General features: G+C 43.5%; 1 protein-coding gene across 1 annotated transcript; it reads right to left on the bottom strand.

Annotated features, from left to right (window-relative positions):
- Positions 1-753: 753 nt before the first annotated feature.
- CTSE (cathepsin E) lies at positions 754-56,281 on the bottom strand. Its single transcript, XM_044288448.1, has 9 exons — positions 56,226-56,281; positions 53,186-53,333; positions 46,595-46,712; positions 41,597-41,715; positions 39,029-39,228; positions 26,220-26,342; positions 24,825-24,966; positions 24,250-24,348; positions 754-933 (listed from the first exon to the last, which is right to left on the bottom strand). The coding sequence occupies exons 1-9, from the start codon at positions 56,279-56,281 to the stop codon at positions 754-756; spliced, it is 1,185 nt and encodes a 394-aa protein (XP_044144383.1).
- Positions 56,282-72,089: the final 15,808 nt, after the last annotated feature.

The following is a 72,089-nucleotide window of genomic DNA, read 5'->3' on the forward strand; positions in this document are numbered from 1 at the left end:
TGCATTATGTTTATGTATGCCGTATACCGTATTTCCCGCACTATAAGACACATCCCCCCCCCAAAAGTGGGGTAATATGGCAGTGCATCTTATAATGCGAATACTAATGAGCGCTGCCATTATGGATGTAGAACTGCAAGTAGAGAGAGTAGCGGCGCCATCTGGAGGAGGAGAGGTAATTTTATTTTATTTTTTAAATGATCTTATGATCTTTTTCTGGTCTGATAAAGATTGGGGCCTGATTTGGCGAGTCAGATCTGATGTCTGATGAAAGTTGGTGTCTGATCTGATGTCTGATGAAGATTGGGGGTCTGATCTGAGGTCTGATGAAGATTGGGGGTCTGATCTGAGGTCTGATGAAGAGTGGGGTATCTGATCTGTGGTCTCCTAAAGATTGTTGGTCTGATCTGAGGTCTGATGAAGATGGGTGGTGTGATCTGAGGTCTGATAGAGATTGGCAGTCTGATCAGAGGTATGATGAAGACTGGGGGTCTGATTTAGGGTCTGATGAACATTGGGCATCTGATCTGAAGTCTGTTGAAGATTGGGGGTCTAATCTGAGGTCTGCTGAAAAATATTTATTTTCTTATTTCCCTCCTCTAAAACCCTAGGTGCATCTTATGGTGCAGGAAATACTATATTTCCATCTGAACATGAATTTTATTATCACCTTCACATGTGAATATGGTAATAAAATCCACCATAATGCCTTTAACTGAGCTAAAGTTATGGTAAAAACAACTCCATACAACTTTAAGCCCCATTTGTAGCAGATGAATATGGAACGACTGGAGCAAGTCCCACCCTGTTGTACCCTCGATCAAACACAGAATAAAACTGGCCAATAAAGACATCTCCCAGAATCCACAGAGGTCCTGCAGGTGGAGGAATATCCTGTCCTTGGAAGCCACTGCTGCAGTAGTCTTCTCCTTCCTAGAGAACAAGGAAAGATTGTATATCAATTACTGCAGGCAAGTTTCCATTCATGCACCCTATAGATATACAGTACATACAAATGAAAACCTTAACAAGCAAACAGGTGCTGCTATGCGAGTTCCTGTTACAACATCCAACAACATTTTAGTACGTATATCTTATGCCCTTACATTTTATGTTTTGCTGATATGGACATTTACAGCATCTTCATACATCAGAGTTGTGAGGATCTGATCTGTGGACCCTTAATAATCCCAAGAATAAGTGTGCCCACTCCCAGTCCCCACTTTATGAATGAAGCAGGCGGCGCGGGTGCGTGACGTAGTGAGTTACGCTGCCAGTGAAGATTAATGGATTGTATTGAGGATTATTATAGTTAAACAATGCCTACAGTTATAGGTAGGATTACTACAGTGTGCGAGGCCCGATGCAATAGAATACAGTGACTGCACCGGGCCCCGCTGCCATTACAAAACTAGATGCTGGCCCCCACCCCCTGTATTGGGGGTCATTCACACTACACAGGGACACTGTTATGGGGGAGATCTATGGATGACACATAGCATAAGATGCTATATGTGTCATCCACAGATCCCCCATAACAGTGCCATCTACAAATGCCCCCATAACAGTGCCATCCACAGATGCCCCCATAACAGTGTCAGCCACAGATGCCCCCATAACAGTGTCAGCCACAGATGCCCCCATAACTGTGTCAGCCACAGATGCCCCCATAACTGTGTCAGCCACAGATGCCCCCATAACAGTGTCAGCCACAGATCCCCCATAACAGTGTCAGCCACAGATCCCCCATAACAGTGTCAGCCACAGATCCACCATAACAGTGTCATCCACAGACCGCTATTAGTTCAAAACCCACCAAAAGCACACCTTTTGGTTCAAAATATTTTTTTTCCTATTTTCCTCCTCAAAAACTTAGGTGTGTCTTATGGGCCGGTGCATCTTATAGGGCGAAAAATACAGTATTTTTAATGTCAGGCTGGGCCATGCTTTTGGAGTGGGCCCCATGTGCCTCACATTAATAGTAAGTGACCGTACCTTCTCAAATGGGCAACATGGGGTTTATGTGAGTTATAGAATACAGGCCACTTAGGCTCAGTTCACATCAGCGTTTAGCCTTTCCATTCTCCTGTTCCGTTATAGGAGCAGGGGAACGGAAAGGACGGATTTGTCACATAACTGAGCTGAACGGAGCCTACGGACCCCATAGACTATAATGGGGTCTGTTAGGTTTCCGCTCAGAAGATGAGACAAAAGTCCTGCATGTACTACTTTCGTCTCTGCTCCAAAATCATCTTCTGAGCGTAAACCAAACGGACCCCATTATAGTCTATCTGGTCTGCAGGCTCCGTTATGTGCCGAATCTGTCCTTTCTGTTCTCCTGCTCCTCTAACGGAGCAGGAGAACGGAAAGGCTGAACACTGATGTGACCTCAGCCCTAGGCTACTTTCACACTCGCGTTTGGTGCGGATCCATCATGGATCTGCACAGACGGATCCATTCAGATAATACAACGCCTACATCCGTTCAGAACGGATCCGTTTGTATTATCTTTAACATTGCCAAGACTGATCCGTCTTAAACACCATTAAAAGTCAATGGAGGACGGATCTATTTTCTATTGCGCCAGATTGTGTCATAGAAAATTGATTCGTTTGGCTCAGTTTAGTCAGACGGACACCAGAACGCTGCAAGCAGCATTTTGGTGTCCGCGTCCAAAGCGGAATGGAGGCGGAACGGAGGCCAAACTGATGCATTGTGAGCAGATCCTTTTCCATTCAGAATGCATTAGGGCAAAACTGATCCGTTTTGGACCGAGTGTGAGAGCCAAAACGCCAGTGTGAAAGTAGCCTTATTATTAATGTGAGGCACATGGAATGATGGAAGTCAAAATTCAGAAGACTGTGCTAATAACATTAATAGCAAGTGACTGTTCATGTACCTCATGCTTTAACCCCATATTGCCCGTTATTAACAATACGGGTAAGTACATGATTAAGTGGTTAAAAAAAATCTTACATACGGTATATTAGGGTCCCCAAATTCCTATCATACTACTGAATAATTTCAGCCAATCAATTACTATATTGAGTGAAAATATTAAGTAATATGATAGGAATTTGGGGACCGTAATATATGCAAGATTTTTTAGCCACTTAATCATGCACGGTATATTTTTTTTAGGTGAATCATGCTAATTTTCTTGTACTTTTTCCATTTTTTTTTTTCATTTGTGATTTTCATTTTTATTTATATGTTTTTGTATTAATAAATTCATTTATCTTACATACAAACCAGAAGGAGGAGTGCCTATCTTACCTTTTACCATTTTACACATTTTACGTACTGGGAATGGGTGACCCAGTAGATAGTGAACCCCCTACTATCCATTTTGTCTCTGTGTGAGCCCCTAACTAAGTGCAATTAATATTCTCTTAATTGTTTACAGCACAAAATACTACCTACATTAATTATTACTGAGAGCATCAGATCTTTGTGTACCTGGCTGGTGGCCAAGAGGAAAGAGGAGGGCTTGGGTGGCCCTCTGGGCATCAGCCTCCCGGGAAATCTTCCTGTAGGGACCATATTCATTCTACATTCTGTGACATGCAGTTTGTCAGACAATTATATCACAAATAAGCTTTATATGCTTGACATAACAATTTGCATGCCACCAATCATGGCACTTTCATTTATAAGAAGCACAATATGAAAAGGACTGGCTGCTATGGGCTGCTGGGCAACAGAGTTTTTTCAGTTTAGGTCTATATATCGGTTACATAGGGTGGGAATATTTCCTGGCATATACAGTCAGGTCCATAAATATTGGGACATCAACACAATTCTAACATTTTTGGCTCTCTACACCAGCACAATAAATTTGAAATGAAACAAACAAGATGTGCTTTAACTGCAGAGTAGACTGTCAGCTTTAATTTGAGGGTATTTACATCCAAATCAAGTGAACGGTGTAGGAATTATAACAGTTTGCATATGTGCCTCCCACTTGTTAAGGGACCAAAAGTAATAAGACAGAATAATAGTCAGAAATCAAACTTTCACTTTTTAATACTTGGTTGCAAATCCTTTGCAGTCAATTGCAGCCTGAAGTCTGGAACTCATAGACATCACCAGACACTGGGTTTCATCCCTGGTGATGCTCTGCCAGGCCTCTACTGCAACTGTCTTCAGTTCCTGCTTGCTCTTGGGGCATTTTCCCTTCAGTTTTGTCTTCAGCAAGTGAAATGCATGCTCAATCGGATTCAGGTCAGGTGATTGACTTGGCCATTGCATAATAGTCCACTTCTTTCCCTTAAACTATTTTGTTGCTTTTGCAGTATGCTTTGGGTCATTGTCCATCTGCACTGTGAAGCGCCGTCCAATGAGTTCTGAAGCATTTGGCTGAATATGAGCAGATAATATTGCCCGAAACACTTCAGAATTCATCCTGCTGCTTTTGTCAGCAGTCACATCATCAATAAATACAAGAGAACCAGTTCCATTGGCAGCCATACATGCCCACGCCATGACACTACCACCACCATGCTTCACTGATGAGGTGGTATGCTTAGGATCATGAGCAGTTCCTTTCCTTCTCCATACTCTTCTCTTCCCATCACTCTGGTACAAGTTGATCTTGGTCTCATCTGTCCATAGGATGTTGTTCCAGAACTGTGAAGGCTTTTTTTAGATGTCGTTTGGCAAACTCTAATCTGGCCTTCCTGTTTTTAAGGCTCACCAATGGTTTACATCTTGTGGTGAACCCTCTGTATTCACTCTGGAGAAGTCTTCTCTTGATTGTTGACTTTGACACACATACACCTACCTCCTGGAGAGTGTTCTTGATCTGGCCAACTGTTGTGAAGGGTGTTTTCTTCACTAGCAAAATAATTCTCCTGTCATCCACCACAGTTGTTTTCTGTGGTCTTCCGGGTCTTTTGGTGTTGCTGAGCTCATCGGTGCGTTCCTTCTTTTTAAGAATGTTCCAAACAGTTGTTTTGGCCATGCCTAATGTTTTTGCTATCTCTCTGATGGGTTTCTTTTGTTTTTTCAGCCTAATGATGGCTTGCTTCACTGATAGTGACAGCTCTTTGGATCTCATCTTGAGAGTTGACAGCAACAGATTCCAAATGCAAATAGCACACTGGAAATTAACTCTGGACCTTTTATCTGCTCATTGTAATTGGGATAATGAGGGAATAACACACACCTGGCCATGGAACAGCTGAGAAGCCAATTGTCCCAGTACTTTTAGTCCCTTAACAAGTGGGAGGCACATATGCAAACTGTTGTAATTCCTAACCCGTTCACCTGATTTGGATGTAAATATCCTCAAATTAAAGCTGACAGTCTGCAGTTAAAGCACATCTTGTTCAAATCATTTCAAGTACATTGTGGTCGTGTATAGAGCCAAAAATGTTCGAATTGTGTCGATGTCCCAATATTTATGGACCTGACTGTACCTTCATCGTATACCTCAAAATAGCATATAGTGGGCTGCTGGGCACAATTTAAAAAACGTAGCCAGAGTTTTTTTTTTTTTTGCGAGGCTCAATGTACACGAAAAGCACCATCTACTGCACTTTCCTATGCAGTACAAGAACATATATGCAGACGTGTACCAGCATGCAAGGTGCTGAAAGGACACTCTGTGTCCTCTCTCAGGTAAATGGGGGTTGATAGGTACATCCAGGGTATACTATGACAGCTTTCCTGATGCATAGGCCGAATGTGTTTACTCAAACGCAGTGTGAAAATAGCGTAAGTCATAATCATACCAAACTATTACTATTTTAGCCATCCACACACACTGACATATTGTATTCCAACAATGTCTACCAAGCTGTACATACCACCTAGTGTTTTGTTGTGGTCAGCATATCTACCATTAGATTTAAGCTGGGGCTACATGGTGATCCCGGCTACGACTCCTGTTGTGCAACCAAAGATAACGGCACAAATGGCAAGTTGGCGTAATCGCAAACCCAGAATCGCGAAATAAAACATCAGCGCTATACTGATACTGGGGTCATGGCAACTTGCGAGTCACACTCCGACATCATTTTAATCTCAATACACAGCAATCTTTGCTTGCCTGAAAAGGTACTTTTACATGGACCAATGATCTGACAGTTTATTAGAAATTAAGCAGACGCTCCCGATCAGATCATCAGCGGAGATGAGGGCTGCACCTACATGCAGCAGTCAGCTCTGCTGTATGGGGGACAAGCCGTACTCTTGGGATGACCACTGGCTTCACCCCATAAAGCTGGACATCACAGACCACGCCCACGGGCCACTAAACCACACTCCTGTTGCCGGCAAAAGGAAAAAAAAAATGGAACACGGGAAGGTGATCTGGGGGTAGGCCGGGGTGCCTCTCTCACTCAGTCAGCCACAGAGAGCCATGTCCGCCGGTTCTAGTGACTGGGGGTTAGAGAAGCCTCAGTCAGTCAGTTTATAGCTGCAGCTCACACTCAGCTAGTGCAATGCTGCTGTCTGAGCGTGAGCTACCGAGAAAGGAGGACATCCTTTTGTCCGTCCAGGCCCTGCATCGGACGGAGGGCAGAGAGCCAGTAAAACCGGACTGTCCGGCCTAAAACCAGACGTCTGGCCACTCTAGGTTGGATACAGACAACGATTGCTTGTCCCCATAGAAAATCATTGTTCCAGCGCAGCAGATCGCTGTTTATACACCACAATATGCTGCACAGGGATTATGATTTTTAGTGCCACCCGAACAATACTATCACCTGATGAACGACATCTTCTACACTGGCAGATTATCGGGAATAAGCGTTTATAAAAATACTCTTTAGCGATAATCTGCCAGGTCATTGGTACATGTTAAAGGACCCTAAAAGTCAGAGCTAAGAAACATAGTAAATGTTCCCTTATCTGTTATGTTATGAAGCTAAAAAAAAAGCCATTTCCTCAAATATCTATACTGAGATTTGTCTCCATCTAGCAACAGTCTTAGGTAATGCAGTGGTAAAGGTAAAAATCACCATATTTAGTGAAATTCTTGCTGAACTGAATATTCCAAAATCTACAGTTATCCCCAATTTTAATAGGGTCCTATGAGGACAAAGAGAGTCAGATTACGGGGGCACAGCGACTCCTTTGTGCCATCATATAGGCTCTGCCATGTCATCATTCTGCCACTAGAGCTATCACTGTAGAACTAGATACAGTGGTTCCTCATGTTCAGGGTTGCAACCTGAATTTTTCATTAAAATCACTGACAGCCAACATTTTTTATGAACAAATTGTGAAACTACATTGAATAAAAAGGCAATGCAGATCTAAAGCTAAATATACTGAATTAAATATTAGCAGTCTTTAGTGTGAGCCACAAAATGAAGATAATAACAATCACAATGCTCTGCTCGAGTCTCCAAAAAATCAGACACAACAGTTTTTTTTCACAGATGCTGGAAAAAAGTGCCATATTTTTACAGACTGTCCAGGAATGTCTGGATTGTTGGCAAATCAGCTTAAAAAGGTTTTCCAAGATTTTACAACTGATGACCTGTCCTCAGGATAGGTCATCAGTATCTGATCAGTAGGGTCTGACACCCAAGACTCCAACCGATCAGCTGTTTGAAAAGGCACCAGTGCTTATGTGAGCATTGCGGCCTCCTCCTTACTTACCAGGCACAGCTCCGTACATTGTATAGCAGCTATGCATGATATCGCAGCTCAGCCCAATTCACTTCAATGGGGCTGAGCTGCGACTAAGCCATGTGACCAATGAATGTGTCGTCACTCAGCCTAGGGAAAGCAGCGAGAAGGCCATGGTGCTACTGCAAGAGCCTCGAACAGCTGACACCTGTATTAACATCTCAGAAAACCCCTTTATGTTCGTTATACATTGAAAATATTGTAACTTGAGATTGTAACGCTTATAAAACTAGTGATTTGTTCTGAAACCCCTAAAATGTCATCCTAAAATAAGAAAGAGGAGAAGTTTAGATAAATAAGCAGAAGACTAATATAAATAAGGGGAGACATTACATAGAAAAATCTGAAATATCTGTTATAGCTGCAAATTATACTCTGTGTTGAGTATAAGAACTTCTTCAGGGTCTAGTACAGAACATACAGTGTACCAGAAAATAACATGGAGTCATCCTCATCTGTTGTCCAAAACAGAAGTTCATCCTGGCAGGTAGAGAGCATATACAATGCCATATGCTACAGCAGTGGGTGTGGAACCACTGTGTCAATTAACAGATTTGACTCTAGGCTATTCCTAAGGGCGTTATCTTGGCTGTTGCCTGGTTTTCACCATTTAACCATTACACAGCAATCGCTGCAGGGGAACAACCAGGCTTCTACCTCCTGGAGTAGTCTCTGTGTGGTTGACAGCTGACCCACGGGGATCAGAGATATTGGTGTGGAACACAGAGTGGCCAGGTAAAACTGTAGTCATGGATGGACAGAGGTCAGGGCAAGTAGAGTACAAACAATCTGATAAACAGTCTGAGCAGGCAGCGAAGGGTCAATATGGAAGTCAGGCACAGGTCAGGTGAGGCAGCAGAGGATCAATATCCAGGAAACAGGTAGAAGTCGGTATATCCCATCATTGTAGGAACTACCAGACTAGGCAACCTATTGTTCATGCACCCTCCAATAGGGGAAGGTGTCTTAAAGGGGTATTTTGTTTATAACAAGTTATCCACTATCCACAGGACAGGGGATATCTATCACATCTTGGGGACCTACTGCTGGGACTCCCACCGATCACAAGAACGGGGGTTCCATACTCCATGGAGCCCACCTGAAATGGACAGAGCGGCTGGTCGAAAAAGTGCGCTCCATTCATTACAATTTGAGTGCAAGAGATAGTTGAGTACAAGGCTCAGCTATCTCTGGCACTCTCATAGGAATGAACAGAGGATAGCTTGTTATAACCAGAATACTCCTTCAAGTACCCAGGAGTAGCCAGCCATAAATATAAAATTGGAGGGCCCCTTTGATATTTCCCAACACTGCCATGTCAAGTACAATGCAACTCTGTTTTAGTACAATCTTCTCCAAACTTTTTTACTGTAGCTTAGAAACCAGCTAAAGAACCCACTGAGGAAGCAACATGGCTTTGATAGTGACAACACTTCACTTTACCACTGGGGCTTCTCACAGCCCATCATGATTATGTGTTGTGCATGTTCAGGAACATTGCTGTGGTGGTTTGTCATCAATGTTCCTTGGGCCCACCAGAGGAAGTCAGTAGGGCCCAAATGCTATATCATCAATAAGTAATAGTTTTAAACCAAATATATAGACCATAATGGCAAGTTATTAACTCCAAATAGGATTTTTTTCTCCTGGAATTTTAGGCCCACTGTGGCTTTATCGATTGAGCCTTCCGGAGTATCCTCTGGTACTCTGGTGGGCCAGTCCAACCCTGTCTATCATTGAACACTGTAGTAAGCAGATGTGATGTCTGTATAGATAACACATTGTCATATATCAGAGCTTTCTGCTGTAATGAGCCATGTCCTACGTGCCCATCACCAGTCTAGAATAGATGTTTATCCCCTAAAAGTAGACAATGAAGCTTCCTACTGAATAACAGCAAACAGAGATCTCAGAAAACATAAGAAAGTTATATCAAAAGTATATTGGAAAAGATAATACCTCAACCTTATTTTGTCATTGGAAAGTTTTGGACCTCTGCTGTGCCAACGATACCATCAACACATACAAGTAAATGAGAGGAAGGAGATATCTCTATGACCCTAGGTTGTTGTGCAAAGCCTTTATACCACACTGTAGGAAGAACTCTACTGTTAATTGTGTTTTTACAGTTGGTGTTGGTTACTTCAATAGTGATTATCTGGAGATCTGAGGAGGGAAGTAGCAAGGAATGTTTTGTATAAAGTAAGAACTAAAAAGTTGGCAAATGGGAAGAAGTAGACTAAGTTTGGTCAGGAATGTTCTTCCTCATTTCTTTTATGTTGGACCTTGCCATTCAGTGAGGCAAGGTGTACTGTTGGGGATAAGTGTAGATGCAGTGTACATGTCATAGCAAAAGATAATGTACTTACCTAACCATTACCTAACAAGACCATTGGCTAACAACCAAATCTTTTACTTGTGCAATTTTATCAGCATGTTGATAAAATCCAGAGCTAAGTTTACCTGGCTATCAGTGAATATTTGTTGTAGTAGTCAAGGATTGCAATGTCTCTATAGAGTCATTTTATATGGACAACTTATATGCCCTTAAACGAATGCTAGTCAACCATATCATGACCATGTCAATCAACGTTTGTTTTGTTGGCAGCACATACCTGTATAAACCATTTTTATGCCTGAATAAAAGATGCACAACAAATAAGAGTTTTGTAATTTTTTGGCTCATCAGCAGACATGTTTACATGGGGCAATGATCAGAAATGATCATATGAAGATCCAATTGGCCAATCATCGACTGTGAAGTAGGACATAACAGCTACACAGCTCTTCATAAAAACATATACAGTGCAGTATACTTTTTATTACCATTGTGGCAGTTGGCCATTGAATACAGTGGAAAACTGGAGGAAAACTTTAAAGGGACACTGACAGGCCAAATCAGCATATTTAGTTATACAGGTCCTTCTAAAAAAATTAGCATATTGTGATAAAGTTCATTATTTTCTGTAATGTACTGATAAACATTAGACTTTCATATATTTTAGATTCATTACACACCAACTGAAGTAGTTCAAGCCTTTTATTGTTTTAATATTGATGATTTTGGCATACAGCTCATGAAAACCCCAAATTCCCTTACGTCCTACCAGCAGCACAGATGGGGTTAACTGCCCCCCGTGGACTGGTAGGACCGGCGGAATGTTTAATGAGCCCAAAGAATAAACCAATAAAAGAACTCCAGCTCCCTTAAAGGGAGGGGTTCATCCCCCAGCCCACCGTGTTTTTTTCTGTCCTTTGGACAGGTGGACTGGCGAGTTTTACTCTCTCCTTGTTGAGAATTGGGGACGTTTTTATGACTCTTAGAGCCATGAGTGTCCCCCTTTTTTTCCAGTTGTTAGTGCGCTTATATTTGCGCCTCATTTTCTGCAAGTGGATTAGTCTACTTGCCTCGGTCTCCCCCTGTGAGTCGGCAGCGCTCCGCTGCATGGCTGGTATGGGCGCCGCCATGACCGGAAGTGACGCGGGCCTAGCCGCGGCGTCACTTCCGGTCCCTCGGCCGGCCGTTCGGTCCTGACTGCAGAAATTCAGGATAAAGAGTACCGGCCGGTGTTTTTCTTTCTCTAGGGGGGATGGAGGTGTGGTGGGGATCACCACTTATTCATTAACCTTCTCTTTTAGGGAAGGCTACAGCTGATGAATGGCAGTATCGTTAGGGGGAGGATTATTTTAACAAAGACCACTCCCCTGGGCGGAGCTACTCTATTTAAGCTCCCTGCTTCCATTCAGTCGGTCTCTGGCTGCACTGCTCTTACAAGCAAGCTCCAGAGTCTCCTGCATTTCTGTGATATTTCTCTATCCAGACGGGATTTTTTTGCCTTTCAGAGCTTATTACTGACTCCTCTGGTTCGTGCTCCTAAAAATCATGGAGGGTTTTTCCCTTATTTCTTTTAGGATGTTTTGATGTTTTAATTGTTTTCCCTTTCTATTTTCAGCTATGGCCTCTCCCCAAGAGCCCAATCAGCTACGGAAAACAGCTACCAAGAGGAAACACCTGGCTTGCTATGACTGCAATACGCCTCTTGATGAGAGCTGCCCTTTCTCCAGGTGTGACAGTTGTCGTTCCACCACTGCTACTGAGCCTTCGATGCAGGACATGTACCAGTGGGCCAAAACTTATGTTGACGATTCCATTCAAGGGGTCGTACGTCTCCTTAATGAGAGGCTACCTGTTCCCTCCCAAGCTCCTATGGAGGTGAGCGGGGGCCCCGATAGGCCTTTACCCCTTTCTGTGGGGTCATCTTCTTCTGAGGAAGAAGAATCGACTTCTGGCTTTTTTCCACCGGAAAAGACTCAGAAGCTTCTGAGGTCCATCAGGTCGGGGGACCATGATGTTGACGTAGGGGAGTCTTCCGATCCCGCCTACCGGACCCAGCGGGTCTTTAGGGCAGATGAGACCCTTCTCTCTGTGATGCGCACAGAGTGGAAAAAGCCGGAAAAAGGCCCAGTCCTTACCAGGAAATTTAAACAAATGTTCCCAATGGCTAAACCCTTAGTGGAATCGTGGGGTTCCATTCCTAAGGTGGACATGGCAATTGCCAAGTTGTCCAGGTGCACTCTGGTTCCTGCAGACGATGGGTCTAGCCTGCAGGACCCTCTAGATAGAAGGACAGAGTGCACCCTTAGACGAGGTTACTCGGCTGCCGCCGCTTCCGCCTCGACTTCCATTGCTGCCACAGAGGTCTCGTCCTTCCTCAGAGCCAGGTTGAATCAGATCCAGACGGATGTCGACCAGAGTGTCTCTCGCGATGATATCCTCGCTGCCTTCAAGTCCGTCAATTTGGCCATGGACTTCCTATGTGACACAGCCCAACTTCAGTTAAAGTTGGCAGCCAAAACAATGGCTTTAGTATCTGCCGCTAGGAGACCTCTGTGGCTGAAACCTTGGAACGCAGATAATGCGTCCAAGTATAACCTCTGTGGGCTCCCCTTTGAACCTGGCCGTCTATTCGGATCTGAATTAGACACCATTATGGAGGGTCTTTCAGATAAAAAGGGGAAGAGTCTCCCCCAACAATCCTTTCGAGGCAGGGGTAGACAAGCCCGCGGGGGCCGGCCAGGACAGCAGGTTGGACGCAGAGATTGGGGGGGGCCGCCTAGAAAATTTTCTAGGCGCTCCCGTAAACCCGCCAGGGAGGCAAAACAAACCTCCTGACTATGGGCCTCTCTGAGGCTCTTGGATAAGCCCTGCTATCCCTGTCGTTACACTTCTGGTTTTTCCCGTACCCCTTCTCCACCTCCCTCTAAGGGGGCGTCTTTTATCCAGACTCTTATGGGCCCAAGAAATCCCGCATCCTTGGGTCCAAAATATCGTTGCCATAGGCAATCTAATAGACCTTGTTTTTCTCCCCCCAGGAAGACTCATTGCTACTCGCAGTTTTTTGCCGGCCAGGCAAAGAATCTTGGAGGTCTATGTTCAAGACTACCTTCCAAGGGAACCCTGGAGGAGGTACCGGCAGGGGAGAAGGGTCTAGGGATTTATTCTCCAGTATACCTGGTTCCCAAGAAGACGGGAGATCTTCGGACGATCATAGATTGAATACTTCTCAATCCCTTTTTAAGGAGGACCAGATTCCACACGGAAACTATAAGGTCGGTCAGCCACCTCCTCAGCTCTGGGGAGGTGATGGCCATTCTGGACCTCAAGGCTGGGAAATTTTTCAGGATCACAGTCCAGATACTAGGAGTAGGCAGACATCTCCAGTTTGCCGCCCCTCCCTTCGGAATCTCGTCTGCCCCCCTGACCTTCACCAAGGTCATAGTATCGGTAGTGGCAGCATTGAGATTCCAAGATCTGACCATTTGTCCCTTATTTGGACATCTGGCCTCTACTTTCCCATCTTCTTCATGTCGCATTTTTTCTTCTGCTCCACCTAGGTTGGATTGTCAACTGGCTGAAGTCGAACGTGAGCCCTTCGACTTCTATCCGTCATCTAGGATTCTTAGTCGACTCTCTGGAGATGTCCCTCCAGTTGACACCAGAAAGAAGAATGCGGATACAGGACCTAGCAAGGTTCCCTTATGTACCACAACGAGTCTCCATATGGACCCTCATGAAGATGGTGGGGCTCGTGTCAGCGACTGTGGATGCAGTCCCTTGAGCTTTATAGCACCTCCGGCCCCCTTAGTCGGAGGTCTTAAACAAACGGAACGGCAGCCCCCTGGGGCTAGATTCCCTGTGCCCCCTATTCAACCAGTCCCAACTTTCCCCCACAGGGTGGTTTTATCTACCACAGGGGAAGTCTATGACCCAACCAGCTTGGCTCATATTGACCATGGACGCGTCCCTAGTAGGCTGGGACGCTCATATAGACGGGTCCCCAGTTCGGGGATCCTGGTCTCCTCAGGAGTGGCATCTTTTTTCAAATCTCCACGAGATGTGTGCTATCCGGCTAGCCCTCCTTCACTTCGTCCCTCAGATTCGGGGCAAAGCAGTGAAAGTCCCGTCAGACAACAGGACTGTCGTGCTTTATATAGACAAGCAGGGAGGCACAAGATTCTTACCCCTTCCGTCTGTGATCGGGGTAATTCTGCGGTGGCCAGAGCTGAACTTATCCCATCTATCCGCCACTCACATCTGAGGCTCCTTCAACGTCATCACGCACCGCCTAAATTGCGGCCTATCGACCATGGAATGGTCACTACATCCGGAGATCTTCAAATAGTTAGTCCTCAGATGGGGGATGCCATAGGAGTATCTCATGGCAACCGAGTTCAACGCCAAGGTACAGAGGTTTTGTTCCCTAGACAGGGAGGACAACCCCCTGGCGATAGGCGCTCTGACAACACCGTGGAGGTTCAGGCTGGCGTACATCTTCCCTCCCCTTTCCATGATTCCGAGGGTATTGATGAAAATCCGTCAGGATCAGGCCTCGGTAATAGCCATCATACCATTTTGGCCCAAGAGATCCTGGTTTTCCCAGCTCATTCAGATGAGTCGGGGACAATATTGGAGACTCCCCCCGGAGCAGACCCTGGTGTCATGGGACACGCATCTCTGCCCAGATCTGCACAGACTCAACCTGACAGCCTGGAGGTTGATCAGTCCCTTCCCAGAGTGGATGGGCTCTCTGAGTCGGTCCTGAGAACTTTATCGCATTCCAGAGCAGAGTCTACTAAAAAGGCCTACTCCCGGATCATGAGGATCTTCACCTCTTGGTGTAGCTCCAACCAGGTGGCGTTTGCAGATCCGCCCCTCGCAGCGATCTTACAGTTCCTTCAGGATGGGATGGACAGAGGTCTCGCCCCATCTACCCTAAAGGTCCAAGTGTTTGCCATCTCGGCCTGTCTTAACAGACCATATTCTCGGGACCCTCTCATCAAGCGCTTCCTTAAAGGAGCGGAAAGATTGAAGCCTACAATACTGAAACCCGTCCCTCAATGGGATTTGTCAGTTGTTCTCAGGGGGCTAGCATCCCCCCCCTTTGAACCCTTGGAGGAGGCAAGTTTTAAATTTTTAACACTTAAGATGGTCTTTCTTCTGGCCATAACTTCGGCCAAAAGAATTTCGGAGCTACAAGCTTTCTCCGCGTTATACCCATATACCATGTTTCTACAGGATAGGGTCCTTTTAAAATTTCTACCTTACTTTAGACCTAAGGTTTCAACCTTTCAGAATATTAATCAGGTAGTCTCTCTACCTGTATTACTCTCTGCCTCCTCCTCTGATGTCCCAGTGCGACATCCACTGGATATATCTAGATGCCTTCAGATCTATGTGGATAGATCCAAAGAATTCAGGTTGGATGAAAATCTCTTTATCCTGTTTGCCGGTAAGTCTAAAGGCCGTAAGGCGTCTAAAACGACTATTAGTCGCTGGGTCAAGGAAGCTATCAGGGAAGCTTTCACCTCTCAATCCTTAGATCCTCCGGAGTTTGTGAGGGCCCATTCTACAAGGGCCGTAGCTACCTCTGTTGCGGAGAGAAGTCTTCTCCCCCTAGAGTTGATCTGTAAGGCAGCTTCCTGGAGCTCTGAATCAACCTTCATCTCCCATTATAGGATTGATGCTAGGGTATCAGAGTTTTCGGCCTTTGGGCAGACAGTTCTTGCTTCTGCCGAGCATGAGGACCCTCCCTAGGGGATTCTTCTTGCTATCTCCCCATCTGTGCTGCTGGTAGGACGTAAGGGAATCGTTAATTTCTAACGATAATTTGTTTTCCCTTAGTCCTAACAGCAGCACACAAATTTCCCGCCCTAAAGCATTTTTTTCTTGTGATATACACGGTGGGCTGGGGGATGAACCCCTCCCTTTAAGGGAGCTGGAGTTCTTTTATTGGTTTATTCTTTGGGCTCATTAAACATTCCGCCGGTCCTACCAGTCCACGGGGGGCAGTTAACCCCATCTGTGCTGCTGTTAGGACTAAGGGAAAACAAATTATCGTTAGAAATTAACGATTCCTATCTAAAAAAATTAGCATATCATGAAAAGGTTCTCTAAACGAGCTATTAACCTAATCATCTGAATCAACTAATTAACTCTAAACACCTGCAAAAGATTCCTGAGGCTTTTAAAAACTCCCAGCCTGGTTCATTACTCAAAACCGCAATCATGGGTAAGACTGCTGACCTGACTGCTGTCCAGAAGGCCATCATTGACACCCTCAAGCAAGAGTGTAAGACACAGAAAGAAATTTCTGAACGAATAGGCTGTTCCCAGAGTGCTGTATCAAGGCACCTCAGTGGGAAGTCTGTGGGAAGGAAAAAGTGTGGCAGAAAACGCTGCACAACGAGAAGAGGTGACCGGACCCTGAGGAAGATTGTGGAGAAGGACCGATTCCAGACCTTGGGATCGGTCCTGCGGAAGCAGTGGACTGAGTCTGGAGTAGAAACATCCAGAGCCACCGTGTACAGGCGTGTGCAGGAAATGGGCTACAGGTGCCGCATTCCCCAGGTCAAGCCACTTTTGAACCAGAAACAGCGGCAGAAGCGCCTGACCTGGGCTACAGAGAAGCAGCACTGGACTGTTGCATGTCATTCGGAAATCAAGGTGCCAGAGTCTGGAGAAAGACTGGGGAGAGAGAAATGCCAAAAATGCCTGAAGTCCAGTGTCAAGTACCCACAGTCAGTGATGGTCTGGGGTGCCATGTCAGCTGCTGGTGTTGGTCCACTGTGTTTTATCAAGGGCAGGGTCAATGCAGCTAGCTATCAGGAGATTTTGGAGCACTTCATGCTTCCATCTGCTGAAAAGCTTTATGGAGATGAAGATTTCATTTTTCAGCACGACCTGGCACCTGCTCACAGTGCCAAAACCACTGGTAAATGGTTTAATGACCATGGTATTACTGTGCTCAATTGGCCTGCCAACTCTCCTGACCTGAACCCCATAGAGAATCTGTGGGATATTGGGAAGAGAAAGTTGAGAGACGCAAGACCCAACACTCTGGATGAGCTTAAGGCCGCTATCGAAGCATTCTGGGCCTCCATAACACCTCAGCAGTACCAGAGGCTGATTGCCTCCATGCCACGCCGCATTGAAGAAGTCATTTCTGCAAAAGGATTCCCGACCAAGTATTGAGTGCATAACTGAACATAATTATTTGAAGGTTGACTTTTTTTGTATTAAAAACACTTTTCTTTTATTGGTCGGATGAAATATGCAAATTTTTTTAGATAGGAAATTTGGGGTTTTCATGAGCTGTATGCCAAAATCATCAATATTAAAACAATAAAAGGCTTGAACTACTTCAGGATCTTGACTGGGGAGAGTTGTAGCCGCCGCCCAGCGAAGTGAATATTGATGAGCTGGGTGGGGCTTCAGAACGGCAGTTGGGAGCGGCTGGCTGGGCGCAATTTGAGATTAAACGCCGCCCCTTGGGCAGATTGGTGACGAGACAGGCAGGTTATAAAACTTTATTTTTTGGTATTTATAAGGTGGACATGGGGGATCCTTAGATGCTTTTAATAGACTGTATAAGACCTGTAATGTCATATATATAACTAAATATGCTGATTTGGCCTGTCAGTGTCCCTTTAAGGAACTCTCCCCATATGTACTTCGAACACAACATAAAATGCACTAAGCACTTAGAATGAATATAAAAAAAATGTCCATGATACCATGCCAATTATTTAACAGCAGCACATAAAGTTCCTTTGGGTCCATATCAAGATCTATGTTTGTGTTTAGTAAAAGCCAATATTCTTTTCACCCAATGGCTGAATTTTATTCTGGTGCAATACGTTTTTATAGATGCCAGTTTGCTAAAATCCACGTTAGACAGTTCTTTGTGAGTTAGCCTTATTCATACAATGCATTTGGAAAGTCTTTAGACCCTTTCCGTTTTTCACTTTTTGTTATGTTTTCATGGGACAACCCCTTTAGATAAATGTAGGCCAGAACTGCTGGTTTCAGCAGAACCAGTTGACCACCTAATGTGCATGGGGGTCTCACAAATCTTCACAGAAAACAGATTAAGGGGAGATAAGAATTAGTAATTTGGTTTTCAACTGCCCAGTACTTTTGTTTTCCCAGAGACAAGCCACTAGTAGAGGGTTCTTGATTTGGCTTTCTCCTCTCACACTGTTTAGAAGGAACTTTCACCAGTTATCTGGGTTGTGTGTGTGGCTAGCTTTAGACTTTATCTTGGTTGGATTGGGAGGAGTAAATGCCAACTCCATAGTGTTTGCACGGTAGCACACCTGGTCATATTGTCAGAGCATACATGGAAAGATTTAAGTGGGTAACACATATCACAATAATTTTTTGTGTGTTTCAAGACTGCAATTGTATAAATTGAATGGGTAGTACAAGGCCATGTTTATTTTTCATTACCATAGGCGGTGAATCACCCGGCATTGATCCTGGATTCCTGTCTATGCATGGTGTGTATATTTACATGCTATATTTGCATTGTAGATGCTTTAGTTACTGTAATTAGGAACAATGATAACATTATTAAAGTGAGAGAAAGTTCCAGTTCCAGTACTATTAGTAAAAGCTTTTAGATCTATTCCATTGAGCCATAGTGTAAAGTTATTTTCTGACCAACATTAACGTTTTTCATTTTCTAATCCTCTCCAAACTAGAGCTTCCCATCTATCCTTGTTGGGTTCAGCACTTTCTATCCCCTTCCAGTTTGCTTGATTTCTGTTCACACAGTGTTTGTAGTGTATGTTCCTGATGTACAATATGTTCCTGATGTACAATACAATATTTTGAGTATATTAAGTATGACCTAGTCCCAGACATATATAACTCTGTCATATACAGTAGTTGCATATGTTGCCCATTTACAGCTACAGTGGATATAAAAAGTCTACACACCCTTGTTAAAATGTCAGGTTTCTGTGCTGTAAAAAAAATGAGACAAAGATAAATCATTTCAGAACTTTTTCCACCTTTAATGTGACCTATAAACTGTACAACTCAATTGAAAAAAAACTGAAATCTTTTAGGTGGAGGGAAGAAAACAAAAATAAATAAATAAAGTGCATGTAGCTGTGTTCAGAATTAGGGTACTTTCACACTTGCGGCTGGACGGATCCGGCAGGCTGGTCTCCCTGTCGGATCCGTCCTTCCGCTGTTTCGCAGTATCGCCGGACTGCCGCCCCGTCCCCATTGACTATAATGGGGACGGGGCGGAGCTCCGGCGCAGCATGGTGGTGCCCGGCGAAAGCCGCCGGACTAAAAAGTCGGACATGCAGGACTTTTTAGTCCGGCGGCTTTCGCCGTGCACCGTCGTACTGCGCCGGAGCTCCGCCCCCGTCCCCATTATAGTCAATGGGGACGGAGCGGCGGTCCGGCGATACGGCGAAACAGCGGAAGGATGGATCCGACAGGGAGACCAGCCTGCCGGATCCGCCCTGCCGCAAGTGTGAAAGTGCCCTTAAGCAATCACATTCAAAATCATGTTAAATAGTAGTCAGCATACACCTGCCTCCTATTTAACACATCATTTAAAGTGCCTCTAATTAACCCCAAATAAAGTTCAGCTGCTCTAGTTGGTCTTTCCTGAAATTTTCTTAGTCGCATCCCACAGCAAAAGCTATGGTCCACAGATAGCTTCCAAAGCATCAGAGGGCTCTCATTGTTAAAAGGTATCAGTCAGGAGAAGGGTACAAAAGAATTTCCAAGGCATTAGATATATCATAGAACAGAGTGAAGACAGTCATCATCAAGTGGAGAAAATATGGCACAGCAGTTACATTATCAAGAACTGGACGGCCCTCCAAAATTGATGAAAAGACGAGAAGAAAACTGGTCTGGGAGGCTACCAAGAGGCCTACACCAACATTAAAGGAGCTGCAAGAATATCTGGCAAGTACTGGCTGTGTGGTACATGTGACAACAATCTCCTGTATTCTTCATATTTCTGGGCTATGGGGTAGAGTGGCAAGACCAAAGTCTTTTCTTACGAAGAAAAACATCCAAGCCAGGCTGCATTTTGCAAAAACACATCTGAAGTCTCCCAAAAGCATGTGGGAAAAGGTGTTATGGTCTGATGAAACTAAGGTTGAACCTTTTGGCCATAATTCCAAAAGATATGTTTAGCCCCAAAACAACACTGCACATAACCAATAGTGATGAGCGGGAGGTGCCATATTCGATTTTGCGATATTTCGCGAATATTCGAATGAATATTCGTGTTATATTCGTCGAAATCGAATATTCGTAATTATTCCAATTATCGCGAATAATATACGAATTTTTTTTCGCGTATTGCGATTATTTATCTTGATAGTATAAGGCAACGTTCCTATGCTAATTGACTATGGCTAGGCTAATATGTGTATTTTACGAAATTTCGTGATTTGCTCTAACTTCGTCTCTTAGAATATTACGAATATTCTAAAAGACGAAGTTAGAGCAATATTACGAAATTTCGTAAAATACACATATAGATTGTAATTTAGCTAATATACTGCTATAATCCCTTTTTTTGCCTCTAATTTTTTTTTGCCTCTTCTGAACTTTTTTTGTAAAATATGTACACTATTAAAAAATATTACTATAGCAGTATATTAGCTTAAATACAATCTATGTGTATTTTACGAAATTTCGTAATATTGCTCTAACTTCGTCTTTTAGAATATTCGTAATATTCTAAAAGACGAAGTTAGAGCAATATTAAGAACATTTGCAAAAGCCGAAATTGCGATGCGAGTAATATAATACGAAATAATCGCATGAAGATTTCAACTTAGCACTGCTATATTCCATATTCTAGCCTAATATGGAATATAGCAGTGCTAACTTAGCACAGCTATATTCCATATTAGGCTAGAATATGGAATATAGCAGTGCTAAGTTGAAATCTTCATGCGATTATTTCGTATTATATTACTCGCATCGCAATTTCGGCTTTTGCAAATGTTCTTAATATTGCTCTAACTTCGTCTTTTAGAATATTACGAATATTCTAAAAGACGAAGTTAGAGCAATATTACGAAATTTCTAAAAGACGAAGTTAGAGCAATATTACGAAATTTCGTAAAATACACATAGATTGTATTTAAGCTAATATACTGCTATAGTAATATTTTTTAACAGTGTACATATTTTACAAAACTTAAGTTCAGAAGAGGCAAAAAAAATTAGAGGAAAAAAAAAGGGATTATAGCACTATATAAGCTAAATTACAATCTATATGTGTATTTTACGAAATTTCGTAATATTGCTCTAACTTCGTCTTTTAGAATATTCGTAATATTCTAAAAGACGAAGTTAGAGCAATATTAAGAACATTTGCAAATTTCGCAAGTTGCGATGCGAGTAATATAACACGAAATAATCGCATGAAGATTTCAACTTAGCACTGCTATATTCCATATTCTAGCCTAGTATGGAATACAGCAGTGCTAACTTAGCACAGCTATATTCCATATTAGGCTAGAATATGGAATATAGCAGTGCTAAATTGAAATCTTCATGCGATTATTTCGTGTTATATTACTCGCATCGCAACTTGCGAAATTTCGTAAAATACACATATAGATTAGATTGTAATTTAGCTAATATGGAATATAGCAGTAAGTTGAAAACACCACTGACTGGAGCAGCCAGGAAGCCAGGAATCCAAAGGACAGGTAAGAACAACTTTAGAAAAGTGGGAAAGAAAAAAAATATTATAATAAAAAAAAAATACGAATATTCGAATTCGCGAATATATAGAACGATATTCTAAATATTCGCGAAATCTCGAAATTGCGATATTCGAGAAAAAAATTCGTAATTCGAATATTCGCGCTCAACACTAATAACCAAAAGAATACCATACCTACAGTGAAGCATGGTGGTGGCAGCATCATGCTTTGGGGCTGTTTTTTATTCAGCTGGAAATGGGTCCTTAGTTAAGCTAGAGGGAATTATGAACAGTTCCAAATACCAGTCAATATTGGCCCAAAACCTTCAGGCTTCTGCTAGAAAGCTGAACATGAAGAGGAACTTCATCTTTCAGCATGACAACAACCCAAAGCATACATCCAAATCAACAAAGGAATGGCTTAACCAGAAGAAGATTAAAGTTTTAGAATGGCCCAGCCAGAGCCCAGACCTGAATCCGATTGAAAATCAATTTTTTTTTATATCACAGAAACCTGACATTTTAACAGGGGTGTATAGACTTTTTATATCCACTGTGTGTGTGCATATATATATATATATATAGAGAGAGAGAGAGAGAGAGAGATAGATACAAAGACTCCAGCTAAGTCGTATTTGATGCAACTTGTTTATTTTGCGTACAAAGATGGTTGCTGCGGCGAAGTGACGTTTCGGCAACTCTGTGCCTTCATCAGACTAATGCCGCTGGTGGGAGAAGAAGTCACATTGGTGTGGACGCAGTGGGGAGTGTAACATGCGGTAATACAGGCGCCTCTATCTCCCAGCGGTATTACCGCATGTTACACTCCCCACTGCGTCCACACCAATGTGACTTCTTCTCCCACCGGCGGCATTAGTCTGATGAAGGCACAGAGTTGCCGAAACGTCACTTCGCCGCAGCAACCATCTTTGTACGCAAAATAAACAAGTTGAATCAAATACGACTTAGCTGGAGTCTTTGATTCTATTGCTAAAGGGGTGGGAACCCTACTCCAGCAGAATATCCACTGAGTGCTACAAGGACTCTGCTTGTATATATATATATATATATATATACAGTGAGGAACAGAAGTATTTGAACACCCTGCTACTTTGCAAGTTCTCCCAATTATGGAGGGGGTCTGAAATTCACATTGTAGGTGCATTCCCACTCTGAGAGACAGAATATCAGGAAATCTAATTGTATGATTTTTAAAGAATGCATTTGTCTTGCACTGCTGAACATAAGTATTTGAACACCTGAGAAACAGAAAGAATTCTGTCTCTCAAAGACCTGTTACTGTGCCTTTAAAAAGTTCACCTCTACTCCACTCATTAATTTTATTTAGTAGCACCTATCTGAGCTCTTTAACCCCTTAAGGACTGTGCAAAATCTTCTGTGCCCTGCCGTGTGCCCAAACAGCGGTGTACGACCACATATGGGGTGTTTCTGCAAACTGCAGAATCAAGGTAATAAATATTGATGTTTGTTTTGTTGTTAACCCTTGATGTGTTCCAGGAAAAAATTGATTAAAATGGGAAATCTTAAAAAAAAAAAAAATTTCAAATTTCGCCTCTATTTTGCTTAAATGGTTAACAACATTTCTAATACCAGTTTTGAATATTTTGCGGTATGTCATTTCTAAAATGGGGTCATTTATGGGTTGGTTCTATTATGTAAGCCCCACAAAGTGACTTCAGAACTGAACTGGTCCTTAAAAATCATACAAGGTGATTTCCTTTTTTTTTTTTTTTTATTCTGTCTCTCAGAGTGGGAATGCACCTATAATGGGAATTTCAGACCCCTCCATGATTTCTAAGTGGGAGAACTTGCAAAATCGCAGGGTGTTCAAATACTTCTGTTCCTCACTGTACATAAAGTGTAACCTAGTAGGCTTTTCAATACAGTTAAAAAGGGGGTACCAGTGAATTCCACCTAGATGTCATATCTACCACAAGGCTTATGTTTCAGCGGCTTCATAATAACCAGTATGTATGATGGAAAATTAGCCTATACGCTTCTTCTGTCATCACATGAGCCCACTTTGCCACACTATGCACTGTGGTCACTAGCAGATAAATTTACTGTAACCACCTACGTTTCACGGACACATCCCAGCTGGTGGTATGAATCCCACTTAGACCTCCTTACACTACAGTGGAATAAAACATCAACCTCTTCATCTACACTAAAACACCAAGAAAGGAGGCCACAAAAGTACATGACATTAACCCCTATAATTCCTTAAACCACTAGGAAAGATTTATTTAGTGTAAAATATTTTTTTCCCTATTTTCTGCTTTATAAACCTTGGTGCGTCCTATAGCCAGATGTGTCTTATAGTCTGAAAAATAAAGTAGGTGTTGGTTCAAACTGCCAAACAGCCAGAGCTATCTCTTATGGTCAACTTACTAGACATGGGCCCACGAAAACTTATCTCAAAACTGAAAAGACATATATACTGGTAATAAGGTAATAAGTTGTAATTAACATCATTGATTACAAAAGTCACGTTGGGCATGGAGCCTAGATTCCTGCAACTCACGCCATACTACAATGATTAACTTACCGGAAGTATATACTGCTCAGGTAATAAGTTGTAATTAACACCATTGATTACAAAAGTCACGTTGGGCATGGAGCCTAGATTACTGCAACTCACGCCATACTACAATGAAAGAAAGTTCAAGATATAGGTTACTACTTTTCCAAGGCATAGACTTGCTATTTTGTTTTCGAGGAACAGTGCAACTCTTGACCATGGGACGTGCTTGGTATTGCTTCCCCGATGCAGTCAATAAATGGTGCTAACCTATAATACCAGATAGAGTCCATGAACAAGAAAGATGCTGTTTCTGGGGAAAAAATTGTCTCTATCTCCTATAGCCCATTCAAATAAGAATGATAATATATATCTACAATAATATAGTACAGCAATACTGAAAAGTAACGATATGGAGATACTTGAATTGAGTTAGAAAAGAGCTCCAGAGAAATAGATGAAACAAGATTTCTATAAAATGGAGAAGAGTGATAGGTGATATATGAACATAAGTATAGAACATCTGAGGAATAAACTATTGTTTTTGCTTTTTATCAAAATATGGTATAAATCATATTACAAATTCCATCATCACATATTACCTCTCCATCTGTTTCAGTAACTCCAATGTACCCTTGTAGCAACAGAATATCAGATGATGGTCCTGCAATCAAAGAAGTTCCAGTGTCTACAATGGCCTGACATCCTTGGCTACAAAATGCCTCTTCTCCTCCTACCAGGATGCTGAACAAAATATGGAATCGTTATTTTCTTACAGTAATACCTTGACTGGAATAATTACATGTACTGAATATAATATTGAAACTAAATTACCACTAAATAATTTAACCCCTTAGTGACCAGCCTGTTTTGGGCCTCACTGACCAAGCGTTTTTCTTCCTTTTTTCATCGTCGCCTTCCAAGAGCTATAACTTTTTTATTTTTCCGTCTGTGTAGCTTTATGACGGCTTGTTTTTCGCGGGACAAGTTGTAGTTTTTAATGGCGCCATTTTGGGGTACACATAACTTTCTGATTAACTTTTATTAACTCTTTCTGGGAGGGAGATGAGAAAAACAGCAATACTGCCACTGCGTTTTTACGTTATAAATTTCACGGCGGTCATTTTTCGGTATCAATAACATAATATCTTTATTCTCTTGGTCAGTACGATTACAGTGATACCAAATACATATAGTTTTTTTTAGATTTTACTTTTTAAAAAGAAAAAAATTTTGTTGCATTGCAGCTTCCCAAGACCCATAACTTAATATTTTTTATTTCTATGGAGTTGTGTGAGGGCTTGATTTTTGCAGGACGACTTGTATTTTTCAATGGTATCATTTTGGAGTGAATGATCGCTTGTTATGTTTTTTCAGTGGCAACTAAGAATAAATTAGGAATACTTTTTTTTTTTTCTTTTTTACGGCATTAACAGTAGGGGATAAGTTACATGATATTTATGTACTCCGGGTCGTTATGGATGTGGCAATACCAAACATATGGGGAAGATATTTTTTTTGCATTTTTTTTTTATTGAAAAGTGTACTTTCAATGGAAAAAAAGCGTCATTTTTTTCCGGGATTTTTTTATTGAATAAATGAGGTAAATTTACCACTTAATAATCCCACAAGGGGACTATAACAGACAGCTTTTTGATTGCTTTTAAAATGCAATGCACTATCCCTATAGTGCATTGCATTTTAATGGCAATGCTATTCTGATATTGAAATTACTGAAGGCTGGTCTGGGGCCTACATTAGACACCAGGCAGTCTTCACACACATCGGCACCCTGCAATCGCATTTGTGGGGTGCCAATGGGATACAGAGGGAGTCCAAAAAAGCGGCGGCCTAGCCCAAGGTCCATTAGTGACCGCCGTAAAAACACGTATGGGTGGTCACTAAGTGGTTAATATATCCCTTTAAATGTTTATGGTCTTTACATTCCTTAGGTCTTAGACGCTTAATTGGGAAGAGCCAGACTTTCAAGGGCTTACCTATCAACTTGGATCTGCCAGTATCCATGTACAGTAACTGGCACCCAGTTCAGTTGACCTGAGAAACGTGATGTGTCATAGCCACCAAACAACAGCTCTCCACCATCTGAGGAGTTTGGATCCCTAAGAAATTAGATTTCTAGGGATTATTAACAATAAAGATTACCAGGCTATACATTTTATTTTCATGGGTTGTATTACAATATATAATGTGTCTTCACAGACACACGTTTGCAGTTTATTCTGTATATTATATGTACATAGGGGGTCATTTATCAAACTTGTGTAAGGTAGAACTGGCTTAGTTGCCCATAGCGACCAATACACCAGTTTGATAAATGACCCCCATAGTCTTCCATTTTCTGTGGGCTAAACACATGTAGATAAAAATGTCAGCTTTAAGCCCATGTTGTTTAACTTACTTAGGATTGTCTGAAAGAAAGAAGGACTAAATAAGAAAGTTACCGTTTGCAAGGTTTTTGTACTGAAGTTTCCTGGGCACTTACCTGGGCATCTTGAGGCTCAGGGCTTCTATCATGGCAGTACTGATAGTACTGCAGTCAGGGGCCTAGGCCTAGCCACATGGGCAGCCTCATTAGTATTCACTTAAGTGCAGTCAATACTAATGAAGCTGTGTGGCCTGTAGGAAGGCGCAAGGGTCCGTCATTGACGGAAGGTATGTGTCACTGAGATTCCTGGCCTCGGTGAGGTAAGAGCCGGTATTATAAGTGTCAGCGGCAGTTAGTGCTGACTGACACTATTTATTTGTTAGTTAGTATGACTGTAAAGCCGATCCGGGCCGGCTCTTATTGGGAGCAGCCAAAGTGCAGGGTGGGTGGCGTCTCCCCACGCTCAAGGCTGGGTTTTAGCTGGGATAAAAACTCAGCCAGCAGTCTCAGCTGTGGGGATTATCTTCCACTTCACAGTGAAGCTGTGGAGACGCTGTAGTTTTGGGAGCTCTCTACGCTGAGGTCTGAAGGCCATGTGTCAGGCGAGCAGGCCGCCTTACAGCCCGCAAGTGGACTTTCTGAGGCCGAGCATTCAACCAGGTGTGAACTGACACCCAGGATACCAGGTGAATGTTATTTAGTTTATTCTACATGTGAACAAGCACCAAGCCTTAAAAGGGACTGTTCTGTTATGTTATGCGTGTGAATAAACACTGAAGATTGATTTAAAACCTGGTCCATTGCCTCTATATTGCGTCCGCTAACCTGCCTACCAGAGCGAATCTCCACAGGCCTTTTGTTTAGATATTGGTTAGGGGAGGCCTTTCCCATCACATATTAAATAAATATGTGCTGTAAATATTAAATATATAGTATATTACTTAAACTGAAGGAAAGTAATTTGCTCCATTTTTTACAGTGTACTAATCACCATGAATAATATGTTCACTATATTGTGGGGGTTATAATGATTACAGAGATATCAAATACTGTTTCGTGATTTAATAGTATGTTACAAAAAAAGCATTTATTGTAATGTTTTTTGCTTAGTAATTTGTTTGTAATAATAACTTTGCAGAAAAATATCTTTCACCCTAAAATAAAATAAGCTAGAAAGTAAAAGTTACTGTTTTCTGCCTTAACTTTTACTAAAGAAATTATTTCACAGGTCTTGGATAGGAGTTGAATTCCAGACCTTCCAAATAGTAGGCAGACAGCAGCAGCCTAAGGCCTCATGCACACCACCGTTCAGTTTTTAGCAGTGTGCAAATTGCGGATCGGCAGAACACGGAAGCCGCTTGGGTGCCTTCCGCAATTTGCTGAACGGAACAGGCGGCCCATTGTAGAAAAGCCTATTCTTGTCCGCAAAACGGACAAGAATAGGACATGTTATATTTTTTTTTGTGGGGCTACGTAACGGAGCAACGGATGCGGACAGCACACACATTATTTGCGGCCCCATTGAAGTGAATGGGTCCGCACCCGAGCCACAAAAACTGCGGCTCAGATGTGGACCAGAACAAAGTTCGTGTGCATGAGGCCTTACCCACTACTCTATAGAAGTGCTCTACAGTAAGAATTTTCTATCCCTAAAATGCTATTAAATTGTATTAATGTTTTCTTCCCAGGCATAATATTAAGTGTTTAATAGCTTTTTAGGCACAGAAATTCCTACCCTTACAAGAGAGCAATCTTATAGAGTAGTGGGAAGTCCACTGTCTGCTATGCAGAAAGTCTGCGCTTCAATTACCAGCAGATCTGTTAAATAACTTTCTTACTAAAGGTCATGGGCATATAAATGTAACTTTTATTTTCCAGTTTTTCTTTTATGGGAAAAGTTATATTTTTTGCAAAGTTATTGTCACTAACAAAATTAACAGAGCACAAAAAAACATTACAATAAATGTGTTTTGTAACATAAATATAGAAAATTCAGGGGTTGGCAGCACTACTCATCCCACTCATTTGGGTACTGACCAGGAAATGGCTTACAAGCCAAATGGTGCGCACAGATAGAGATCCTGGCTGGGGGTCCCAACTCATCCAGACAATTCAATAATCCGCAGCACTCGCCGGTAAATGATGAAAATAGTGGTGATTTATTCACTCAAACAGCCAGTATACAGCGACGTTTCGACCTCAGTTGGTCTTTATCAAGCAGTCTTGATAAAGACCAACTGAGGTCGAAACGTCGCTGTATACTGGCTGTTTGAGTGAATAAATCACCACTATTTTCATCATTTACCGGCGAGTGCTGCGGATTATTGAATTGTCTTTGTAACATAAATATAAAACATTTTGTATCATGTAATCATAGTATTCTGTACAATATAGTGAACATATTATTTAAGGTAACCAGTAAACAGCATAAATAAAAATGGCGCACGCTATTTTCTTCATTTAACCTGTGATAAAAGTTGATAGAAAATCTTATTGATGTGTATGGCAAAATAGCTTCATGCAAAAAAAAGTTATGGCAATGAAGATGTGAGAAGGGCTGGAGAGGCCCACACGGTTTGCCTGTATGGTGCCCTAAAATTCATGATGGCAGCCCTGGGTGGGGCTTAATGGAGTTGTCCAAGATTTATATTTTTTCAAATGGCAGGGAGCATATCAGGTTAATTGAATTTTTTTATTTTATTTCTACCACCCAGATCCCTCTCTGCCCCATCCCACCACTCCGTCCTCCCCACTGGCCAATGTTAACCTAATTGCAGTAATTATGTGGCCGTATACCGCACATGACCACTGCATCCAATTACTGGACTTAGCAGCTTTATACCACTGAACCAAGTGATTGGTTGCAGTCATCACCTGTGGTATACAGAATGTCATTGCTGCAACCACCACATTACATCATGGTCGCAGTGAGATTTCTATGCTGAGCGAGCTGACTGGGAGTCGCAGGGGAGCCAGAACTGATCTCTTAAATCTCCCAGCAGCTAGATAGCGAGTGTGCCGGGCATAAAGATCACACGGACACTGTCATCACTCACTGCTGAAAGTGTACCCATGTCAAATAGGGCAGTAAATATATATATGTATATATATATATATATATTATATAAAGCTGAGTGTATGTATGTGTGTATGTCCGCTAAAGGAATCCGCCCAGTCACATTTATGATCACAAAACTTTGCACAGCCGCCTCCTGTGAGTCGGGGAACGTCATAGACTATGTTTTGAGTGGAAATTATCACCCTGCGCTTTCCAATTATTTGCCAAAAAATACGCCTAGTAACCTAACAGCCAGGCGCAGACTGGCCCACCAGGGTGGTGGGGGATTCTTCGGTGGGCCCCCAGTCTCCTGCGCCTGAGATAAGATAGAGGCAGTGGCGTACCTCCAATAGAGGCAGACCACGCAGCTGCTATGGGGCCCCTGGGGGAAGGGGGCCCGCAGTGGAGGATAGGCCCCGCCCACTAATTACACTTGTATGGCTACTAGGGTTGCCACCCGTCCGGGATTGACCCGGACAGTCCGGGTTTGTAATCCTGTGCCCGGGTACAAGCCTTTCTTAGACCCGGGCACAGGATTATTGTATTCATTCAAACTGCAGACAGTGAGTGTGGAGTCCGTCCGATCGCATAAGCTGCCTGTCGGCTGTCACTAGTGACTCACACTGCGGCGGCCGGGTGATCAGCTGAGCGGAGTGGAGCGCAGGCTGAGCGCTCCCTCCCCCTCCTCCTCCTCCTCTCCCCTCCTCCTCCTCTCCTCCTCTCCTCCTCTCCCCTCCTCCTCCTCCTCTCCCCTCCTCCAGTGATGCGGCTCACTCACTGTTCAGTAGTCTCCGGTCTCCTCCTCGCTCTTCCCCTGCCTCCCAGTCCCTCCCTCCTTCTCTCTGATAAGGAAGTCAGGTCCACAGGAAGTGACATCAGAGAGAGAGGCAGGGAGGGAGAATTGAAATCATTCTTCCAGCAGCTCCAGGCTCCAGCAGCCTGCCCATGCCCAGCCCAGACTGTGCCCACTGTGCCCTGCCAGTTTTTCAACCTGACCAAGACACCAGATAATCACTTACTACTTCTAAAAAGGTATAAATATAAAACATTTGAAGTGTGTATGTAACAGTGTTTAAACAGCCTCAATTCTGAATCTGTCAATCAGAAAAAAACATTATGTTATGTAGCTGACTGACATTAGCGATGGGCTAATGTCAGCAGTATATAACAGTATGTTTTATAACTCCCTGCCTGCTGCTGCCGCTGTTCTCTTAAAATAAAGATGTATAATATGCTAATGAGCCTCTAGGTGCTATGAGGGCATTGCTGCAGCACCTAGAGGCTCCGTCTATTCACCCTTTGGCAGTGGCACGCCCACGTCCAGTTGATTGACGTCCAAGTTCTCCTCTTCGTCCCGTAAATCCCGCACCTGCGCCGAATACTAAACGGGACGGCGCAGGCGTGGGATCAGGGGCGTAACGATCGCGGTGCGACAGCGACCAGAAGTGGAGGCGGGACATGGGCGTGGTTGGAGGTGGAACATGGGCATGGCTGGAGGCGGGACATGGGTGGGGCCTGGAAGGGGGCCCTCCCTCCCTTCTGTTCGGGTTTGGCTTGAAGAAAAGGTGGCAACCCTAATGGCTACCTGAGAAAGTAAGAGGTGGAGAAGGACCTTTGGTGATGTCATCAACCATGTGACCAGTGCAGGAAGCCAATAAATAGCAGAGCAGCAGAAATCTAAAGGACCTTTGGTGATGTCATCAACCATGTGACCAGTGCAGGAAGCCAATAAATAGCAGAGCAGCAGAAGTCTAAAGGACCTTTGGTGATGTCATCATCATGTGACCAGTGCAGAGGACTGGTGAAAGACCTGTGGCATATCACTGTGAGGGGGCGGAGCTTCTGTGTGGTGCCTGGAGGAGAGGTTAGTGGTGTTCTGGGATAACCCATAACATCCTAGAAAAGCTGGGAGTTGTAGTTTTGTCGTATTATTATATGTTTCTCAATGTAATTTAAACGTATGCCCTAGTACAGGCTGGTAATGCTGGGAGTTGTAGTTCTCTTCTCCTATACCCCCTCTTTTAAATGTATACTGATGCCCCATAATAAGTCTGGCCATACTGGGGGTTATAGTTATTTCTTTTTAAAGCTCTTACCTGGTACAACTAGATGATGTCCTATAATCTGGACATGCTGAGAGTTGTAGTTCTCTTTTCTTAGGCTGGATTCTCATCACAGTTTAGTTTTCCGTTTTGCATGCAGGACTTTTTTCTGTCTAAAATAAAGGATCTCCGACAGATATGGCATAAACAGATGCCAAATGTGCAGGAACTGATGCTTGAAATACAGGATCATTTTTTTTCTTTATTTTTCTGTTCATCTAACGGATCAGAAGAACTGAAAACTAAATGCTGATATGAACCCGGCCTTATACTCTGTGTAATATCTACTTGTATCTGATCATAACAGCCTGGACATGCTGGAAATTGTAGTTCTCTCCACTTTCACCTCTCCCTGTGTTGCTCCCTAATTTCCAATAATAATCTGGTGATGATGAGACTTGTAGTTCCCTTGTCACTATTATAATGTTCTGCAGCAGCTGAGGTGAGTATTAGGCTTTGTTCACATCTGTGCTGGTGACGTTCGCTGTACTGCCGTCATAGGAGCAAATCAACGAAAATCACTGCAGTTCCGGATCTGGCACTTCATGGACGACAACACCCGACGGATCCCGCTGACTATGATGAGATCTGTCAGGTTTCCATCTTCCAGGCTATAAAATCGTGTCTAGCATTTATGACTTGATCCACGAATGAGGCCCCAACACAGATGTGAACGAAGCTTTTTATGTTCTGCAGCAGCTGAGGTATGCATTAGGAGGTTCTGACAGTTCATAAGGTAAGGGGGGCTATGGTGGCACTGGTATACTATTATGCCAGCACCACCATAGCCCCCCCCCCCCCCCCAATGAGCTGTGCTTGTGTGCTGCTTATAGTGGAAAGTGCCCTAAGACAATGAATGGGGACAATCAAAAGCGGGTTTTTTCCCTGTATTGAGATCCTATGACGGATCTCAATACCGGAAAATAGAAACGCAAGTGTGAACGTAGCTCCTAATGTCTACACGGCTGCCCTGGCTTCTCCAGGGGAGAAGCCAGGGCAGGTGGTGGGATGGGCCAGTGGACGGAGTTAGTGGGGCCCCATTAAGATTCTTGCTATGGGGCCCAATGATTTCTATGTACGCCCCTGGATGGAGGAGTAATTATTTCTCCTTTCTAAGGAGAGATAATTATTGTAGTCACTAGCTGGCAGTATTACACAGTGATGCAGCCTCCTACTGGTGTACATTGTACAGGAGGCCCCGCAGTATCCTAAGCTTCCCGGGCTGCTGGCAGTGAAGGAGGAGAGAACATGTCTGGCCATCCTCCTGCCCTCCCTGATATCAGAAAACTGTGGATGCTGGAGAGAAGGATTCCTCTGCGGTACTGGGCTGATTTCTCAGGTGTGTGACAATAGTGAGCTGTAGGAGACTGTAAGGGGGAAATAGGGGATTTTTTTTAGAGCAGACACAGATCTGTGCATGTGTGCTGCTGTCTGCAGAGTTCAGAGTGGCATTGGGGGGACTCTGTCCTAGGTCCCCCCCAATGCCTCTGCTTTAGGTGCATTCCCATAAGTGCCTCAGCTCCAGTTGCCCCCACTCTAAAAGCACCCCTAATATTGAATCTTCTCCAGTTGCCCCCCTAATACCTCTGCAGCTGCTCCAGGATCCCCACTATTACCCTGCCTCAGGTGACCCTAATGCCTCTGCTTTAGGTGCACCCCCATAATTGCCCCAGCCCCAGATGCACCCACTCTAAATGCACCGCTAATATTGCCTCTTCTCCAGTTACCCCTGCTCCAGGATCCCCACTATTATCCTGCCTCAGGCGACCCTAATGTCTATGCTTCAGGTATGACCCTTTGCTCACATTGCTCCTCTAGCATCTTTGCTTGGGCTTTGTTAAAGGTTGTGACCTGCAAATGAGGTTGGACTTATTCCCGAACAATTCTGCACAGTGTTTGACATTCTCCAGTATTGACACGTATGGTTTATATGGCAGCAGTGATGATATTCCATATTTACAAGCATCACTGCTGCCATGTAAAGAGATACTGGTGGTGGAGTGGGGGAGGATTTAAAGGGGTTATCCAGGTTTTCAAGTTATCCTCTCCATAGAGCATAACTATATGAATAGTGGGGTCTGATTCTGCAACCCCCACTGATCCCAGGAACGGGTCCTGTTCCCCCTTTTTATGTTGTGACAGGCTACACATATGCCCTGCTGCTCCATTCATTCTCTTTGGGACCACTGGACTTAGCCAGCGCTATACTCTGCCATCTCCGGTGACCCCACAGAGAATGGATGGAGAGGCAGGGCATATGCTCGACCTGCCACTCAGTCAAGAAGTGGGATCAGTGCGGGCTCCAGCATTCAGACCCCATGGATCACTTAGTTATCCCCGATCCTGTGGATAGAGGATAACTAGAAAAGTGGACACAGGCCCTTTAACAGGCGAGCATTTGTATATTAGTTTGACACATATTTTGGGCCAGATTTTTTTTATAACATATATTTAATTTTTTTTACACCCAAAGAAAACCTTTAAGGATAGGGAATATGAAAGGGGAGACAGCTATGACACGACAAGTGATTAGTGTCTGATTGGTGGGGGTCTGACTGCTGGGACCCCCATAATCTTAAATGGGTTGTCTCACTTCAGTAAGTTGGATTTATGATTTATCATGTAGAGAAAGTTAATACAAGCCACTTACTAATATATTGTTATTATCCATATTGCTTCCTTTGCTGGCTGGTTTCATTTTTCAATCACAACCTCACTTCCAGGCACGGTTCAGGTGCACACTCCAGCAGACACGCCCCTTAGTCTTGTCCTCTAAATAAATTAGAAAAAGCTGGCTGGCACTCAATTATAAGGATTTACATGGTTCCATTATTTACATCCAAAATGTATTATAGTATTCGTACCAATATTAACTATAATACATTTTGGATGTAAATAATGGAACCGTGTAACTCCTTATAATTGAGTGCCAGACAGCTTTTTCTAATTTATTTCTAATTTAGTGATAAATTTCATGCCAGACATTTATGCTTAAAGGGGTTAAAAGGGATTGTCTCCGCATAGGCGAACACCTTTACCTATAGTGTGTAAGCACGGCCACCAATATTGCAGATCTGTCAAAGCCATGGATACAAGCAGTGTATAATGTGATGGAAAAGAGCCAATATGGAGAATAAGAATACATTAGTAAGTGCCTTGTGTTGCCATTTGTTGAAGTGAGGCAGCCCCTTTAAGTGTGCTACACTTAAAGGGGTTGTCCAAGTTACGGAAAAAAAATATACAGCACTGTAAATCTGATGGGCAGCAATATATAACTAAGCTAAGCAAGTTTTAGGTAAAACAAAATTCTATTTCCTAATTTCCCTGGTTCTCTTCTGGCCCTTTGTTTACATGCAATAACATCAATCTCTGCCCCTCCCCCTACTCTGCAAAGGGAGTGAATAGGTCTGCCCTGAGTGACATGTCTGACTGCTGGAATACTGAGTAGCATGTTGTATGGGTAGGACTACAGATCCCAGCTGTTCAATGGCATTGCTAATACACACAGGATCTTCCCCCTACCTGTTGTGCAATGCTCTGCAGAACTCTGTCAGCTCCTGTGCCCAGCATTTGTCTCCTCACTGCCTGCAGCTAATTGGTAAAGCCTTTAGCCCTGAGTCTGTGCTGCTGAAGGGGTAAGAATCCAGGGAGAGAGCAATAAGCAGCAGCCGTCAGTGCAGGGGGCGTGGCCAGCACTGTTATGCCTTTGTACAGACTCACATTTGCTCTCTCAGGCTTGTGCATGTACCATCATGTGAGCAGGGAGAAAAGCTGACATCACAGGTCATCCTCAGTGAAATCTGAGAAAGGAGCAACTACAGATGCAGTAAGTGCATGGTAAAGCTGTTACAAAGAACAAAAAAATAACTCAGACAACCCCTTTAATAGGGTTAGGCAAAAAATGTCTTGGTGCGTGCATTGCATGTTTCCTATGTGTGATAGGAACTGTATGGGTCTTATTTCTGACTGACTTAAGAGCAGGATATCCATATATGTGAAAGGCTACTTTCACACTTGCGGTAGCAGGGTCCGGCAGGCTATTCCAGTGGGGGAACAGCCTGCCAGATCCGTGCTTACGCTAGCCCATCGTGCCGCCGGAGGTCCGGCCGCAGCACAGCAAACATGCCGAGAGGCGGCCGGACAAACACTACAGCGGACTTCCGGCGGCACGGTGGGCTAGCGCTAGCACGGATGCGGCAGACTGTTCCCCCGCCAGAACATCCTGCTGGACCCTGCAAGTAAAAAAGTAGCCTAAATTCTGCCACATGTATGTTTGTGCATTTTGTGTGTCTACCATCATACTTCATCTTTAATATTTGTGTTATCACTGTAAGGCCCTTTGCAGACGAGCGTGTCCGGATTAGGTCCGGATGCGATCAGGGAAAATCGTGTGAGTAGGTACGCAATTGCAGTCAGTTTTGACTGGGACTGCATTCCGATGTTCAGTTTTCATCACGCGGGTGCAATGCGTTTTGCACACGTGTGATAAAAAACTGACTGTGGAACCTAGACCCGAACCCGGATTTCTTCACTGAAGTTCGGGTTTGGGATCGGTGTTCTGTATATTTTATTATTTTCCATTATAACATGGTTATAATGGAAAATAATAGCATTCTGTAATTCAGAATGCTAAGTAAAAGGTGGGGTTAAAAAAAAAAATATGTAACTCACCTCATCCACTTGATTGAGCAGCCAGGCTGCTCTTTTTTCTTCTTCTTCTTCTTCTTCTTGCAGGACCTGGCTGGAAAAGGACCTTCGGTGATTCAGCGCAGGTCCTGCTGAATTAAGAGATATATATATATATATATATATATATATACACACACACACATATTGTATATGAAGTATTTATGGCATGCTTTAGCGAATATGTGAGGGAGGCAGTGCGGGCAGCACAGCGCAGTGAGGGAGGAAAGTCTTCACTATTCAGTTCTGCGCTGAACAGTGAAGACAGGCAGCTCACTGTCAAATGTCAAATACAGGGTCAATTTTTACATTAAATATTGCAAAATCAATAAAGTACAGGTGAAACACGAAAAATTTTAATATCATGCAAAAGTCCATTGATTTCAGTAATGCAACTTAAAAAGAATTGCATTAATGCAGCTTAAAATTTGAATATTGTGAAAAGGTTCAATATTCTAGGCTCAAAGTTTCACCCTCTAGTCAGCTAATTAATCCATACCCCCTGAACAAAGGGTACCTGAGATTGTGACTTTGGGGTTTCATAAGCTGTAGGCCATAATAATCCAAATTATAACAAATAAAGGCTTGAAATATCTCGCTTTGCATGTAATGAGTCTATCTCATATATTAGTTTCACCTTTTAAGTTGTATTACTGAAATAAATGAACTTTGCACAACATTCAAATTTTTCGAGTTTTACCTGTATATTGAAAAAAAAAAATTATTATCAATGTCCCTACATATTAAAAAAAAAAAAAGGCAGTTACACTTTAATGATCGCTTGATCCTACAGACAGGGCACAGAAGGGAGGTTCCTGCTCCAGTGAGTTGTCTTACAGCCAGACACAGAACATTGAGGAGAAGTAGGAGGAAGACATGGCTGAGTTGCTGGGATACATAGATTTTTTTTTTTTTTTTTTTTTTACAATCTCTCAATTCTTAGTGACCCAACTAATTATATATAGATATAAATATATTCAACTCATCTTTTCATTACATTTAGAAAACCCTCCCCTCCCTCCCCCCTAGTCTGTGGTGCGTCAAAGCAGGACCCCTATAAATGAAACATCTTGACCTCAGCTAGTCAATCCTCCAACCACCCCATATCCTATTCCACTGGTCCTCAACTTCCCTCCGTTTATATATAATTTTCTCGTAGTTTTTTACCTTATCGGTTAAATTTATCCATGTATTTATGTCTGGAGTGAATCGGGCAAACCAGGTCCGACTGATCAAAACTCTAGCCAACATCAGTATTCTGCTCAGGAAGATCTTTTGATACTTGTGATTTTTTAGTTTGGAAAGATCATTAAGCACAAATACTTGTGGTTCAAAAGGAATTCTAATTTTTAGTTTATACATAATACAATTATTAATACTATTCCAGTAATTTATAAGTTCTGGACAAGTCCATATCATATGGAGAAAGTCCGCTCCTGCAGTGTCACATTTGGGGCAGTTGGACGTGTCTCTTAACCCGCATTTATTCATCCATAGGGGAGTAATATATAATCTGTGGCAAATATAGAATTGTATTAGAACATGGTTGAAGTTCTGGGATAGTGAAACCAAATTCCCGAAAATATTCTCCCACCCTTCTATTTGTAAATTCGGACAATCCGCCTCCCACGCTTTTTGTCCTGGTGAGTGTGTATCTGGGATACATAGATACATAGAGAAGATTTCTTTATATAGCTCTTAGTTTTAAAGGGAACCAGATTTGCCATATGCAACTAATGATATGGTGCTGTCGATCAAACCACTGCAAAATCATTGCTGTGTATCTTAAAACTGTCAGTCTAGACATTTTGAGGTAAACCTACTTTGAAAATGCATCTTTTCATATGAACATTTGGGTCATGGAGTCATCAAGGCATCTTATTGTGCCCGATGCCTAAACTGTCAGTTTTAACAGACACAGAAATGGTTTTGCTGTGGTGTGACCTACAGCACTGTATCATTGGTTGCATGTGGCAAATGTGCTGATAGGTTCCCTTTAAGTGTAATATGAGGATCGAAGGAAGAGAGGAGATGAAGGGAGCAAGATCCGGCACACATCATTTTTGTTGTGTATTTTCTCTGTAGAGTGTTCCTTTAAAGGGGTTGGCTCATCTCTCTACAGTACACTGGATGGATGGCTCGGCTATTTCCATCAGCCCCATAGAAGGGAACGAAGTGCTTGCGCAGGACGCTTCCCATTCCGATAGAAATTCATGGTGGGCGGCTGTCACTTTGAGGGCACCGTTCTAGGTGGGACCTGCATCTATCAGACACTGGGGGGCATATCCCAGCAGGGCAGATCCTAGCCTATCCTATACCCCCAGTTTATGAAAACGGCCAACCCTTTTAAGCCTTAGCACCATATAGAGTGGCTCTTTTAGGATGCCTTCACATGTCGCAGACTTTGTTGCAGAAATTTCCACGACTGAAAATCAGTTCCATTTATATGAATGGGGCAACAAGCACATGGATGTCTGCAAGTCCCATTCAGATGAATGGAAGGGATTTTCAGTTGCGGAAATTTCTGCAACAAAAATCTGCTGCATGGGAAGGCATCCATACTGCAGATCTTACCTGGTCATGTAGACTCCAAATACTGGCTCCTCCACTAAATTCTGATTAATCATATTGTCAAAGACTGGGGTGCAATCATCCACAGCAAGGGAAGGGTATGCAAGACCCAAAATTCCATCAAAATTTGCATCTTGGAAGGTGCTTCCAGGCTCAGACACACTTTCTGCAAATACCTGATTCTGTACAGTTATACCTTGAACCTTAAAGATACAGAACATATAGATTAGGCATGAATGTATCAAATAGATAATATGTACATAAAAACTATGCATAGACAAAATATCCAAATCCCATAGATGCATAATGGGGGTAGACATTAGTCTGTTAGATTTCTGACCTTCAAATTTAAAAATATGCAGATATATTAAAAAAAGCTAAAAAAGTGCATTGTTTGTAGAAATATCTATAAAACTTGGAACAGAAAAACAAGTCTTTTCATTCATATATAGGGGCAATAGAGGCACATTTTATTAAGGCTGGCGTTTTAGATGCTGGTCTGAATAAAGGCCCATAGTTGGCGGCGCCGGCCTCTCCATAACTTCAGAGCATCCAGTGCCAGTTCTAAATGTAAGCCAGTGACCATTTCTACCCCCTTCCCCGCCCACAATTTTAGACCCGGTGTGAGCAGGAACAAGTCGCAGACTTTGGGCTCATGCACACGACCGTGCCCTTTTTATGCGGACCGCAAATTGCGGCTCCGCAAAAAACAGATTCCGCCTGTGTGGCTTCCTGCAATTTGTGGAACGGAACAGGAGGCCCATTATAGAAATGCCTATTCTTGTCCGCAAAACGGACAAGAATAGAACATGCCTCATTATTTTTGCGGGGCAACAGAACGGAGCAACGGATGCGGACAGCACACGGAGTGCTGTCCGCATCTTTTGCGGACCCATTTAAATGAATGAATAAAAATACAGCCCGTATACGGAACGCAAAAAAAGTTCGGGAAAAAAGAGTCCTTTATGGGAGATTTATATCAAGACTGTGCTTTCTGCACCAGTTTTGATATCCTCTGGGCTGCTGGATGATGCACCTAATATATGACAAGGCTTGCGCCTCATCTTATATAACCCACATCCTCTGGCAGTCATTGCACCCAGACAGAAATCTTCAACAGGTTGGAGCTGGCGTAAATGAAGATAAACTTGTTGCTGCTGACCATGCTCATTCCCACCATCGCCACATCCCTTTTTGGAAAAGTGGCGAGGGTGGCTTAAAAACGGCCACTTGTGACAATTATTTCAAAAGTTGCATTTAAAAAGTCACATGCAGTTTGTGACTTTAACACCACTTTTCTGGTGCAAACTAAATCATAAATCTTCCCCTTTGTATCCAAATGCAGTATGTCCATCTATGCAGCATGCAGAACCGAAGAGGGGCTGAACAGCAAAAATCTAATTAGGGTCCCACTGATCCGGTTGAGAGGGGATGTCACATGACATTGTACGGTCCAGTTCACACTTCTGTTATTTGATCAATGAGCCAAAACCAGGAGTGGAGGCTACACAGAGATCATGTATAATGAAAATGTACCTGTTCTGTGTTTTTGACCCGCACCTGGTTTTGGCTCACAATTACTGATGGAAATAACTGATCAAATAACTGACGTGTGAACAAGGCCTAATATGTTTGCTTAAACGGGGTTTGTCGAGGATAGGAAAAAGGTCTGTTGCTTTTCTAGAAACAGCACCATGCTTCTCCATGAGATCTGGACAAGCTGATATTAAGCTGCAATACCAGTCACAGCCCATGGGCAAGGGTGTCGCTATTTCTGGAAGAAAAAAAAAGCAGACCCTTTCAAAATGAGCTTGAGTACCAGAAACAGCCTGGGGACAAAAAAATCTACCTGAACAACCTTTTTTAAGTATCAAGAGATGTGGAAGTTCTTAAGACTCCAGGTAAAACTGAATTTTTAGTTTTAGGGTCCATTCACACATCCGCAAATGGGTCTGCATCCGTTTCGCAATATTGGGAACGGGTGCTGATCCATTCATTGTCAATGAGGCAGAACGGGATGCGGAGAGCACACTATGTGCTGTCCGCATTTCAGGAGCACGGCCCTGAACTTCCGGTCTTCGGCCCTGAACTTCCGGAACGCGGCTCCACAAAAAAATAGAACACGCCCCAATTTGCGGATCCGCAATACACCACGGACGTGTGAATGGACTCTTAGGGTACTTTCACACTTGCATGCGTGCGACCGGAAGAACAGATCCGTCAATGCGGCAATTTTAATGCCGGTTCCGGCACTAATACATTCCAATGGAAATTAATGCCGGATCAGGCATTTCGGCAAGGATTTTTGGCCGGAGAGAAAAATACAGCATGCTGCGGTATTTTCTCCGGCCAAAAAACTTAAGAGGGACTAAACTGATGCATCCTGATGCATACTGAACGAATTGCTCTCCATTCAGAATGCATTAGGATAAAACTGATCAGTTTTTCCGGTCATGATCTGGAAAAGAAAAAGGCTAGTGTGAAAGTACCCTTAGAGTGTCTCATTTTATTACTATTTCAATTGAAATTATTTAATACCCAATGTCCTTGCTATACGTTATTGGCACTTACAGTAACTTGATCGATTCCTAATATCCCTGTTAAGTTGCCAGTTCCATATTGGATAAAGAAAGGTTGACCATCTGTCCTATAGGTGGAAGACTGACTTGGGTGGAACCTGGAGTGTTGAACTATGAAGAAGTCACAATTTATTAGAGTTATTACTTATTTTTCTATAAAGAATATATACAGTTCCTTAATCAGGGACGTAGCTATAGGGGGTGCAGAGGTAGCAGTCCCTACTGGTCCCAGGAGCCTGAGGGGGCCCAAAGACTCTTGTGCCGCATAAGAAGACACTGGTATTATAGAAAGTGCATGCAGGTCAAGTTACACCTCTGGTTGGAGGGAAGGGGTCAGGTAAAAAATTTGGCATGGGGGGTGCCGTTTTAATTTTTGCTTCAGGCAGCACTAAGACTTGGCCACAAACTCAAGGGGGGCCCAAGATGAACTCTTGCACCAGGGCCCATGAGCCTTTAGCTACGCACCTGTCATTAACCCCAGCAATACCATGCGCACATATAATTGGAAAAGGCACTAATGCATTTGGACACCTCCATACACTGTACACATACTTCCCAAATTTTGAAAATCACAAAAAGCACGAACGTGTGATGTCAGTTGCCGTATTGCGGACAGCATTTGTGGATCTGCAATACACTGGCACCGTTCCGTGGCCATTCTGCATCATGGCCCATGATGCGGACCCATTCATTTCAATGGGTCCGCAAAACCAGAGATGCGGAACGTAAGAACGGAACAGAACACTACGGAGTGCTTTCTGGGGTTTCGCTCCATGCTTCCGTACTGCAAAGAGATAGAACTTGCTCTATCTTTTTGCGGAACGGAAGGATTGTGGACCCATTCAAGTGAATGGGTCTACGATCCCCATGCCCCTGCCCCATGGACGAGTGAACGAGCCTCAAAGGAAATGTGTCACCAAAAATGTGTCTGCCAGTTCAAAACCGCTTAAATTTTTTATTTTTTTTTTGATTTCAAAAATTTATTGGGAAAACTACAAAACATTTACAGAAATTTTTTTTACAATCTCTCAATTCTTAGTGACCCGACTAATTATATATAAATATAAATATATTCAACTCATCTTTTCGTTACATTTAGAAAACCCTCCCCTCCCTCCCCCCTAGTCTGTGGTGCGTCAAAGTAGGACCCCTATAAATGAAACAACTTGACCTCAGCTAGTCAATCCTCCAACCACCCCATATCCCATTCCACTGGTCCTCAATTTCCCTCCGTTTATATATAATTTTCTCATAGTTCTTTACCTTATCAGTTAAATTTATCCATGTATTTATGTCTGGAGTGGATCGGGCAAACCAGGTCCGACTGATCAAAACTCTAGCCAACATCAGTATTCTGCTCAGGAAGATCTTTTGATACTTGTGATTTTTTAGTTTGGAAAGATCATTAAGCACAAATACTTGTGGTTCAAAAGGAATTCGAATTTTTAGTTTATACATAATACAATTATTAATACTATTCCAGTAATTTATAAGTTCTGGACAGGTCCATATCATATGGAGAAAGTCCGCTCCTGCAGTGTCACATTTGGGGCAGTTGGACGTGTCTCTTAACCCGCATTTATTCATCCATAGGGGAGTAATATATAATCTGTGGCAAATATAGAATTGTATTAGAACATGGTTGAAGTTCTGGGATAGTGAAACCAAATTCCCAAAAATATTCTCCCACCCTTCTATTTGTAAATTCGGACAATCCGCCTCCCACGCTTTTTGTCCTGGTGAGTGTGTATCACTAAACCGTGCCTTAAGTAATAACTTATAAATATTTGAAATTTTTGTTCTAGAAGGTGTACCCCCTACCCAATCATTCAAAAAAGATAAATTATCTATATCCAACAGCCGCTTATCATCCAAACTAGATAGTACAGATCGCAATTGAAAATACCTAAACCATGAAAGGTTTCTTATATTATGTGTCATTTCTATAAAGGGTTTAATTTCTCTATCTTTAACTACCTGTGAAATATATAAAATTTTATTCTTCTGCCAAAATGTGTCAGCTGCAATTTCATCTAGCCTTTGTAAATACAAATTATGCCAAAGAGGCGTAAATGTAAGTGAACCCTTAACCTTCAACCATGTCCTAGTTATAGCCCACACTTTCAGGAGTAGTTTTATAGTCTCTCTGTAGCCTTGCTCATAACTCTTCAATAAACCAGATTCCAACAAGGTAAAAATATTATTGTGGGCGTGGCTAGTTACCAACTTCCCCAGGAGTGTGCTGTTCTCTGATTCATAGCACATCAATAACTGGGCTGCAATAAAGTACCCTTTAAAGTAGGGGAGATTTAAACCCCCGCACTCCACTGATTTATACAAATATTCCAGCTTAATTCGAACTCGCTTTCTTCCCCATATTAAATCATTAATTATTCTTTCCATAAGTTTAAAATGTTTGTCTTGTATCCAAATAGGTGTATTCCTGAGCACATAAAGAAATTGTGGTAATATCACCATTTTAACTAGTGAAACTCGATCAGCTCTAGATAGGGGAAGTTTCAGCCAAATTCCTATTTTAGCTCTAATCTTTACCATTATGGGGATCAAATTAAGTTGTACAAAATCTTCGACCCGAGGCGATATAGTCAAACCCAAATATTGAAAAGTATCAACAATATCTAACTGTGTGACAGGAACCTCTTTCTGTGGCAGGGGGTCTATTGGGAGCAGACTGGTCTTGGCCCAGTTTATAAGAAGACCAGACACCTCACCAAATACTTTAACCATTTGAATAATCCTAGGGAGAGTAATTTCCGTATGATCTATAAAAAACAGAACATCATCTGCATATAATGAGATACGGTCTTGTGTTCCTAGCGTACCGAATCCTTTAACCTGCTCATCCTGCCTGATGGCCATCGCAAGGGGTTCGATATAAATATCGAATAATAAGGGAGATAATGGGCAGCCCTGGCGGGTGCCTCTGTTTAAATCAATACTACTACTCAGAATTCCATTAAGACTCAATTTGGCCCTTGGAGATCTATACAATAGCTTAAGAGTACATATAAACCTTTCTCCAAAGCCCATCCTAGCAAGAACCTTCCAGAGGAAACGCCACTCCACCCTGTCAAAGGCCTTAGAGGCATCCAATGACAGGATGGAGCGGGCGGTCCCCCCAGGGGCCTGGATATTAGAAAAGAGCCGATGTAAATTATGATGTGTACCCTTATTTTGGATAAAACCGCTCTGATCCGGATGGACAATGGAGGAGATGACCCTAGAAAGCCTTGTAGCCAGGACCCTCGCAAGAAGCTTTACATCTGCATTGAGCAGTGAAATTGGTCTATAAGATTCTAAATCTAAAGGGTCCTTGCCTTTTTTTGGAATTAATATTATTGTAGCCTCCATCATTGAATCTGGCAGCATCCCATCCTCCATTGATTCAGCAAAGACCTCCAACAGTCTGGGAAAAATACAGTCCCCATATTTACTATAAAATTCATATGGAAGCCCGTCTGAACCAGGAGTGGAGTTAGCTGAACATAGTTTAATAGCTCCCTCAAGTTCCTGAATTGAGACCTCCAATTCTAGTGCTTTCTTTTGCGTCTCAGTAATAGTTGGAAAATTGATCCTGTCTAGATAGAAATCTATCTTATCATCTGTAATGTTGGAGTCAGCTTTATACAGATCAAGGAAATAATCAAGAAAGGCCTTCTCCACCGGGCCCTGTCTGGTGACTATCCTACCATCACTCACTCGAACCTTATCTATATGTTTTTTGGGTTGTTGATTGGAGATTACTCTGGAGAGGAGTTTACCAGGTCGCCCTGACTCTGTAAAATATTTTTGCCCTTTAAAGAAAAGGTTCTGTTGGGCTTAAATTTTTTTAATGTAGATTTTTTTTAATTTCCTGAACAGGATTATGGGGTGGCCATCTTGTCTGAGCTGTTCTTAACAGCATTTACACAGCATTAAAAAAAATTGCTTTATGGCAGCCCCATGGGCCATAGACACAATGGACAAGAGGGGACCTCATTGACTTCTGTGGAAGAGTCTTCTACGCATTCTCTGTGACCTGTGCAAAGGTCATTGTACAAGGAAGGAATATATAAACTCAGACAGTCACCTATTATGAATAGTGGATCCTGTCTTATCCGTACACATAGGTGATATCATTACAGGCAGGATTAGAATGAGTTAACTGCAGTAATGTAATCTGTACAAACTAAGACGTGACGTCAATTATTAGACACAGTGGCCAGTGTGAAAACCACAGGATTTTTGGTTTTAGTTTAAATATAAAAAGTGACATGGAAAATCATCTAAAGCTATTTAAAAATATGTTAAACCTAAAAAAGTGATTTAAACAGCAGGTCATTTTCTGATGACACCCTTTAAGCCATAACTGTAACTCCACCCAATACATATCTATACACATCCAATCCTGCCCAGTCCCTATAATGCCCATGCCCCCACACAGAAGTTATATATACATTGTTTATATAATTATGCTCACATTGTGCCCCTTCACTCTAGTAATGCCCACTTTATTCCCTCTCACAGTAGTTATGCCCATATTGTGCCCCCGAACGTAGTTGTAAACCTGTTGAGCCCCCTCACAGTAGTTACATCCACATTGTGCCCCCTCACAGCAGTTTTGCCAACACAGTAGTTATGGCTACATTGAGCCCTCTTACCTGGCCAGGTACATAATGGTCTGACACTTTCAGCATTAATTGATGCTACGAGCATCAGGTACTTATGCACCTGGCCATCTGCCTACCTGGATTCAACTGTATCACTGTGCTCAGTTTGGTAATAGTAATAGTAATAGTAATAGTAATAGTATTTTTTGTGCTGCATTGTGGTATTTGGTTCTGCTGGGGTGGTATTTTGTGCTGCAAACCCCACCTACTTCTGTTGTCGCAGACTACTTATGGCTTGAGTTGGCCATGCATACTTGTGTTGCCCTGCCCCTGGTTAGGTAGATATACAGTAATTATCATAGGTAAAGATGCATCCTTACGACATGCTTGGCCAGTGCAGTATATAGATGGAACCCACAAGTTAGAGGAGCCAGTATCAAAGATCACAGTAAACACTTGAGGAGGTGATCCAATGGAAATCTGTCCGAAATACTCCACCTGAGAAGTAAAGAAATCTGTGTTGCTATTTAGGTATAGAGTTAAAATCTGCATAAGGCCTCTTGCACACGGCAGTATTTCACTTGACTGGGTTCGGAAATCCGGAGATGCGGAACGGAAGCACGGAACAGAACCCTATGGAAGCACCACAGAGTGCTTTCGTTGGGTTCTGTTCCGTGCTTCCGTTCCGCAAAAAGCTAGAACTTGTCCTATCTTTTTGCGGGACCGACGGATCGCAGACCCCATTCAAGTGAAGGGGGTCGCGATACGCATGCGACATCCCCACATTCAGTGCCCGTGCATTACAGACCACAATTTGCGGTCCGCAGCACACGTTCGCGTGCAAGAGGCCTAATGTGTATTTTACAGAAATGACTCCTAATTTGATCCATTTTTATTAATACAATTCAGTAAGATCCACCCAGGTTATAACATATATTGTGTCATCTATATATAAAGTATAATAATCATTTAACCAGTAACATCGGAGGTATAAATAGGTAGAGTCAGACGTGGAGACTTCTATAAGTGCCATAATGCAGCTTCATACACAAAGAAGTTGTATGGGGCCACAGTATACTTATATGCATGAAGTGTAATGTGTGAATGGATACTTGGCATGTAGCTAATGCTGACTGGTGCTTAATATTTCTGAACAACATAAAGTCATCTCCTCCTACTTGCCAATAGTTTGCCTTTCCCATAGAGTAACTGTTCATTAGACAATGATGTGACGCCTTCAGTTCTGCATGTCATTGTGTGCTTGAGGTGAGTCATTATTCCACTTCTGATAGAACTGATTGCACAGTAGGACCTTCTTACGACTAGACTTAGAAAATTCAGTATATGTTAAACCAGAGGTAATATCTAGTGTTGATCGAGCATGCTCGGCCGAACACGAGTTCGGCTCGAGCATCGTGATGCTCGGCACATCGCAGTGTTCGGCCGAATACCGCATGTGCTCTAGCGCGATGCTCGAGTCTTCTCCCCGCACGTTTATTGGCTGCTGCACACAGTTACATTACCTGCGCTACATCTCCTGTATAACATTTGCACATCCATTCCCAAATAGCTGTGACATTCCCTGTGATTTTTTATTAGCCGCTGGTGACAGCAGCGACATTACCTACACTACATCTCCTGTATAACATTTGCTCATCATAAATATCAGTGACATTCAGTTTAATTTTTTCGCCGCTGGTGACAGCGACATTACCTGCGCTACATCTCCTTTGTAACTTTTGCACATCCTAAATATCAGTGACAATCAGTTTAATTTATTTGCGCATACAATTACAAAACTGCGCTAGTGTACCAGTTTGCAGGGCGGCGCAGGACACCACTCTCAAAGTCAGACCAGTGCGACCAGGTAGTCGGTTGGATTGCAGTAGATAATGCTTCCAGTCGGTTAAGCACCACCCTGTCTTCTCCAAAGTCCAGTCTCAGTAGCCAAGAGTCTGGTCAACAGAATCTTCACTCTGATCATCCTTCCTCCCACCATGGAGAGTCTTGCCAAACAAGTGATCTTTTCATTGCCATTCCTTGATTTGGGCCTCTCGCCAAGCCCGCTTGAAGAGGTATTTGAGGAGATAGTGTGCACCGATGCCCAAACTCTTGAGCATCCACAGTCACAAGAAAATGAAGATGAAGTCACAAGAAGATGATGGTGGGGAACGGCAATTAGTGTTTCACGAGGTGGATGATGATGAGACACAGTTGTCAATAAGTGAGGTTCTTGTTAGGTCAACAAGTCAGGAGGATGACCAGAATGAGGAAGAGGAGGTGGTGGATTATGAAATCACTGACCCAACCTGGGAAGGTGGCAAGCCGAGCAAGGACAGCAGTACAGAGGGGGAGGCAGTGAGGTGGCAAAAGCGAGAAGGCGGGCCACACCAAACAGGCCTGCAACTGTTCCCCGGAGCACCCCCTTGTGGAAATCTCCCTTGCCACAGGCTAAGTGTTCCGCAGTCTGGCGCTTTTTTGAGGAAAGTGCGGACGATAAAAGAATTGTCATTTGCAAACTGTGCCGTACCAAAATGAGCAGGGGCGTGAACACTAGCAACCTCATCACCACCAGCATGATCTGCCACATGGCATCAAAGCACCCCAATAGGTTGGCCGAACGCCTGGGTCCACAATCAGTGTCTTTCGGTCACACCACTGCCTCCTCTTCCCCTGTGTTATGTGCTGGCCAATCCCCTGTCCAAGACGCAAGCCCGGATGCCTCCCGCAAGCACCATCAGCTAGCACATCCACTTCTGTGTCCCAGAGCAGCGTACAGATTTCCATACCCCAGGCCTTAAAACGAAAGCGCAAATACCCAGCCACCCACCCACAGGCCATAGCACTAAATGTGCACCTTTCCAAATTGCTGGCCCAGGAAATGTTGCAATTTAGGTTTGTGGACACTGAGGCTTTCCGCAGCCTGATGGCGTGGCGATCCCTCGTTATTCAGTCCCCAGCCGCCACTATTTTTCCCGGTGTGCCGTCCCCGCCTTACACCAGCATTTGTCCCGTAACAGCACCCGTGCCCTGACCAACACAGTTATTGGGAAGGTCCACTTAACGACTGACACATGGACAAGTTCTTGTGGCCAAGGACACTACATTTCCCTGACAGCACACTGGGGGAACATTGTGGAGGCTGGGAGCGAGTCGTACCGTGGGATGGCACAGGTGCTACAGACGCCAAGGAATGCGGGCCCTACTTCCATCAGGATTTCCGCCACTACCTACATTAGTGGCTCTGAAACCCCCACCCCCTTCTCCACCTCCTCCTCCACCTCTGAATTATGATCTTGCAGCACCAGTGAGCCATCAGTCAGTAGCTGGAAGCAGTGTAGCACTGCAAATGGGAAAGCGGCAACAGGCCGTGCTGAAACTAATATTTTTAGGTGACAAACAGCACATTGCCGCAGAGCTGTGGCAGGGTATAAGGGACCAGACTGAGCTGTGGCTCTCGCCACTCAACCTACAACCAGGCATGGCTGTGTCTGATAATGGCCGTAACTTGGTGGTTTTGGAGCTTGGCAAGCTCACACAGATACCATGCATAGCCCACGTGTTCAACTTAGTGGTTCAGCAGTTTGTCAAAACCTACCCCAATTTGCCTGAGCTACTGGTGAAGGTGCGTCACGTGTGTGCCCATTTCCAAAAGTCATCTACAGCTGCCGCCGGTCTAGCAACGCTGCAGCAGCGCTTGCAATTGCCAGCTCACTGACTGTTGTGCGACGTGAGCATGCACTGGAACTCCAGGTTACACATGTTGGCCAGGCTTTGTGAGCAGCAGAGGGCAGTAGTGGAATACCAGCTGCAACATGGTCGTCGCCTTTCCAGTCCGCTTCCACTCTTCACAAGCGACGAGTGGGCATGGATGTTTGACCTTTGTGAGTTTTTACGCAACTTTGACGAATCAACACAGATGGTGAGCAGCGGTGCTGCTATTATCAGCGCAACCATCCTACTTTTGTGTCTACTGAAATGCTTGCTGCTCACAATGAAGGAGGACGCTTTGCATGTAGAAGAGGTGGAAATGGGGGAAGACAGTATACAGGGTGATAGCCAGACCACCCTCCGTTCGTCTTCTCAGTGGGAATTCGGTGAGTAGGAGCAGGAGACGCTAGTACCCACAGCAGGTTTATTTCATCTGTTCAGCATGGATGGGCTGAAGAGGAGGATGAGGAGCTGATGAGGACAGCGAACTCTTGTCTGTTGGGACTCTGGCACACATGGCTGACTTTATGTTATGCTGCCTTTCCCATGATCCTCGCGTTATATGCATTTTGGTTGTTCACCCTTCTTAACCCCCGCTACAAAGAGAACGTCTCATCTCTCATTTCTGTGGTGGAGAGGACTAGCAAAATGGTGCAATACCAGAAGGTCCATATGGAAAAATTGCTCCAAAAAGTTCCAGCTGACAACGCTGGCAGCAGAGTACGTAGTCTCTTGGGCAACTGAGGAGGGGAGAAAAGGGGAACACACAGCAGTTCCAACAGAGGCAAGGCAACACTCTCCAAGGTCTGAGACGGTTTCATGACACCCCGTCAGCAACCTCACCCTAATGCGTGGCCTAGTGTCACAAGGAGAAAAAAGTTTTAGAAGAAGGTGAAAGAGTACGTAGCAGACCGTGTCAGCGTCCTCAATGATCCCTCTGTGCCTTGCAACTATTGGGTGTCCAAGCTGGACATGTGGCACGAACTGGCACTCTACACCTTGGAGGTGCTGGCCTGCCCTGCCGCCAGCGTTTTGTCACAGCGGGTATTTAGTGCTGCTGGGGGCATAATAACTGATAAGTGCATCCGAATGTCAACTGAAAATGCTGACAGGTTGACTCTTATCAAAATGGACAAGACCTGGATTGCCCCTGATTTCTCTACTCCACCAGAGGAAAGTCACTCTAAATGTGGCTTTTATGGTGTATTGAGAAAAAAAAGACAATGCAACAGCACTCTGCAAACTAGATAAAGTACAATAATGCCATAGTCACAAAAAAGATTATAGTACTAATGCTACGCTTATTTATAAAGTGAGATGCTTGGCAAATGCATTTTGTACAAAACCATTTGAGCCCGTCTGCCGAATGTCAAGGCAATCTCTGTAAGATGGGTCCTAACACTAAATACTACCTGTTATGCGCCAAAATGGCCACCATAAAGTGCAGGAAGTGTTGATTCAAAATGCATTTGCCAAACATCTCACTTTATAAATAAGCATAGCATTAGTACTATAATATTTTTTGTGACTATGGCATTATTGTACTTTATCTGGTTTTCAGAGTGCTGTTGCATTGTCTTTTTTTCTCTATGTTTTTAGCCATGGCAGCGTGCAGCTGCACATTGGGATGTGCTGACTAACTCCCTTTTCTTTGCAGTTTTATGGTGTATTGAATACACTGTATTCCCATGCACCCCTTCCACCACAAAAAAGGGTATATGGTTCAATCTTCCTTTTCTCATTCTCCCCTCCATCATATTAACATGCTTATTAGCCTGCACTCGCTCATAATGTTTAAGAGGGTCAGGTCAGCAGCAGGCCCTAAACCATAATTTTTGCGATGGTCAGCTCAGCAGCAGGCCCTCGCCTCTAATGTTTTAGATGGTCAGCTCAGCAGCAGACCCTAACCCCTAATGTTTTAAATGGTCAGATCAGCAGCAGGCCATCGCCCCTAATGTTTTAGATGGTCAGCTCAGCAGCAGACCCTAACCCCTAATGTTTTAGATGGTCAGATCAGCAGCAGGCCATCGCCCCTAATGTTTTAGATGGTCAGCTCAGCAGCAGACCCTAACCCCTAATGTTTTAGATGGTCAGATCAGCAGCAGGCCCCCGCCCCTAATGTTTTAGAGGATCACCAGCAGGCCCTCGCCCCTAATGTTTTAGAGGGTCAGCTCAGCAGCAGGCCCTCGCCCCTAATGTTTTAGAGGGTCACCAGCAGGCCCTTGCTCCTAATGTTTTGAGGGGCACCAGCAGGCCAGAAATCATAATTTTTCAAGGCTGTGTATGATGCCCTCCTTTATGTGTAATAAAGGGTGTATTGGAGTGCCGGTTCCTTGTAATTTTTGGAAGCCCTTTCACTTAGTGCATAGTCTTTATGAGTGTGGGAGTCCCACTACCTGAACAATTGCACCACAATGTGAATGAGGCCCTCCTTTATGTGATATACAGGTTGTATCGGAGTGCCTCTTCCTTGTAATTTTTGGCAGCAGTTGCACTTTATATACAAGTAAATATACAGGAAAGAATGTTTCCTAACAATTTTTCCTCTAAAATCGATTTTATCTTTGGTTTTGTGCGTATTATTGTCAGTCTGTAAAATTGGCGTACTACTCGGACAACATGGTTCCCAGCAGCTACCTAGGAGTCCAAGATGCATCCAGACATCCTCCCCATGCTGTTCCCGAACCATTTATGTGGTGTTTCCATCATTTTCTGACCTTTTCCTATGAACCAGACACCCTCCCCTCTTCAGAGCAGGGGGAGCCTGGTTTAATGCTCAGGTTCTCCCATTGACTTCCATTGTGCTTGGGTCCTCGGTAGAGCACCCGAGCATCCCAAGGTGTTCTACTCCACCACCCAAGCACTTTAGTGCTCAATCAACACTAGTAATATCCACTAAATGAAGACGGTGTGCCCTAACTGCTCTTGGAAGAATACTTTACCCCTTCCTGCTCCATTACCCCTTAGGGTACGGCCACATAGTCAGGTTTCTGCATGCAGTTTTGGAAGCAAAAAATAGGAGTAAATTCAAAAAAGAGAAGAAGTTTTATTTGTCCTTTATACTTTCTCTGCTTTTATGATCCACTCCTGATTTTGGCTTCCAGAACTGCATGCAGAAACCTGACAATGAGGTTGTACCCTTAGTGTTAACATTTTATGTCTCTACATTAGAAAAATTGAATGAACACACACAATGCAGTTAAAGCACATACTACAATACAAGACATACTATAAAAGATCTGGAATACATATATACATACATCAAGATAATTAACAAGGGGCTCGTTGGCTGTCTCTGGGTTATTGCAGGATTGCATTAACTCAAGCCCCTTCCTTGTCCATAGATCAGAAAGACGTCCTTTTTCCTTGAGGGTTTTCCTCAATGATTTCTGTCTCTTCAGAGGTATTCTATAATGGGTGACAATATCTGTGTTAAAACACCCATTATATAAACATTCCTAGTATACAGTAGGGATGGCAGCAAGATAACACTAACATAACACTAATACATAAAAGTGTATACTCTGGTCATCAGTGTCCAACCAAATCAAACCTGATCAGCCTTTACACCCCAAATGTAGCAACCCCAATGATGGACCATTCCTCCTTAAATGTACAGGCAAGGAAACCTCTATAGTCAACTCTAAACCTAGGGAACTAGTTTGTTGGTAGTGATGAGCAGCAGGGGCAATTTTCGAATTTGCGATATTTCACAAATATTTGTCATTATATTATTTTATTGATTGCGAAAATAGGCAATGTAATATGCGCATATTGCATGCGAAATACAGGCGTGGGTCACTGTTGCTACATTTTTCAAGCTGCTAGAAGTTTCCTGAGGCTGGAGAAAATGGTTGGCACGGCAGAACATTACAATAGCTTTATATGCAGATAGAGTGCTCCAATATATTCGCGATTGCGCAAATCTGCAATTAATGATGCGCATATTTTTGCGCAATACGTGCAACTTCACATTTTAGCAGGTCTGACTACATATTACTGATTGGTGCACTAAGTATTGCACTCAGCTACATTATATCACCATTAGTGATGAGCGGGAGGTGACATATTCGATTTCAACAAAATTTGTGAATATTCTCTTGAATATTCGTCTCATATTCGTCAAAATCAAATATTCGTCATTATTCTAGTTATCGCGATTAATATGCGATTTAAATAATCGCGTATTGCGATTTTAACTTAAGGTAACTTTCCTATTGGCTTGATATCTAGAATTAGCGAAGATGGCGAATATGACGAATGTATTCGTCATATTCCTCAAAACGAAGATAGCAAAGTAATCCCCATCTTCGTTTTAGCTCCATATTTGTTAACTTTGCTAATTCTAGCAATCAAATAGGAAAGTTGACTAGAAACAGCTAAGTTTTAAATTCGCTATGCGATAATAAGACTTTGCTTTTTTAAAAAATAAATAAAATAATTATAATACTTGATAATTATTATAATTATTCTATTTATTTTAAAAAAGCAAAGTAAACACAGCTGTCTCTATAGTCAACTTTCCTAAGTTGACGAATATGGAGCTAAAACGAAGATGGAGAATACTTTGTTATCTTCGTTTTGAGGAATATGACGAATACATTCGTCATATTCGTCATCTTCGGTGATTCTACCAAGCCAACCATAGGAAACCAGGTCTAAGTTGAAATCACAATGCGATTACTTCAAGTTATATTAATCGAATTGCGATTTCAACTTAGAGCTGCATTTCTAATGGGTCAGCTAGCTAGAATTAACGAAGTTAACGAATATGGAATATAGCAGTGCTAAGTTAAAATCGCAATGCGATTAATATAACTTGAAGTAATCGCATTGTGATTTCAACTTAATTCTCACATCCGACAGTACATTCTAGTATGGAGGCGTTCCCATGGTGATGGGAAATCGGCAGGCAGAATCGGCAACGGGCACTCACTGGAGCAGCCAGGAAGCCAGGAATCCTCAGGACAGGTAAGAACTATTTTTGAGAAGTGGGAAAGACCAAAATGTAAAAAAAAAAAAAAAAAAAGAATATTCGAAATAGCGAATTTATAGTGCTATATTCAAAATATTTGCGAATTAGCGAAGTGCAGATATTTGCTAAAAATATTCGCTATTCGAATATTCGCACTCAACACTAATCACCATCTAAACTACACTGACGATCTCCCACTAACTATCTGTAATATACATATATATATATACACACTAACTATCTAATGTAATGACACAGAAAATATAACACTGCTGTCTCTCTCAGAACTCTATAAGGCTAGGTCTACACGACGACATTTGTCGCGCGACATTTTGTTGCACCAATGTCGCGCGACAATTTTTATAATGGCAGTCTATGGTGTCGCACTGCAACATGCGACATGTTGCGACTGCGACGCGACAGTCGCAGAAAAATCCATCTTGAATGGATTTTCTGCGACTGTCGCGTCGCAGTCGCAGCATGTCGCATGTTGCAGTGCGACATCATAGACTGCCATTATAAAAATTGTCGCGCGACATTGGTGCAACAAAATGTCGCGCGACAAATGTCGTCGTGTAGACCTAGCCTAAAACTACAGAAAATGGCTGCTGGGAAGGTTCTTATATAGTAAGGGTAGGCAACCTTCCTATTGGTTGCTAGGGGTGTTGCTAAGTTCAGACAAAGACATTGCAGCCTTCTCATTGGCCTACAAGCAAGAAGGGAGGTTACTGATGAAAAAGAAATCTAGAATATACGAATATATAGCACTATATTCTAAATCTTCGTGAATTCTCGAAGTGGCGTTATTCGCTATTAAAATTCGCCATTCGAATATTCGCGCCCAACACTATTGGTGTGGTGTCAGCTCCTTGACACTTCCTAGTTAACCTTTTATGACATATGGTATATTTACCTATTATCTATCTATCTATTTTTGTATATTTCATGATTTTTTTCTACAGTAAGGCTACATGCACACGACCGTAGTGTGTTTTGCGGTCCGCAAATCGCGGATCTGCAAAACACAGATGGCGTCCGTGCGCATTCCACAACTTGTGGAACGGCACAGACAGCCTTTAATATAAATGCCTATTCTTCTCCACAAAGCGCGGACAAGAATAGGACATGTTATTTTTTTTTTTTTGCGGGGCCACGGAACGGAGCAACGGATGCGGACAGCACACAGAGTGCTGTCCACATCTTTTGCGGCCCCATTAAAGTAAATGGGTCTGCATCCGAGCCGCCAAAACTGCGCCTCGGATGCGGACCAAAACAACGGCTGTGTGCATGAGGCCTAAATCTAAAAAAGCAAGCAGACCACTCACCGTATCACTGCATGGACAATAGCCACACACAGTAGAATTACAAGTAGTCGCTTCATCTTCTGTGCATGCCACGGCTCTGTCAGACCCGCTGCACAAACCTAGCATAGATCCCAATTTATATCTTTCTTTAGAACCAAGCCCATATACTGCAGATAGCCTTGTTTGCTGTGTAAAGTCAACAAGTGACTGATATCTGCAGTATTCACAGAGTTAACAAGGTTAAAAGCTTGTACAAGGATTAACCACGCCATTCTTTTCTGAAATAGTCACCCTGACAAGGCGAGTAGAGAAAGTTAGGTTACAAATGTGCTCTCCCTGAGGGGGAAGCAGGTTAGCACAATTGTAGTTATTATGGGGGTCATTAATTAAGACCAGCATTTTAGACGCTGGTCTTAATAGCCCCGCCCCCTATATCTGGCAGTGGATCCGCCAAAGTTATGAAGAGGAACCGACCTCTACATAACTTAGCCGCATCCAGCGTCAGTCTAAGGCCTCATGCACATGACCATTGTTTGGGTCCGCATCCAAAACAGGCGTAGAAAATGATGAATGAGACAGGCCTGCCCTTCCCCGCCCACTATTTTAGACCTGGCATGAGCCGGGAAAAGTCGCAGATTGTGGCACATCTAAGCATTGCGACGAAATCTGCGCCAGAAATATGCTTAATATAGGTGTATTTCTGAATAATAAATGACACCCATGGTTTGTACTGTTTAAAGGGGTTGTCTCACTTAGGCCTCTTTCACACAGGCGTGTGTGCTGCGGCCTGCAAATTTCGGGCTGCAATGCATGAGCGCAGTCCGTGGGGCAGCTGCAGCGGATCGCGGACCTATTCACTTGAATGGGTCCGCGATCTGGCCTTTCCGCAAAAAGATAGGACATGTCCTATCTTTTTGCGGAACGGAAGTACGGGACGAAACCCCACAGAAGCACTCAGTAGTGCTTCCGTAGGGTTCTGTTCCGCACCATTCCGCATCTCCGGATTTCAAGTGAATGAGTCCGCATCCGTGATGTGGAATGCCCACGGAACGGCACCCGTGTATTGCGGATCTGTAAATGCGGTCCGCAATATGGCAACGGGGAGCACACGTTTGTGTGAAAGAAGCCTTAGGCAAATAGCATATATGTAGTGGAAGTTAATTCAAGGCGCTTACTAATGTATTGTTATCACCCATATTGCCTCCTTTGCAGGCTTTATTCATTTTTCCAATACATTATACACTGCTCGTTTCTATAGTTATGACCACCCTGCAATCTATTACTCAAACACCTCAATCAGTATTTTTGTGGAAGCAGGTATATTGCACCCCTCAATCAGTATTTTGTGAAAGCAGGTATATCAAGCCCCTTAATCAGTATTTTGTGGAAGCAGGTATATTGCACCCCTCAATCAGTATTTTGTGGAAGCAGGTATATAGAACCCCTTAATCAGTATTTTGTAGAAGCAGGTATATCGCACCCCTCAATCAGTATTTTGTGGAAGCCGGTGTATCGCAGGCCTCAATCAATATTTGGTGGAAGCAGGTATATCGCACCCCTCAATCAGTATTTTGTGGAAGCCAGTGTATCCCAGGCCTCAATCAATATTTGGTGGAAGCAGGTATATCGTACCCCTCAATCAGTATTTTGTGGAAACAGGTATATAGAACCCATGAATCAATATTTGGTGGAAGCAGGTATATCACACCCCTCAAACAGTATTTTGTGGAAGCATGTATATCAAACCCCTTAATTAGTATTTTGTTGAAGCAGGTATATCGCACCCCTCAATCAGTTTTTTTGAGGGCAACAGGTATATCACACTCATTGCAAATAGTTGTTCCAATAACGCTTGTCCCTCTATATACCTGCGGTATCGCAGCAGAACCGCACACAACATCTGCACAATACAAATGCACTATAATATACTTTTATGTTAGAAAGTATATTATAAGTATATTACACCACTCAGTATATCACACCAATCGATAGCACACCTATACCAGTCCTTTAAAGGACTTTTGTGTTCTTATTAGCTAGCGTTTGGTGTCTCTAACAGTATGTCCCTGCTCCACAAAGCATGTGTTTTGCGGATCCGATCCATGTATCCATGGATCCGTAAAAATCATACGGACGTCTGAATGGAGCCTTACAGGGGGGTGATCAATGACAGGGGGGTGATCACCCATATACACTCCCTGATCACCCCCTGTCATTGATCACCCCCCTGTAAGGCTCCATTCAGACGTCCGCATGTGTTTTGCGGATCCGATCCATGTATCCATGGATCCGTAAAAATCATACGGACGTCTGAATGGAGCCTTACAGGGGGGTGATCACCCATATACACTCCCTGATCACCCCCTGTCATTGATCACCCCCCTGTAAGGCTCCATTCAGACGTCCGCATGTGTTTTGCGGATCCGATCCATGTATCCATGGATCCGTAAAAATCATACGGACGTCTGAATGGAGCCTTACAGGAGGGTGATCACCCATATACACTCCCTGATCACCCCCTGTCATTGATAACCCCCCTGTAAGGCTCCATTCAGACGTCCGCATGTGTTTTGCGGATCCGATCCATGTATCCATGGATCCGTAAAAATCATACGGACGTCTGAATGGAGACTTACAGGGGGGTGATCAATGACAGGGGGGTGATCACCCATATACACTCCCTGATCACCCCCTGTCATTGATCACCCCCCTGTAAGGCTCCATTCAGACGTCCGCATGTGTTTTGCGGATCCGATCCATGTATCCATGGATCCGTAAAAATCATACGGACGTCTGAATGGAGCCTTACCAGGGGGGTGATCAATGACAGGGGGGTGATCAGGGAGTCTATATGGGTGATCAACCCCCTATCATTGATCACCCCCCTGTAAGGCTCCATTCAGACATTTTTTTGGCCCAAGTTAGCGGAAATATATATTTTTTTTGTTAGTTTTTTCTTACTAAGTCTCATATTCCACTAACTTGTGTCAAAAAATAAAATCTCACATGAACTCACCATACCCCTCACGGAATCCAAATGCGTAAACATTTTTAGACATTTATATTCCAGACTTCTTCTCACGCTTTAGGGCCCCTAAAAAGCCAGGGCAGTATAAATACCCCACATGTGACCCCATTTCGGAAATAAGACACCCCAAGGTATTCCGTGAGGGGCATATTGAGTCCATGAAAGATTGAAATTTTTGTCCTAAGTTAGCGGAAAGTGAGACTTTGTGAGAAAAAACAAAAAAAAATCAATTTCCGCTAACTTATGCAAAAAAAATAAAAATTCTATGAACTCGCCATGCCCCTCATTGAATACCTTGGGGTGTCTTCTTTCCAAAGTGGGGTCACATGTGGGGTATTTATACTGCCCTGGCTTTTTAGGGGCCCAAAAGTTTGAGAAGAAGTCTGGGATCCAAATGTCTAAAAATGCCCTCCTAAAAGGAATTTGGGCACCTTTGCGCATCTAGGCTGCAAAAAAGTGTCACACATCTGGTATCGCCGTACTCAGGAGAAGTTGGGGAATGTGTTTTGGGGTGTCATTTTACATATACCCATGCTGGGTGAGAGAAATATCTTGGCAAAAGACAATTTTTCCAACTTTTTTATACAAAGTTGGCATTTGACCAAGATATTTTTCTCACCCAGCATGGGTATATGTAAAATGACACCCCAAAACACATTCCCCAACTTCTCCTGAGTACGGCGATACCAGATGTGTGACACTTTTTTGCAGCCTAGGTGGGCAAAGGGACCCACATTCCAAAGTGCACCTTTCGGATTTCACCGGCCATTTTTTACACATTTTGATTGCAAAGTACTTCTCACACATTTGGGCCCCTAAATTGCCAGGGCAGTATAACTACCCCACAAGTGACCCCATTTTGGAAAGAAGACACCCCAAGGTATTCCGTGAGGGGCACGGCGAGTTCCTAGAATTTTTTATTTTTTGTCACAAGTTAGCGGAAAATGATGATTTTTCTTTTTTTTTCTTTTTTTCCTTACAAAGTCTCATATTCCACTAACTTGCGACAAAAAAATAAAAAATTCTAGGAACTCGCCATGCCCCTCACGGAATACCGTGGGGTGTTTTCTTTCCAAAATGGGGTCACTTGTGGCGTAGTTATACTGCCCTGGCAATTTAGGGGCCCAAATGTGTGAGAAGAACTTTGCAATCAAAATGTGTAAAAAATGGCCTGCGAAATCCGAAAGGTGCACTTTGGAATATGTGCCCCTTTGCCCACCTTGGCTGCAAAAAAGTGTCACAAATTTGGTATCGCCGTACTCAGGAGAAGTTGGGGAATGTGTTTTGAGGTGTCATTTTACATATACCCATGCTGGGTGAGAAAAATATCTTGGTCAAATGCCAACTTTGTATAAAAAAGTTGGAAAAATTGTCTTTTGCCAAGATATTTCTCTCACCCAGCATGGGTATATGTAAAATGACACCCCAAAACACATTCCCCAACTTCTCCTGAGTACGGCGATACCAGATGTGTGACACTTTTTTGCAGCCTAGGTGGGCAAAGGGACCCACATTCCAAAGTGCACCTTTCGGATTTCACCGGCCATTTTTTACACATTTTGATTGCAAAGTACTTCTCACACATTTGGGCCCCTAAATTGCCAGGGCAGTATAACTACCCCACAAGTGACCCCATTTTGGAAAGAAGACACCCCAAGGTATTCCGTGAGGGGCATGGCGAGTTCCTAGAATTTTTTATTTTTTGTCGCAAGTTAGTGGAATATGAGACTTTGTAAGAAAAAAAAAAATTAAATAAAAATCATCATTTTCCGCTAACTTGTGACAAAAAATAAAAAGTTCTATGAACTCACTATGCCCATCAGCGAATACCTTAGGGTGTCTACTTTCCGAAATGGGGTCATTTGTGGGGTTTTTCTACTGTCTGGGCATTGTAGAACCTCAGGAAACATGACAGGTGCTCAGAAAGTCCGAGCTGCTTCAAAAAGCAGAAATTCACATTTTTGTACCATAGTTTGTAAACGCTATAACTTTTACCCAAACCATTTTTTTTTTGCCCAAATATTTTTTATTATCAAAGACATGTAGAACAATAAATTTAGCAAAATTTTACAGCTGAAAGTGAAAAATGTCATTTTTTTGCAAAACAATTGTTACATTTTGATTAATAGCAAAAAAAGTAAAAATGTCAGCAGCAATAAAATACCACCAAATGAAAGCTCTATTAGTGAGAAGAAAAGGAGGTAAAATTCATTTGGGTGGTAAGTTGCATGACCGAGCGATAAACGGTGAAAGTAGTGTAGTGCAGAAGTGTAAAAAGTGGCCTGGTCATGAAGGGGGTTTTAGCTAGCGGGGCTGAAGTGGTTAATGAACGTTTTTACAGCTTTGCTTCATCTGCCTGCAGGAAGAAAATGATTGTTACAAACATCTTGTTGGCTTCTTTAAGGTACTGCTGCCGGCTTGGGATGTTTGTTAAAGGTGACAGGTTCCCTTTAAGTTGGATGGGTAACACCTTGTCTTTATCTGATTTTCCATCTGCTGTAAACAAGTATGGCTAAGTTTAGTATTCGTGAAGTAGTGTTGGCCAATATTGAGCAAACAGACCACATGTAGGAGTGAAAGGCTGCATGATTTTGCTGGTAAATTGGGTGGCATTGGCACTGCATATGGTCTTGGTCTGGAATTGGATGGCCTCACTCTAAGGGCATATTTACATAGGCCAGTCAAAATCCAAGTGGAAAAACTTCATACATTTGAAATCAAATTGTAAGGGTTTTTAGCCAGATTTTGACAGGTAAACTATGTGAAAATGTGTAAAATAAAATATGGGTTTATTTGATATTAGTATTTTAGCACTAAATAGTACATAAAGTAATTTGGCTGAACTACCACTGTACTTGGAGCAAGTGTCCAGTCCAACTAACCTGCTGACAGTGGAGTTTTAATAATCACTTTGTAATTTGAAACTTTTTCGTGCCCACCTCAGACTTGTTGGCAATACCAGATAAATGACAAGTGTCTTCAGGGATGACTATGGCATTTAGTCGACTGGCGCTATAGTAGGAATGTGATGGCTGGCTATCACTGGTATGGTGGGCACTATGACTGCCTGGATGTAGTGTATGGACACAGGTTACAATGTTGCCAAGAATATACTACACTGAATGATTGTGTTAAGGAGGTACTGTAGCCATCTGGTTCTCTCACTTGATAACAGCTTATAGATCAGATAGGGGCAGGCCGGAGGTCCACCGCAGCACAGCAAACAAGCCAAGAGGTGGTCGGACAAAAAACGCAGAGTACTGTGATTTTTGTCCGGCCTCCTCTCGGCATGTTTGCTGTGCGGCAGCTGTCTTTGTATCTCCCATAGAAGTGAATGAAGCATTCTGGGAGTTGTAGTTTCGGAACAGCTAGAGTGCCGGAGGTTGTTGATCCCTGTTATAGATAATACTATAAGGACTCCCATGCATTTGGGACAGTTGATTTGGCATATCCCTGGTTGTGATAAACTCATTTTTCTTCTAATGTTTGTCTATGAAGTTTACATAGCCGTATGATTGACTTTATGCACCTTTTAGCAAAGAGTAGGGCTTGGTAAAAGCCTTGCAAATATTGTTCTAATTTTTTTCTAATTAGAAACCCTTGAATAAAGTTATTAAGGGAAATTCATCATGAGGGGAATTTCTTAAATCTGACATAAACCTACTCACCCACCTAATCATGCCCACTTTCCCATCCAATTTTTCAAAGGTGCAAGCGCAACATAAAATCAAAGTCTCACGTTTTTGCCTTGTAAAATGGAGAGCAACAAAATGTACAACTTTTTATGACAGTTTCATACAGGGCTTCATAAATTCCCTCCTGAGTGCCTTAGTAAATTTCGGACAGAAAGAATTAAGAAAAAGTGAGGCCGGACTGAAGGCCTAGCCTTAGGGGGAGGCTGGAATGACGGGGGGGGGGGGGGTTCAGGGAAGCAGGAATGGGGATTGGGCAGAGTTGTGGGGGGTGGAGGTTAGTAAATTGGGGAGGAAGAGAGCTGTGGGTGAAGAAAGGAGCCATTTTAGAGGAGAAGGCAGCGAACCTATTTAGCTGTTTTGTGGCGGGACCCATGGAGGGGGTGGGTATCTTCCCCCTCCGGTGCTGCAGTCAGCGGGGAGTCAGGTCCAGGGGGGCAGACTTCTCTTCTGGGGAGCCTGCTCAGCGTGGGAGCGGTGATTCTGGTGCTGCTGCTGCCTGTGTTCAGGCAGGAGGCAGTGGTGTTACCAAGGGCCATCTTGGAGATTCCTGTGAGAGCGGGCAGCACGTGGCTGGCCCTGCTCAGCCTGCACCGAGAGATACGTGCCAAATGCTCTTGACCACCCACTGCTGTTCATTTGCGGGTGGGAAGTCTGCAATGTCCCAAGTTCCTGGAGTGTCAGTTTCCAGCAGCGGATCTTTGTCCCATGTGAGATCTGCCCAGCGTCCATCATGAGAGGGCACCGGATCCCCTGAGAGCTCAACAGCGGTGAGCGGAGAAGATGCCGGGACGACGAGGTTGGATTCAGGCATTACGGCTGCTGGGTTCACAGCGTCCAGGCAGCTTGGTGAATACACACTTGGGCAATTGGCGCCGTGGATGGCAGGTTCAGGGGAGTTAGGTAGAGATAGGGGGGCTTAATAAGCTTGTTAGCAGGGGCTGGGGTTTCGCAATCATCGCCGACTCAGGCATGGGGCGCAGGTGGGTTCAGTGGGTGTGCTAGGGCGGCTTCCAGTTTGGCATCTGGGAGTGTTGGGCGGGTCTATTGTGGCGGGGTTGGGGAGTTCTAGCTTTTCGGCGGTAAGGGATTCTGTGTCGGTACGGAGTGATCTCGGGTGGATGACGCAGTGAGAGGTGAGGTGTATGTTTGTTTTGAGGGACCAATGGGGGAGCATCTAAGGCAGGAGTTGAGGAAGCGGGTTTGGAAAGGTGAGTACGTGGATATATTTTCACTGCTCTCCCTTGAGCGTTATAATTTGGATAGGGCAAATAAGGATGAGAGTAAGAAAGAGGAGGAAGAAAAGAGGCAGTATAGTTTGATTCCCCGCACTTTTTCTAATTGGCTCAATTCGTTTGCCATTTTTGATAGCGTGGAGGGGTAGAAGGCGCCGGAAAATTGTTCAGCTCTGTTCTGTTATTTAGATGCTATTGGGGAGGCATATCGGGTTTATGGGGGGCAAGCCTGGTTGCGTTATGACGAGCAATTTAGGCAACGGAAGGCAGTGCGCCTGAGTATCAGGTTGGACCATAAGGATATCGCTTTATGGCGCAAGGTGACGGCACCTGTTAGGTATGGGCAGTCCTTTCGGGGGGACGTTGGTGGGTCAGGCCAGGCGGGTCGAGCCAGTCCAGCTTTGCTGCAGCGTCAGCAAAAGGATTGTGCTTCTTGTTTAACGAGGGGGGTTGCAAATTTGGTGCTAAGTGGAAATTCAAGCACGAATGCTCCTTATGTGGGGGCAATCATGGGGCGAGTCGATGTTTTAAAGGGGCAAGGCAAAGGAGGAGATGCTGGTGCGACTGGAAAGGATGGGACCGTTTCTAAAAAGATATCCTGATCAGTAGGCAGCGTTGTTGTTGCGGGAGGGTTTTCAGTTTGGTTTTCGCATTTCGTTTGTTCCGTTGGGTGCTGTTTTGGGCGTAAGGAATTTGCCGTCAGTGTGGGAATTTCCTGGAGTGGTTGCTGATGAGTTGAAAAAAGAGGCGCAGTTGGGTAGGATGGCGGGTCCGTTTGCAGTGCCCCCTTTTTCAAATTTATCATTCACGCGTGGCATGTTAGTCAATGATGGTATCGACCCAGAGCTTTGTTCTCTGGTCTATACTTCATTTGATGCGGCAGTGAAATGGGTTTGGTGATTGGGGGCTGGGGCATTGCTGGTGAAAGTGGATGCGGAAGCGGTGTTTCGCTTGCTTCCAGTGCATCCAGAGAGTATGCATTTGTTGGGTTGTTACTGGGATGGGAGTTATTTTGAGGACTGGTGCCTTCATATGGGGTGTTCGCTGTCGTGTGCATACTGTGTAACAAGAAATAGCTGTTTTGGCACATTATTTTTTTTTGTTATTTACAAAATTCTTCTGAAAGGTTAGATCATGTGGTATTTTTATAGAGCAGGTTGTCACGGACCCGGCGATACCTAATATGTATACTTTTTTTTAATTTACTTAAGTTTTACACAATAACTGCTTTTTTAAAACAAAAAAAATGATGTTTTAGTGTCTACATATTCTGAGCCATAGTGTTTTTTTGGGGGGGGCGATTGTCTTAGGTAGGGTCTAATTTTTTGCGGGATTAGGAGACAGTTAGATTGGTACTATTTTGGTGGGCATACGCTTTTTTGATTGCTTACTGTTGTACTTTTTGTGATGTAAGGTGACAAAAAAATGGTTTATTTATCACAGTTAAATATATTTTTTTTACGGTGTTCATCTGAGGGGTTAGGTCATGTGATTTGTTTTTATTGCTGATCGATACGGACGCGGCTATACCTAATATGTCTACTCCCCCCCCCCCCTATTTTTTGCCACATTTTTTTCACTTTATTTGGGGAAAATTACTGTTTTTTGTTTAGTTTTACTTGAAACTTTTAATTTTTTGGGGGGGGGAAACTTTATTTTTTCAACTTTTTTTACTTTATTTTTTGTCCCACTTTGGAACTTCAACTTTTGGGGGTATAATTCCTTTTACAATGCATTCCGATACTTCTGTATTGGAATGCATTGGCTGTATGAGTAATACTGTGTGTATTACTCATACAGCTTCCGGCCTGTGAGATCCAGAGGACTGTATCTCACAGGCTCGTCACCGGAAGGCAGCGCCGATGCCTAAGGGGTCACGGGACCCCCCCTTGCATTTAGCCAAGGTGCCTGCCGCCGAGCGGCGGTGATCGGAAATACTGTACGCCCTGTGTCCTTAAGTACTGGGACATCAGGGCGTACCTGTACGCCCTGTGTCCGTAACAAGTTAAAGAGCCCTAAGCCCAATGCATGGCTACACTCACCCAGTCCTAATAAAATCTTCTATGCCAGATATGTGCCCCCTCACAGTAGTTATACCCAGATATGTGCCCCCCACAGTGGTTATTCTCTTTTGTGCCCCCTCACTCTAGTTGTTGCCCCCTTTTTCCAGCTTTATGGAAAAAAAAAATACATCCTTACCCTATTTCCTGATGACGCTCTTCCACACTCACATCGCGCTGCTGGCTGTGCTGGAGGCCGATTCCTGGGCCTTCAGCGCTCCTTCCACAGCCAGCAGCGTGATGTGTGGCCTGCAAGGGGGAGTGCTGGAACTCTGAAGAACAGTGAAGCAGGGAGTGGAGAGGTCTCCCTGCTTCCCTCTGAAAACAAACAGCCTCTGCGCCCCCTCATGTTTGAAGAGCGCTCTGATGGGGCCCGGCATTGTCACTGTACTTCATGCCGGGCTCCGTCAGAGCACTGCCATTACGCGTGATTGCAGCTTGCCCCCTCCGCCGCCTGTTTATAAAAGCATGGTTTGTTGAGTTGGGTGTGGAGGAACTTGTGTGGCCCACACAGGCCCTGACCTTAACCCCATCGAACATATTTGGTTTGAACTAGAACAGAGATTGCAAGCCAGGTCCTTTCATCCCACATCGATGTCTGACATCACGAATAATCTTCTGACACATCCCACAATCTTATAGAAAGTTTTCCCAGAAGAGTAGAAGCTGTTTGAGCTGCAAATGGAGACTAACTCCATATTAATGCCTAAGGATATAAAATGGGATGTCATACAAGCTCCTGCATGTGTAATGTGTAGGTGTCCCAATACTTTTGTACATTTAGTGTAAGATGCTAATTCAATGCATAGTTTAACATTGAGTTAGGATGGATTTAGACGGGCCAACTGAGCGGCCGATTGTCAGGAAACAAGCATTCCTTCCTGACAGTCGGATGCTCAGCAAAGGAGACTGAACATTTACATACAGAGATCTCCTTCCCTGTATGAGGATGGAGGATCGCTATCGCAATCCCTCATCCTCATACAGAATCATGGCTTCAGAGCAGCAGATCGCTGTTTAGACATCACAATCTGCTGCCTAGAAGCTATGATCGGTGGCGCCTGCGCGAGCGACAGGTTCACTCGATGAGCGATTCGCTCATTCAGCAGGTGATCTGCCGCACATTCAGATGGCCAGATGATCGGGAACGACTATTTGTAGGAAAGGTCATTCCTGATAATCTGGATGATTAGAAAGTAAACATGCACCAGTATGGAACTGGTGTTGTGTTGTGTTGTTCGTCCATCGTTTTCGATGAGGACCTTGACTTCTGATAGATAGATCTTCGGCCATTAGTGATGTTTCCTTAGGTGGCTAATAAGGCCTAAGGCATACAGCATTAAATGTTTTGTTACATACTGAACAAACAAATATAGGTGCTTTTTTTTCCCCAGCATTTGCAGCTCTGTGTTTACAAAGTGTACGCATCTCCTGTGCTAGGATTGTCCTTCTGTATTCGTATGTCTGGCAACCCTGATGGATCAGGGAACGCCTTGTATAACGATCATGCACCAGAGATTCCAACAAGGTGATGTTGATATCCAGGTACTTGAGAGAGGCTTTCAGTGTATCTTTGTATCGCTTTAAGGTAGGCAGACAATGTCATAGAGCAGCAGGAAATGCTAGCAGAATGCTTGGGTGTATAGGGAGAGGAATTACCAGTAGAAAGAGGGAGGTGCTCATGCCGCTCTACAGAGCACTAGTGAGACCTCATGTGGAGTATTGTTTCAACATTGATTCAACATTGCTCAGAGCCACCCTAGCATCCTGGAATTGCCGTACCATCAGGATGAATCTGTCTGGGCATCCAAACTTCAACATAATGCGCCATAAACGTTTGCAGTGATAAAATTATTAAACCACCACTTCAGGTAGGTGTGCAGTGGTATCAAATTACACCCAAATATAACAGATAAATTTTGTAAGCGGGAATTCATAAAACGCAACCTTTACTAGGTAATTTAAAATAATATTTCACACTGGGTGAGAGACGACAGTGACAACAAATTACCTCCACACTATCACATAATATGCTAGTGAATGAAAAAAAGGGTGGATCTCACCTCATCTGAGCAGGATCCACGACCGTGGAGGAAGGTCCTGGCAGTTGGTAGTGCCTGTGACCGGTGTGACGAGGGTACTTGTGTCGTGATTGCCACTATATCCGCTCCTTATGCACCCTATTATGGCTTTCCTGCCTACCTAGGGGTAAGGGGCTGTTCTTGTAGCCTGCCTACCACACATGGAGCACCCGCCTGTCCTGCTAATTTTAAATCCGTAATGCGATTGTGCATATACAAAGAGTAGGCAAGTCATCATTTGCCTTGCGATCGGGCCGTGCGTTATGAGCCTAGGGGGTGCTATGCAACTAGCAACGCTCAGACGCAGGCCCTGACCTCACTTCCGGTTAGCCTGCACCATGTGATTCCAGCTTCGAGTCCGGTGGAACGCACACGAGCGCCGTGCGTTCCACATGGAGCAACATGCATTCTGATGGATTCGGACACGTAATGCAAGCAATCATGGGGGGCGTACACTCACCGAGAGTAGAGGTATATGAGGAGGCGGTTAACAATTATTCAGTGCTCACCCAAATCACTGTTATTTGTGATGAGACACTGACTGACATGGGACACTTCCCATGCTACAGAGAGGATAAGAATTACCCACTATCCTGATTGATGATACGAGGTTGAAACCACCTTGATCTCTAGTAAGTGCACTGAGTCTGTTGATAAGATATTGTATATGCGGTACTCAGAACTATATGTGACCTATACTGAGTGTATGTCTGTAATTTTTATTTGTAGTTGCCCTTGAAACATGTGCGAAGTCCCCTGATGATGTCTGGAAAGAAGGACAGAAACATGGCGTGTAGGGCGTTGTAATTAGGGCTTTATAGAACACTAGACCCATACTGAAGGAAAGGTTCGGTGTGGGGTCACCCCTGTCGGGGTGGGTGCTCCATGTGTGGTAGGCAGGCTACAAGAACAGCCCCTTACCCCTAGGTAGGCAGGAAAGCCACTAATAGGGTGTATTAGGAGCGGATATAGTGCCAATCACGACACAAGCACCCTGGTCACACCGGTCACAGGCCCTACCAACTGCCAGGACCTTCCTCCACGGTCGTGGATCCTGTTCAGATGAGGTGAGATCCACCCTTTTTTTCATTCACTAGCATATTATGTGATATAGTGGAGGTAATTTGTTGTCACTGTCGTCTCTCACCCAGTGTGAAATATTATTTTAAATGGCCTAGTAAAGGTTACGTTTTATGAATTCCCACTTACAAAATTTATCTGCTATAAACCTTTGCAGCTAACTGTGTCAAAAGCCTTGGTAGGATCTATAAAGGTGGTGTATAGTTCACGATTTTGCTCCTGACATTTCTCCTGGAGCTGTCGAGCTGCAAATATCATGTGCATCGTGCCACGCTCTTTGCAAAAACCACAATGAGTCTCAAGTAGCAGACCCTGTTCCAGATTGTCAACAGATGATTTAGCAACGTTCGTGCCAAGATCTTGCCTGCAATTGATAAAAGTGATATTCCTCTATAGTTATTGCAGACTTGTCTGTTTCCTTTCCTCTTATAGAGGTATACGATGGACTCTTGGGTGAGTTTTTCAACAAGCACTGTACCACCAGCCTTATAGACTTCTGCCAGAATTCCATCAAATCCTGGCGCCTTACCACTGGACATTTGACTAGTGGTCTGTAAGGTTTCAGACTCTGATGGTGGGGCATCCAGGCTTTTTTGATATCCACCTGGGGTATTCTGTCAATTGCCTCATTATTAATGGCAGATGGGCGATTCAGCACAGAGTGGAAATGTTCAGCCCAACGCTGTAGAATCAGAGTTTTCTCAGTGATGAACATTGTACCATTCAAATCCAGTAGAGGAGAGCTTCCTAAAGACTGAGGTCCATACAGAGATCTGATGGCTTCGTAGAATCGTTTGGCATGGTTTCTTTCCACAAACTTCTGAATTTCATCTGCTTCGGCACTCAGCCAGGAGTCCTGCATCTTAAGGAGTTTACTATGTATAGTCCTGCGAGTGTTGATAAAAGCATTTTTCTTTGCAGTTGATGACGGGTTATTTTGATGAGCAAGGTGAAGGCAACGTTTTTCGGCTAGCAAGGCCTTAATCTCTTCATCGCTTTCTTCAAACCAGTCCCGTTGTTTCCTGCATGCAGGTCCAAGAGCCTTAAGTGTAGACGAATGCAAGATGTTCCGGGAACATCCCCAGTTCTTCTCAGCACTTTCCTGCATTTGCAGATTCGTGAGTTGATTGTCAAGATCTTTTACCAATGAGGCTGCTATATTGGGATTTGCCAATGTATTGACATTGTTCTTCTTTATCACAACTCTGTTTCCCTGTGGCCGCTTCTTTGGTTTGATGTGGATATTTAGTTTAGAGATGATGAGGCTATGGTCAGTCCACCAGTCTGCACTCAGCATGGCCTTAGTTATTCTTACATTCTGTATGTCTTTCCTCCGCACTATGACTTAATCAATTAGATGCCAGTGCTTGGAGCGTGGGTGCATCCAGGACATCTCTTTGCGAGTAGGTAGACGGAAGATGGTATTAGTAATGACTAAGTCATGAGCAGAACATATCTTCGATAGTAACAGACCATTGCTTTTACATGTGCTGATTCCGTTTTTGCCAATGACTCCATTCCAGGTGGAGTGATCGGATCCCACTCACAAAGAAGAATCATTCTGTCAGTGCGCTTAACAGATGAAAGTAGGGTATCGAGATCATTATAAAACTTGTCCTTTACTTCATCAGGATTTGTCATTGTGGGTGCATAGGCACTGATCAGCGTAGCTTGTTTTCCACTTGGTAATGGAAGTTTCAGTGACATGAGCCGATCATTTACATTTACATTGGCAAGTCGGCGAACAAGATGATTCTTAACCGCAAAGCCAACTCCAGACTCACGAGGTTGGTCACTGCCACGTCCACCCCAAAAGAATGTATAGCCGCCTCCTGTTTCTGTCAGTTGACTTTCATTTGCTAAGTGAGTTTCACACAGGGCCACAATGTCAATGTCAAATCTTGCAAGCTCTCTAGCTACCAGAGCTGTTCTTCTTTCTGGGCAATCTGCTGATGGGTTGTCTTGAAGCGTACATATATTCCATGTACCAATAGTAAGAGGTAATACCTTTTGTTTCATCTTGGGTTTTGCGGCAAGCTGGACAGGGTTTTGAGAGAAGCAACAATGTTTAGGGCACCTTTTCTAGCCCCTTCCTCACACTACGGAAGTGAGCAGTGTTATCCTAAAGAGGGCTGCTTAGTCACTCAGGTAGACGTCACATCCAGCTGTTGATTCATCAGCATGAAGACAACCATTAGACCTGAGCCGTCTGTATGCAGGTCCACGTCCACAGCTCCCAGTGATTCCACACCTGCTGCTTCATCATGCGCCTGTCGCCACAGGACTTTGAACTGGTCGAGATGTTAAGACTTGTGTGTGAATCAGATTTAAGAGAGTCAGCCTCACTCTCTCTTCCTAGGTTGCATCTTGCTCCAATGGCAGGACAAAAGTCAAGACGGTTGGAGATGGGCTGGGCGCAGTGGTTGACCAGGGCTTCTTTCGTGTCTTGCCATGCTCTTAATGTACCACATCGCTTGCAGATACTGCCTTCATGACCGTTGGTCCTATTTAGTAGCTCTCATCCGCTCAATCCGCCAGACTCTGTCTTCACATGATTGGGAAAAACAAATCTCTCTGATACCAAAGGTAAATGACCCGACAGCTACTCTCAATTAGGTTTGGCCAGCCTGTGAAAGCTGTTTCCCGGGTGTGGCCGCTGCGCATGTTACAGCTGCTAGGAGCCACAGGTGAGAGCTGAGTGTCAGGTGG

Source organism: Bufo gargarizans, chromosome 3, assembly GCF_014858855.1.
Source record: "Bufo gargarizans isolate SCDJY-AF-19 chromosome 3, ASM1485885v1, whole genome shotgun sequence".
NCBI lineage: Eukaryota > Metazoa > Chordata > Amphibia > Anura > Bufonidae > Bufo > Bufo gargarizans.

Bases quoted from the DNA above. Each gene is read 5' to 3' on its own strand.
- CTSE (XM_044288448.1), bottom strand. From the start codon at position 56,281: ATGAAGCGACTACTTGTAATTCTACTGTGTGTGGCTATTGTCCATGCA. The intron at 46,713-53,185 runs GTATGTATATAT...TTTACTTCTCAG, and splicing joins CCCTTGTTAATTATCTTGAT to GTGGAGTATTTCGGACAGAT. The intron at 24,967-26,219 runs GTAAGCCCTTGA...TATTTTGTTCAG, and splicing joins TGGCAGATCCAAGTTGATAG to CATCCTGGTAGGAGGAGAAG.